General features: G+C 32.3%; 4 protein-coding genes and 1 pseudogene across 5 annotated transcripts in view; 4 read left to right on the plus strand and 1 right to left on the minus strand.

Annotated features, from left to right (window-relative positions):
- Positions 1-1,634, plus strand: part of LOC107433563 (nudix hydrolase 14, chloroplastic) — a 3,446-nt gene extending 1,812 nt beyond the window's left edge. The window contains exons 6-8 of one of the 2 annotated variants that reach the window (XM_048463880.2): positions 303-401; positions 712-748; positions 1,200-1,342. In XM_048463880.2, coding sequence (XP_048319837.2) covers positions 303-401; positions 712-748; positions 1,200-1,210 — 147 coding nt within the window. In that variant the 3' untranslated portion in view covers positions 1,211-1,342. Of the gene's footprint in view, positions 1-302; positions 402-711; positions 749-1,199 lie in introns of both variants that reach the window. The other variant, XM_016044863.4, reaches the window with a different exon arrangement.
- Positions 1,635-1,731: 97 nt separating this feature from the next.
- On the minus strand, positions 1,732-5,309 carry LOC107433562 (copper chaperone for superoxide dismutase, chloroplastic/cytosolic). The gene is made up of 6 exons (XM_016044862.4): positions 4,966-5,309; positions 4,780-4,809; positions 4,483-4,555; positions 4,230-4,364; positions 3,115-3,335; positions 1,732-2,192 (listed from the first exon to the last, which is right to left on the minus strand). The coding sequence occupies exons 1-6, from the start codon at positions 5,236-5,238 to the stop codon at positions 1,929-1,931; spliced, it is 996 nt and encodes a 331-aa protein (XP_015900348.2). The 5' UTR covers positions 5,239-5,309; the 3' UTR covers positions 1,732-1,928.
- Positions 5,310-25,535: 20,226 nt separating this feature from the next.
- On the plus strand, positions 25,536-28,374 carry LOC107433557 (subtilisin-like protease 3). Its single transcript, XM_016044856.4, has one exon. It carries the CDS (start codon positions 26,025-26,027, stop codon positions 28,323-28,325), a length of 2,301 nt encoding a protein of 766 aa, XP_015900342.1. The 5' UTR covers positions 25,536-26,024; the 3' UTR covers positions 28,326-28,374.
- A 6,803-nt stretch (positions 28,375-35,177) lies between these two features.
- LOC107433547 (subtilisin-like protease 3) lies at positions 35,178-37,586 on the plus strand. Its single transcript, XM_016044846.3, has one exon. The coding sequence runs from the start codon at positions 35,178-35,180 to the stop codon at positions 37,584-37,586; it is 2,409 nt and encodes an 802-aa protein (XP_015900332.3).
- A 2,470-nt stretch (positions 37,587-40,056) lies between these two features.
- Positions 40,057-46,542, plus strand: LOC107433546 (subtilisin-like protease 3; annotated as a pseudogene).
- Positions 46,543-57,595: the final 11,053 nt, after the last annotated feature.

Here is a 57,595-nt window from a genome sequence, read left to right on the forward strand (position 1 = left end):
CATATCAGCACCCTCCAGATTAGAATTTTTGAAAAGGAGCCAGTTTACTTGTTTATTGTTAAGGATTATGCCTACCTTCAAGGAAATGGTCTTTCAACTCAACTCATATTTAAGTGAACTATTTATGTTAGTTTTAAGAGTATCTTGACATTTAATATTATTTTTCTGGTTATGGATGATGATCATACTATATGATTGTTCTCAAATGTATGACTTATGATATTTTGCAATTTGAGCTTTTCTGGAAGTTTAAAAAGCTCAGCTGAATTCCAAATGCATGATTTTCATCTTGCCCGTGGCAGGTTGAAGAGGAGATCGGTATGCATTTAAATCTAGAAGACATGACAGATCTCACAGCCTTCCTGGACCCAACAACTGGATGTAGAGTTTTTCCTTCTCCCGTAAGCTGGCGTCTATCCTTTTCCTAATAAGCATGATTACCAATAGTTTTGAAATGTTGGTCAACAGTATATTGTTTGGATTTGGTATTGATGCTTTGCTGGTGGTATCTAAATTTTAAAAGTTACTTGTTCGAGAGAATTGAGGGAATAAAATGTTGCTGATGGTTGGCGATCCCTGGTAATAGAAGTCTGAGACTCAACATACCAAGGGCATATATTTATTCAGTTGTCTAGTCTAGAACTCAGTTAGAAGCTCTTGCTGCATTGTGTTGTACATGCTTTATGATTGGAAGTATGTGTTTGGGACTAGGTTTGGCGGTGGAGACACTCCAAGTTGGGAAAAGAAGGCAAGCAAATTCCTTAAGTATAGAATCCTAGTTTAAGTCACTATTTACAGGTTCTCTTGTATATTTCCTCCCCTCCGTCCCCTTTTATGATATGTTAGTACCAGAGAATAATTCATGAGTTGAGCTATTTGTTGCCTGATGAAAATCAAACTAATGAAAAGTATAGTTTATGATTATTTGATACTTAGATATTTTGTGGAGATACCTTTAGTATTTGAAAGAGTACCCTATGAATGTTTGAGCATCTTGCTCTAAATCCATTTTTTGAAAAATGTTCTATTCGCTTTTCTGAATCATATCCTAAATTTTGATATTATTGCTACTCCAATGCCATCATACAATTAGATTTGCTTCTTATCTACCAACCAAAAAGAAAAAAAGGTAATAAATTTGCTACTTATCTTATTCAGCATATTAGTTAAGCTTGTTTTATTTTGGCTTCCATGTACAGGGAGGATGTGATGAAGAAATAAGCCTCTTTCTATACAGGGGACATGTTGAAAAAGAAATTATAATGCAGCTGCGAGGCAAAGAAACCGGTCTACGCGAACATGGTGAGCTGATCAAGGTTCATGTGGTTCCCTATGAAAAACTCTGGCGGATAACAGCCGATGCAAAGGTCTTGACAGCAATTGCTCTCTATGAAATGGCCAAGAGGGAAGGGCTATTGCCTCCTTTGAAAGCGAATACTTAAATTTGCTCTCTCTTAGTTTTTCTCTCTTTCATTGTTCAGTCACCAATCCCTCTAGCCTGTTGAACTAGTAGAATCTGTTTTGTCTTAGATTCTGTGCCACTCTTGTGGTTTTCTGTGTTTGTCGGATGATAATCTATTTTTTAATGCAATATAATATATGGAAAATGAAAATAGGAACTTCATCTTTGATAATTTCTTTCTTATAGCTGAAAAGAATTATTATTATTAGTTTTTGGTAAAGGCTGAAAAGAAGAATTGATACAGATGACATCCAGCTAAAAGAAGACACTAGTACAACAGCCATCCAACTTAGGCTCATTTCCTTCATTCCAAATCCAACAAACACTGCCTAATTATTCCTACATTGAAAGACTATCGAAAGGTACAAAATTACAAAGACTCTAATTTCTCTACCGGCTTTACAAGGTGCCTTAAGTTCCAGTAGAGCATTAGATATCGCTTTAGTTTTTGCTTGAGCTAGAGGTATTAGACCTTGCTGGTAACAAAATCTTTGTTACTGGATTCCCAAATTGTGGTCCCATCGCATGTGCAAATCTTTTTGTAGTTTTCGCCAACCCCCGCACTTCTAGCAATTACAGCAGCTGTGATACCAGAATCTGATTTATCTTCAGTTCCATATACCACTATAGCCCGTCCAATGAGATCAGCAACCCTCAAATTTGGTTTGACACCGGAGAAGAAGGCCTCCCCATTCTCACTAGCATATAATGTTCCCAGGTCACCAAGTGGCTGAAAATAACCCAGCAAGCCAATCAGAATATGGGAATTTAATATCCCATATAAAACAAACCAGTACTAAATAACAAGGTAAGATGCTAAAAAGGAAAAATATAAAGTTTAAAGATATATATATATATATATATTTTGATAAATAACGTTTAAAGATTAAAAGCAAGAATAACAATAGGAAATTAAACGAAAATTTAGTATTTCATGGACAATATTGCAAATTAGTTAAGGATTTCAAAGAAAATTCATGATACTTAAGAGTGGATATGATAAGAGTATTATTGCACAAACTGAACGTTCATAGATAGGTGTTTAACAGTTCCCTTTCTCTTGAAGGGGCAGTGGCAAAAAAATTGGGAAAATGGCTTATACGACCATATAGCAAATAGATAATAGAGTATTCATGAAAGTAAATTTTCCCAATAATTAATGATCCATGACATAGCATGTCTTTCACAATGGATAAAGTAAAAGCAAGATTATCAGTTAAAGCAGCACTGAATATCTCACAAGGCATTGGCAACAAGATGAGCATAATAATACCTTTCTTGCACAGATCAAGTTTTAGCCCAAACCAAGTTAATGTAATTCACCAGAAACAAGGATAGATACAGGAAAGCTATTAGGAACTACATAAATGATTATGGTAATATACCAAGATTCAGAAAACCTTTACAGTAAACTTAATCTTGGAAAAGATAAAACATGAAAATTTTCTTCAAATTAAAGTACCATGAAGCCAGATTACTATATATTACTGGCATACTTGTCCTTCAAAGCATGATAGACCTACAGATTATTTGTTTTTGCATGTGGTAATTAAGCGGAATCTTAATCACCAAATTCGTTGGAATCTTTGGTTGAGAAGTTCCTAAAAATAACTTGAGAAATATGAACAAGAGAGGAATATATCAAAGCACACCTCATTTTTGGAATCTTTGGTTGGATTAAACACTTTCCCAGTGCTAGCAGCACCTTTTGTCAGATCACCAAATTCGTTGATAGTCCAACCATGCTTTCCAGGTGACAATCCACTAAAGCTGGCCTCAATCCTAGCCAATTCCATATTCACCTGAGCCATCCTAACCACACCAAAAATTTCTGGACCCTTAAATTCAGCCACAGCAGCAGAAATGATGAAATCTGCAACATAACAGAGTATTAAATACTAGAGAACCTATTGATTCTATTATACAACAAGCAAAAGCAACAAAAATCGATTGATTCTACTACATAACAATCAAAAGACACAACAAACAAGATAAGCCATCACTTCTGAGGCAACAATTCATTCTGAAGATGAAGCAACTACAATTCATGTTTATGGGGCTATGTAACAATCCTACCTTCTAGGACTTGCAAACAATAAGTCAGCAACAACATTGAATGAGAAAAATAGTGCAGAAATAATCTATGTAAACTAAAAGTCATCACCGACAAGCCTAATGCATTTCCAAAATGCATTCATTACAAAAGCATACACCATGTAAAGGTAGCAATTGCTTTCTATTTGAAAATTTCAAGAAAGAAATTAACTAATCTGACATTCAACTAAACACGCATTCATAAATGGTATTCCACTGGGTAAATATTTGATCCATGGTTTCTTTCTTTTGGAAAGATACCAAAGCCTGGTATACAAATTAATCCATATCCTATACTCTACCTTGGTAATATAAGCTCCAATAAGCTAATTGTGAGTGCAACAACAGGTAGTAAGGTGTATAATGGAGGCATTTTTACCCACCAACCACGCATATCATAGCTCTCTGTATGCAGACTCCATGGGGCATGAACAAGAGTAGCCCCATCTTAGCCCCATTTTATCATAAAACAATTTTCTGGTGGCTACAAATTTAATATAAAGAAGATTTGCAAAAATGGTTTAAAGATTCAGATTTGCACCCAAATGATTTGCAAATGAAAAACTTACTGATATAACTATATCACTAAGGAACTAAGGAGGAAAAGAATATGATGGAGTAAATTAAATAAAATTTCCATAAAAAGATTTCACTAAAGATTTAATTGACCAACCTTCAGGGGTCCCCTGCCCAATTAATCGGGCTTTTCGACCTGTCTGCTCCAAGGCTTCGGTCATGGTCTTCACGGGCGTTGACCCAAGAATCCTTACTACTTGATTGCTCAGGTCCACCTCAACATTTTTAACCCCTGAGATAAATTCACAACAATAAAGAAAATAACTAATGGATCAGAAAGTTTATCAGGAATAGAAAGCCCTGCAAAAAAAACCAACTCAGTGCACTAAATGCAGGTTTAAAAAGCCTACCATTTACTGTCTGCAACTTATTCTTGACAGCATTAACACAACCCTCACACGTCATATCCACCATGTATTCAGTCTGATACCAAACGAAAATTTTCATTTTTGATTAAAGGCAGCATATCCACTCAATTTCCATCATCAATAAGGATTGCAAAACATAACTTAATAGTCACAAAGTCAGCTCAGCTAAGCAAAATCAAAATTTTGATAACTGTATCGTGTGCCAAGAAGTTTCGAAACAAATGGAACAGCTAAAATCGAATCAAAGAAAAGGAACAAAGTTGAAGGAATCAAACTCACCAGTAGTTCTGGCAAGGCAACAGCACCATTCTGCGTTTCAAAAATTAAGAAATTCCATAATTTAGATTACAACCCATTAAACAAAAAAAATAAAAAATAAAAAATAAAAAAATTCAATATTAAGACAAAAATAAATAAATAAATAAAAGAGCAAATAATCATTTGGTTTGATAAATTTCAACAAACCTGGGATGATGGCTTTTGTTCTGATGTGTGTCCGTCCATATGGAGAGCTGAGGGTGGGTGGGTGAGGCTTCTAACGAGGCCCAAGCGATTTGGGAGGAGAGTTGGTATGGAGGAGAGGAAAGGGAATTTATGCGATTTTGGAAATTGATTAGATTGGGAAGAAGAAGAAGAAGAAGAAGAAGAAGATGACGAAGAAAGGGCAAAAGCTGCAGGTAAAGCAGAGACTGCTGCAATGGCGGTTGTTGTTGTGGTAACTGACCTGAGAAATGCCATTTTACTATGTTTACACGTTCTTTTTTTTTTTATTTTTTTTTGGCCTCTCTTTGCTCCTTTCTAGATGCTTAAACAGACCAATATAATCAATACCATACAACACTTACCATTTTCTTTTCCTAATTGTTGTTGTTGTTGTTTTTATTTTTTATTTTATTTATTTATTTATTTTTTTTTGGTTGTCAAATTTAGTGGTATAAAAAACAATCTCCAAATATTTATTCTTTTATTAGTATGGAATAATATTTCACTTTAGCATTTTGTTTTATAAATTAGAAAGATTAATATTACAAAAAGAAAAATATAAAATTAGAAAGGTTAAAGTTCAACAATCCATGTTTCTTAATAAGTATTATTTATTTATAAGTTATAATATCTGTAATAGAAATTTTGCGTTTAATTTTTGTTCTAAAATTCCTAATTTATGCCAAAATCCATAATTTATTTACTGTTTTAAAAAAAATAATATAATTCATTATTTTTTTTATTACAATATAGGGGAGGAGAGATTTTTCAGCCATATCCAAATTTGAACAAGGATTTCAAGGTGTACTTTTATTGTATGTTTAGCAGAAAGGAATAGGAATGGGAATGAAATAGCTACACTTTAGTAGACATTAATAGTTTGTTTAGTTGGATATCTTATATATTTCAAAGGAATAAGTATTTATTTAGTTTAAAAAATAATTAATCTTTACAATAAGTATTTATTTAGTTTAAAAAATAATTAATCTTTACAAAATGGCTAAGAATATTTATTCTTTAATATAGAGGAATAAAAAAGCACAAAAAGACACTTTACATAAAAGATCCATTTGGAAAATGTTAAAATTAAAGTGAAACTGATTTTTGAGATTTAGTTTTTAGGAATTTAATTTTCTAGTATTTAGTTTCCTGATAATTAATTTTTCTCTTGATTTGTTTAGTGATTAATAGAAAAGTTAGAACTTATAAATAATTAAATTTAATATTGTATAATAAACTAAGTATAAATATGTATTTTAAAAAAAAATTAAAATTATTTTTTTTCGCATTTTCAAAATGACACCTTTATAGTAGGTACAACTTTCCCACATGTTTTAGCATTGGTGTAAATTTAATTATCTGAATTCATATTTTTCCATCTTACAATAAATATTTAAACAAAAAAAAATCATTATTTTTGCAAGGAATTAGATTTCTACTAAATATTTCTTCCTTGCTTCATCTCTCTCAATTTTTTATTTTCTTTTCCGCTCTGTTCAACTATACTGATAAACTTCATTTATTTTTATTTTTTGTTTGGTAAGTTAGAAACCACCACCGGAAGGCATGGAAAGCAGAGCATTTTATCGATGAATTAAAAGCTTTGTGTGATCAGTGGACAGGAAAGCCAAAATCTGGAGTTCGTCACCGATTAGAAAAGTTGGACTTGACCATTAACACCTCTGACACCTTTTCTTAATATTTATATATTAGAACTTGGCTTTATATTTGCGCTGCAACGCAACCGTAATGGATATCCCCGTGAATTTTGTGTATTGCTCGTTTATTTTTGTGCTGCACTTTTTTTTGTTTTTTTTTTTTTTTAACCTTTTCTTTTGGATAAAATTTGCACTGCACTTGGCACTCTTTTTTGGATTTGTGCCGCACAACCCCGGCCAAATGAAATCTAATTTTATTACCTTATTACCATATATTTATATATATTTTGTTTATTTATTATATAATTTTTAAATTTTTTTTATTGGTCTCATTTTTTAGTTTATTAGCATTAATTTTCAACGTAATAATATTATTTCCAATTTAAATGCTAAATTATTATATAAAAATAAGTATTTTTTTCTTTAGAATAACTAAATATAATATGAAGTGTTTAATATATGTAATATTTTAGCATAAATCAAAATTAAGAAATATTTTTTTGAAAATTTATATTTTTTTGGCTCAAGAAAAAATATTTGTTAATGATAAATTCATTTAAAGTATTTAGTTAACACCAAACATTAGAATAAAGATTCAAACATGCGATTATATAAAACCAATCAAACATAGAATAAGGAATAACTATTCTATACTAAATCAAGCATAGATAAGGAATAACTATTCTATACTAACATTTTTATTTCATAGAATATTGATTCCTAATTCTAATGGCATAGCTAATCTGTATACCAAACAAAACCTCAGTGGTTTTATCATCGGGTTTTCAATTATTTTTTTAAGATAATAATATTTATACTAAAAAAATTTTAAAATTTTTATTAGAATTCTTTTGATATTGAATAAGTAATGTAATATTTATAAAATAAGTTTATATAATATTGTAGTTTCATTCTCTTTTCATATATGTGTATATATGTGCGTGTATATATATATATATATATACAGGGGTGCTACAGAGAAAGTTTGTCCGCACCACATGGAAAGAGCTTCCCACAAACGTTAATGGTCATTTTCTTTTAATGAAATGGTGCGTTGACACCCCTTTTCAAAAAAATAAAAAATAAAGAAAAAGAAATGCATGTCCATTTCTTTGAATGAAACAGTGCACTAATAAATGAAAAAACAGATGTATAAAGTGACTTAATATCTATTTGTACAGGTCTACACAAATCTCAAGGACAAAAAGCCTCATATAGTGAATGAAGATTTTTGTCCTTTTCGACACCATTAGTTTCTGGGGCCATTTGATCATTAAATTGAAACATCAAAGAATCTAAAACTTTTTTATGGAATATTATGTATGTGATTCCCTGTTTTACAACTTTTCTTGAAAGATAAATATGATTGTGCGCAATGCAAGACCTTATATTACAGAGAAAATGCAGAGACAGAGAAAATGAAATTTACATAAGATTAGAGAGAAAAAAGCAGAGCAAGAGAGGGTTATAGTGCCTGCGCCGAGTTGCTGGGCGGCAGAGAAGGAAAAGTGGTGGGTGAGCTACTAGGCGGCCGAGCAATTTTAGGGATTTTAGGAAACAAAAGAGGATGACCTGTGTTTTTTTCAAAGAGGGAAGGAAGAAAGGATGTGTTTTAGTGGGCTGTGTTTTCTTTTTCTTTTTTTTTTTTTTTTTTTTTTTTTGAAAAGGGGTGCCAACAAACTGTTTCATTAAAAGAAATAGACGTGTGTTTCTTTTTTCTTTTTTTTTTTCTTGTTTGAAAAGGGGTGCCAATGCACCGTTTCATTAAAAGAAAATGGACGTTAATGTCCGTGGGAAGCTCTCTCCTTTTGGTGCAGACAGGCTCTCTTTGTAGCACCCTTGTATATATACATATACATATATATATATATATATTAGTTCCACCTATTATGATTTTGGTTTTTATATGAATAGCCCAATTGTAAGAATCATTGGTTTTTTGAAAAATGCAATGCTCCAAAGTCTGAATCACCCATTCCCATTCACCCATCCATTTTCAGCAATTATCAAATTGACAAGAAAAATGACAACAAAAAAATGAAAATGAAAAAAAAAAAATTTGTGATGTATCTAGAACTATCCTTCATAAATTTGACTATAATAAAAAAGATGAAAGCTCAAAGCACAATGTTATAATGAATCGATTCAACCTGATTTCTAAGACCTACCCCAATGCAAGGTGGCCAAACTGAGGCCCACAATTTAGTTATTGTTTTTTATTCTTTGTTATATATATTGATTCTAAACTAGGACGTGCTTTTCACGTGAGCACCTAAATTATGAAATTTGTCATGTTGCCTTCAAAGTTATTGTTTTATATCACTAAAGTGATAAAAAAAAAAAAAACAACAATTTAAAGGACAATGAAACAAATTTTATAGTCTACAAGACAAAGTAAAAATGTTTCATAATGAGGGAGAAAATGATAGAAACTTGTTGTATTAACTTTGAACATCCAAACCATATTTTCAGAAAAGGCATATAAAGTTTTAATAAGTATGTTTTCCAACTGTTATTGATGCTCTTTATTCTTTTTTTATTCTTTTTTGTTTTTATTTCTTTTTATATGAAAACACCCAAATTGCATCGATGCTTCTTCTTCTTGCTTATATGACATTTTACTTTTAATCGCTTATATAAGTAGATATACGAAAATAAGAAAAATCAAATTTAATTCTTCTTTGTTAAAAAGAAAATAATATATATATTCATTTTTTGAATCCAAAATCCCAATAATAAATATGACAACCATTATTATTCTTTTCTTTTCAATTATACAACATGCATCGATTTATAATTTTGAAATTTTATATAACAATTAGAATGTATTTAAAAGTTGCTAAAAAGGTTATAAAATTTGTTAACATTTCAATCTTTGCCTCCACTTCCTCCCCTAACACCACTTTAATTGCCAAGTTTTGCTACCAGAATAACCTACAAACAAGGCCTTGTGGGCACTGCATGGCCTTTTGGGCGTAGAATTTGTTTACACTTCAATCTCGGCCTTCATTTTCTCCACCTCGCACTATTTTAATTGGTGAGTTTTACCACCAAGATAACCTACAAACAGGGCCTTATGGGCATTGGATGTTGTTGGATAAGACCTCTTCGATTTTTAAATTAATGTTGGAGAGATGAAAGTGTCAGACGAGAATGAGATTGCATGTCTCTTTCTTAATACAATATGTGCCTTTTATACATGAATTCCTCATTGCTTGATAGCTGATATTACCATAAGGTCATTGTCCAACGGTCATGTTTCTTCTCTAATATTATTCTTATATGGGACTTACCACTGCTAAATGGAAAATCCTTCTGTATGGTTTTCTTCTGTTATTGTCAGGCATGCCTTCAACCTTTTGTGCTACCATACAAATTGATACATCTTGTCATACCTTTGATATATCTTGTTCACCTTGCTCAGTGTTTGGTTGATGAGAACCCGTCCATACCCGTTCAATTGACAACCTACTAGGGTGCAGATCCTATACAGATGAAGACCAAGCTAATCACTAGGGCTCAAGCCAAGAGATTTAAGGATAACATAGCTGGCTTTATACAAGTAGTTATCAATTCTTAAAAAGGCTTGTCAATACCCAAAAATTCAAAGCCTGTTTTAAGCATCCAAGTGGTGGAGGCCGATATGAATCCGAGTAGCTGTTTTAGTGCAAATATGGACTCTGGGTAGCGTGGAATAGGTTCAACACTTCTTGAATTCAATTAATATCACTAAGAGGTCATGGAATAAAGACAAGTCAGAATCAAAAGCAACCAAAATGGTGATTTGCGCATGGAAGTCTTCTTTAGGCGAAATTGCATGTTTTGCCACTAACTTTGCTGTATTTTGCTGATTTCACATTTTCTCTCTATTCCAATCAAGGGAAACATATGGGAATCATAAATAATCCTATTTTACATCCTACATGGCATATTGGAGTCTTTACAAGTTGGAAATTGGTCAAAGATAATTTAGTTGTCAAACTAGTCAACTAGTTTCCTAATTTGAGTTTGACTTTTTGTTTTAGGAAACTAGCTTTTATTTTGGTTTTATTTATATTTTTCTGGACAAATTAACTTACGAAATTTATTATTTTATTAGTTCAATTGTAAATTAATTAATTTCTAATTCAAAATAAGGGAATTAATTAATCCAAATTAGTTTAGGAAAGCATGAAAAATTCGGCCACATTTGTTTCCTAATTCCTTTTGGTGGAATTTTACCTAGCAAATTAGGATTTATTGCTTTTTGACTTTAGTAGATTTAAGGGTTTATTTTTGAAGGAGAATACACCTTTAATAATATACAAAAAAAATATTTGTGAGAAAAAATTCTCTTTGTTTTCTTTGAACACCTAAAACATCGTTAGAGAGTGATTGTTTTAGTTTGACTTATCAATAGGACATCCATCACCTATTGTGGCATCTTTATCATATACCAAGGTTTCTAGTCACAGGCTGATTAGGGTTTGAGGTGACCATAAGAACTTGAACTTAATTTTTCGATTCCAGGGCTAATATAATACGGGTTCAGGTGTGAGTCGACCTAGATTCGTATCATTGGTCCAAGGCCTTTGGGTTATGAATTGGACCGTGTATTTTGGGCTTGCCTTAATACATAGGGGTATTACATTTGCCTCTAACTTCAATCGATTTGGTTGTAAGATAGTAGAGTAACTTTGTTATAGTTCTTTGTTTACATTACCATAATATTTGTGGAACATTTGCTCTCTACCAATCTTTGACTAGATGAGTTGTGGAAGTTCAATATATATGAATAATTGCCTGAATTTTGGATCTTGACAAGCTCAACTATCCGAGAATATATGTATATATATATATGGATATGTGTGTGTGTGTGTGTATAATTTTATCCTTTAAACAGTTTGAGACAATATATACAATCTTTATTATATTGAAAGAGAACTTTAACTCTTGTAAAATGTCTATGAAAGTGATAGTTGTTTTCCAACATGTAATGTGATGACAACAGTTTACCCATTTGTGTTCTGGTGATAAGCTTTTGGGTTTGGGTTCATTTAGAATCCAATTCTATTTGAACTTTGGATTTGGGTTTATTTTGAACCCGACTCTATTTTGGGCTTTGAATTTGGCTTTACTTTGAACTTGATTCTATTTTAAACATTACCTTATAATGATAGATTTTGAATTTTTTACTTAATCTAAAGAAATCTAAGGATGCATCGCTTTGTAATATTAGTTGATTAGTGAAATAGTTGGCTCATATGATTTTGCTCAATTTAAATCTTCACTCAATCTAAAGATATCTAAGAATGTGTATTTTTATAATATTAGTTGATTAGTGAAATAGTATACTCATGTGATTTTGCTCATGTTGACTAATAACTAGTATAATTGAAGTAAGAATAAAGACAATACTATTAGAATAAAATACACACAAATTTGGATATTGAATAACTCAGATTTTCATCTAAAAGTCATAATTTTTAAAGTAAGTATATTAGAGCAAAATTCAACTTATCTGAGCATGAATGTCATATGTATTCTTGGTAATAAAATTCCAAACATGAATTCTTTAAATGTATAAGTTGTAATCATATTGTAATCATACCTTAATTAAGCACGTCCTGCATGTTTTCTTTTCTTCTTCTTCTTTATTTTTAAATTTCTTTTTTTCCTGTTTAAAGAAGAAAGTTAATGTGCTGGAGAAAATATATTGCATATGGTTAAAATGGTTCATATAGCTAATGAGTATATAAGTATGCATAAGATACGTGTAAGTCAACAGTTTACACTTGTAGTTTTTAATAGTAAGAAATACACATATAATAAAAGTTTTCAGTCAAATTAGGCATAAATTAAAAGACAATTACGAGTTGATATACCTAACCTAGAAGAGAAATGTAAACCTTCACCATAGTATTGCATTTCTCATAGCAATCCATTTCTATATTTACTTCTTGATTGCTTATCCATTCATTTATATATGATATTCAAACATGTGTGGTAAGATTATGAAATACTAGGGCCTATTTAAATGAATAATATATTTTTAGTATATGCTATAAAGTTTGGTATATCCTCTTTCTTGCATAAGGATGAAAAGTAGTAATACCAATAATAATAATAATAACAATATGTCTTTATTCTACATAAATGGAGAAATATGAAAGTACTAAAGTACTTAACTATAATTGAATGGAAATAACCATACTTTAAAGGCTTTTGTATAGTGGGAAGCTAACTAATAACAACCTCTTTCTTTTTTTTCTTTTTTCTTTTTTTTCCCTTTTAATTGGTAAGGCTTGGAACTTGTTTTAGAAACCCAATGCGACTTGGCTATATATATAACCAATGTTTGTTTATTCATGAAACTTGGGACCATCTTATAGCATATCATGTTTGGCAGTTTATGCTAACAACTCATTATTCATTATTGTGCAAAGCGAAATAAAAATGCATATAATTTATGTTTTCTTAAATATCATTGAATTATTTTTTTAATCAAATTAGACTAAGTAATACAATTTAAACAATTTAATATAATATAAGCAAATCTATAAATAAATTCTTCTATTGAAAAAAACGCATGAAATATGAGAGAGAATGAGAATAGAGCAACTTAGCGGACATGAAACAATAAATTTTCTTCAATACTGTATTGAGACAATAAAAGATAGAATCTGCACAAGTATGGACGGTCCTTTACTAGCCAAGTGATTTTATACTCCGATCACTATTTTTTTCTCATGACATAAGTATATGAGAAGAAATGATGGTTAGCAAATAATATGTGCAAGCATAAATAATATAATATAAATTCAATAAAATGCTAATTGTGGAACATTATTTAAAACTTTATGGTATAATACTCATGGTTGTCATAACATAATTGGAGAAAGACCACACAAATGAAACCCAGCATGGCATGGTGCCTATTTAACACCATCTAAACTAGATAGGTTAAGATATAAACATCAATTAACCAAAAACCAGGAGAAAGAAAGTGATAACATGATGATCAGAAGGACATACATAAAATACATAATTATAGATCATATACCAAGTACTAATTTAGATTCAAGAGGAAGCTTTAAGTATAGCCTTAGGGTGAAGTGTCGTACTTTATGGGAACCTAGAAAAGGTAAAAGCTGACAACCATAGATATATAAGGAAGAAGATCTAGATCTTGTAAAATCGTTCCTGTGGAGTAATGAAATGCAGATTGTTTTACAAGTATTTATGAAGAAACAAACATTTTATGATATGTCTTAAGAATAAAAAATCTCAGTTAAAGGATTCGAAAACAAATGCTAAGCACACTTATCTGAGCCTTATTACAATATCTCTTCTAAGATTTCATTATTTAGGCTACTTGTGGGGGCTTGATTGTTTAGCTAAGTAGTTCAACGAACTAGACCCAAAGTTTTAGTTTTCAAAAAAAAATGTGCGTTTAAAGTTTTTTTAACTAAAAGATGGTAAGTAGCCCTTACATTTTTAAGTCTAAAAGAAATAACTTGATAATAATTGAGGCATTTATCATCGAAAAATGTTGTCTTCTCTTGACTGGGTGCACACATTCTTCTTTGATTGTATTTGGCATATGTATTGAGGAATGTTAATGCCTCATGTTAGGCCTGTAAACGTGTGGAGTTAAATGGGTTTTTAAAATATTTTAACCCATTCTGACCAAAGCTGGTTAATTAAAATTACAACTCAAAACCAATCAATTTGAGAAATAAACTGAACCAAACCAACCCAATAAATATCGAGTTGACTCGGTCGGATAATTGATCTAGTTGAAAATTTTAAAATTAATATTAAATGGGTTCAAATAGTTAATCCCACTAAATGGAATCACTTGCCTAAATATGAAAAGGTGTGAAAAAAAAAAACTATACTTTCACGCTGCATGTGATATTTAACTAATGTAGGACAAGTGATTTTTAACTTTACGTGTGAAAGCATTTCATATGATTTCAATAAATAAAATACCAGCTACAATACTAATAATAACGCAATCAATCCAATGGTTGGAATGTTGTTATCACATCCATGCCAACAGGATTTGAGTCTTCACAAAGTCAATATATCAAGGTTTTTGACTTCATTTGTTAAATCAATATAGATATGTGATTCCTTATTTGATTTTCATATAGGGATAACATTTGCTCTCCAGGTTTCAACAAATCATACGTACTGTCCGATTAAAATAGCTTGGTTTCAATGTTGCTATATCCGTTGGTTAACCTAGACACCTTCATAACCCATCCAAATGGAATGGTTTGTGTTAGATTGGGCTTGGTTAATCGGGTCACTATATTTTATGAACACCCTTACCTTAAATGCTTTTTGGTTTGTTTGATTGGATAAATATGAGGATTCATATTGAGATGGTGAGTAATGACATTACCTTGTACCCTAATCATATCTTAATGATGCCATACAAATATATCCAAGTTTTTGTATAAGAAACTCATAAACTTCTACTATTCATCATTTAAAAGTATCATTTTAATATTAAAAAACTTCAGAGGATCCTCACTACTAACCATGACACTTTCATATTCATAAGCTATTTAAATTTTTATCAGTAGAATAGCTCTAATGATACATTATAGCAAATTTTTTATGCTTTATAGTGATGGCATAACAATTGGAGCGATTGATATTGATCTCTATGTACCTATCCTATTGGAAAATTGAGCATTAAATGATAAGTTAACAAAATTGCTTGGAAAGAATTTGGGTATAGGCAATCCAAAATAATATTATAAACGTGTAGGTATTTACTACCAAGAAGTCTATCAAAATTGTCCAATGAAATGAGTATCATCTAGAGTTGTGTAATGCTTTGCTTAATAGCCACAGTGCTATCACCAAAGCTAGTTAATAGGACATATGCATCCAGTAATTGTTCTTGGTATTAATCCCATTTTCTATAGACAAGTTACTTACAGAACTTCTGGTATCCACAAATGTTCACCGAACCTTGTTGGTAGCAATAATTATAAAAATTACTAAAGCATTATAATAAGGATGTAAAAAGTGACAGTTTTTTCATCATGAAAGCTAATGGGGAAAGGAGCAGTCTTTCACATCTTATTATTATTTTCTTAAGAAATGATGGAAATAGATTTTATTGAACTTTTCTATCTGACATGCTGGCTCATGGCCCGACTTAAAGTGTTGGAGATAGATCCTTTGAATATAGTTCTCATTTCTTGATGTGGACGATTTTGGTTTTGATCACTGTAGGTTGCTGTCCAATCATATCAAATTTATGATCAAGCATACCTTGATTGACAGCATCCTACTTTTTCTTGGAAGATGCAATGTAGTTATGCAAAAACCCTTTATAGATAAATTTTTATATTTCATTGTTAAACATCACAATCATTGATATTATGTCCATAATCTCAATGGAACTAACAATATTTAGACTTGTAATTTTTACTAGAATATGTTTTGGTGGTTATGGCCACTTGAATATATTAGAATTTTAAACTTTCAATAAGAGTTTCTTAGATGTAGTGTTTAGTGGCATGTAGCTATCAAATTTTTTAGGAGGAATATATCTTTTCTTTTCAGAAGTAAAAGGTCCCAAGATCTTTATATTTAAAACAGCAGCCCTTGGTGGTTTTTGTTTGGACATTTTTTGAATTGGAAATTCCCGAGAATGAAATAATTCATCAAAATTGGCAAAGTGTTGTGGTTGATTAAGTGTAACTCGTGGATGGGTTTTTTTTCCAAGAGAAAATAAGTTTCGCGAGCCATACATGAATATTGTTACTGCCACAGTATTTGTATACCCATCATTCTACATTGCCTCTTTATAAAAATGCTATACATATTAAGTGGTTCCATCTCTTTTTGTTGAACAGCCATCAAATGAGTGGTAGTTTTTCATACCATTGTTGGACCCACAAACTAAGGAATAGCTAAGAAAACTGCTTAAATGATATCGTGGACTAAGATTGTAAATCTTTATAGTAATACTTTGCTATGCCATAAAGTGTCAATGAAAAAGCCTTGCATTTTATTAAATCTGCTTCCCCATGCATGTTCATCCAATCCTGATAATTGTGGAAATGGTCAACAAAATCAATAGTTTCATTATATGGCTACAATGGTGGCATTTTTAATTAAGGTGGCAATGGTGCTTGAATAAAGTTGCCAGTAAACTTGAATAATCTATTGCATAGCACATATAGTTGAAAGAACCTAATATATGTTGTTTATAAATTCATCTATGGGTGATTATATGTGGTACAATTAACTAGTTCTTTATCACTTGCTAGAAGGCTGTCATCAGCTCCCTCATATGGTTTAATGTAATATTTTCTTAAAGGGTGGTTTGAGGAAAAATATAATACTCATTCATATTTTTTGATGGATTATTACTAGGACAACTTGGTTAAGCACATAAAATTTGCATAAGCTGTTGCATATCCTAGGTCAATTGATTGACTTGGGTTTGACGGCTAGCCAAATGAGTTTCATGAGACACAAATCCTATTATTCTATTTTTAGTTGGTTAGCATCGTGTGAAAGGTGAATGTTGTTGCTAGACTGATAGCTGAGCTAGTATTAGCTCAACATTAGGTTCATGATTGTGGCCATATTTATTTATAGCTTGTGAAAGATGGGAGCACCAAATGTTAAGAGCTAGTTCTTCGAATACATTCAATTGATGAAGATCCAACTCCAATTACCTAAAAAAATATTAAAGATCTCACACCCTTAGGGGGTGTTGGGGAAGGGAAGGGAGTGGTTGAGAGGTTTAACACTTGGGTCCCTTCAATGATTAAGTCAATATGGTAAAAAGTTATATGTTTAACATTCTTAGAATTTCATATTGCATACTTTGGAAAGTGTATTGATCTCTTTTTATATTATTCCTTCGATAGTTTCTTAGCATAATGTAGGTGGTTTACCTCCCACGCTATTGGTTTTTTTTTCTTTTTACTTTTTTTTTCTTCCTAAAGTGGTTTTACAATTTTGTGGGCTTCTCTATCCTGACTATTAAGCTTTATCATTCTTACATGTTATAGCGACATATAGCAGAACATTCTTGTACTTTTATTCAAACCTTTTATATATTAGTTTGCATCTTTCCATGATTATTTGGGATTTCTCTTTATATATGATTTGTTTTATATAAACAAATATCAAAGTGCTGCTTTTATTAGCCCAATATCTTAATAGTATGCTTTCATGATGTAACATACAATATGTAATATACATACGAATAGATCCATAAATGGTATGTAATATACATACAAATAGATCCATAAATGGTATTTCATTGGATAAATTTATGCTTGATATTTCTTTTGGATAGAAGAGAACACAGCTTAGTAATTAAATAAATTTAAATAATTTTTTTTGTCTTGGTAAGATAGATAAACTCTAATAAAATAGGTGTGGGCAATAGGTGAAAATGCATATCAAAAAAAGTATTTTCACACACCAACATGCGTATCTCTATACTCTAACTCCATAAAATTATAATATTTTTTTGTGGTTGCTTTAAATGTCATATAATGACACATGTTACTAAAAAAAATTGAAAATTTAGATCTGGATCTAAATAATTTCCAAATCAATAGCTTATCAAAATCTCTACAACTATATGTTAGTCATGAAGGAACCTAGTGAAAAGATGGATATAAATAAATATCATAAAGGAAATCAAACATAAATTTTATTGAGAAAAAAAAAACAAACATTTGATTGAAAAAGTTTCAAGGACCTTTTGCCTAATTTATCGGACATTTCTTTACCTATATGCTTTAAAGCTTCGTTCATGGTCCTCATAGGAATTGAACCAATAATCCTTATTAATCGATTGCTCATGCATCTAATCACTTTTAATTTCCAATACAAATTTATTAGAACATATAAAATAATTAATGAATATAATAATTTATGAGGGAAATATAAAAAAATGAAAATGAACAAACTAATTTATTAAAATGTTGGTTTAAAAAGCCTACAATTTATATTTTGCAAAATTTCATATTCACTGTGTACTCTATTTAATAGCCTAGGAAAGCAAATTCATTTTTTATCAAAATCATTATAACAACCATGGAGATCAACACAACTTTTATGCATAACATAATGATTTAGCTTACCTAAAGGTAAAATTTTGAAATCTATTCTATATACCAAGAAGTTTCTAAATAAATGTAATGACTAAAATTTAATAAAAATGAATCTTAATGTAAAAAATTCAACATGGAAATAAAATTTAAATAAATAAGTTTCAAGATTCATATTAGAACCCATTGAAGGAACCCAAAAAAAAAAAATGGAAGTAGATTTTGTTAAAAATAATATTCTCACTTAATTTAATTGGGTCTTAATTTGTATAGTTGTATCTTTGATTGTGTATACCTTAGATAGGTTTATTTTATTACTTATAAGCTCTCTTATACATTTATATAAACAACCTTCAATATGTATGAAAAACACATCTTATTTCATACTACATCATTCTTTTATATGGTATCAAATTTTATTGTTCAAATGGGCTCTAATTTATTTTTTTTTTGGTTCACTTTTGTTCATTTTTTCTTATTTATTTTATCTTCTTCTATATGCTTTATCTTCCAAAATAAAAATGGTTGATGACAACATATCCATCAATAACTCTCCTAATAACTATTTTGGTCCTCCAACTCTTTAGATCACAACCTCAACCATAACAACTTCTTTTGGAAATTTAGTATACATAAATGTTGTCGTCTTCGCACCACTTTTCCTTGCAACAAACAACTAAACTGCATGGTATGTGCAGTGGTATTCACTCTTGGTTAGTTATGATCTTATGGGTTATATCACTTAGACAACTACATGTCCATCTAATGATCATGGCAGAATTTTTATGAACACGACAAGATTACTTACCACATAGTGAACTTACTGCATATCATATTCCTTCACTGGTCAATTTTGTTATCTCTATTGAATAATCTCATGAAACATAGATGGAGCTTGCTACCATATATGTCAAACCTTCTCATGAGCATATCATGGGCATTCGTGAAACCATGAATAAAACTACCAGGGATATAAAATCAATCTCAAAATACATATGGACCATCCAAAGCCTTGGTACTCTTGCCTTTGTTGATGAACCTCTTGGCAAGGATGAAATCACTTATCATGTTCTCAATGATTTGGCCTTCAAATACAAAGAAATCTCCGCTGCCATAGGTGCTTGTAACATATCAATTTCCTTTGCCTAACTCGATGACAAACTTGTAGATTATGAAGCTTTCTTGAAAGAAATCATTCAACCTCTAAATTTCTCTCTTCAATCATTGCCAATCTTGCTACTCAAGAGGGAAAATCTGTCACTACTGGCCGTTCCAAAATAACTTTAATAAGGATATGGCATCTTGTGGCTCCACATCTAGCAAAGGTAACTCACAAACTGCTCCAAAATTGTCTGCTAATTTTGTGGAATTCCTGGCCATCTCGCTAAGACCTGTCAAAAATTATTGGTTGCTACGCCAAGGCTTTCTACACCACCAAAATCTTAATGAAAACTCAATTTTGTCTCATATTTCCTTCACTCCATTCTCGGTGCTCCACCTCTCACTCTATACAATACTACTTATCTAAAGACGATTTTGCATCTCCATTTTCTACCTCCAATAATTGGCTTGTAGATTTGGATGCATCTCATGATGTCACTGTGGATCTCAATAGTCTATCTCTTCATTCAAATTATAAAGGTCCTAATGAAATCATGAATGATGATGGTAAGACTATCAAAATCACTCAAATTGAAAATTCATTTCCTTTAACATGCTCTCATAATTTTATTTTATCAAATGTTCCTTATGTTTCTGAAATGCATAAACATATACTTTCTACTCAAAACTCCCCGTAACTTGGATGTAACCTAATAGTATAGATAAAAAAATCATAAATATTTTTAAGGGAATACCCAAGATCATCAATATAAACATCAAAAGGTCTCAAACCTAAGATCCAAGAGAAAAATAAAATCAAATAAAGGGTAAAAAATATTAGGTCAATCCACTCAAAGAATATAAAGACGTGTAAAGGTTTAAGACTAAATGAAAACAATATACATGATAAGTTAAGCGGAAATACACAAGAAAGAAAAATACATCAACGATGGAAGTACAATGGTGAAAAAAAAAATATAAGAATATGAATACACTTGAAAGATAATGAAGAAGTTAGACATAGTATGTGAAACCTGTCAACTGGGGCCCATGAGAAATAGGGAGTGAAATAAAACAATAATATGAAAATAGTCATTTATTTCAAAACTTTTCGCTCAATACTTTATTTTCACTCTTTTTATAAGTTTTCTTTTTTTAAAACCATTTTACAAAACCTAACTTGTACACCAAGTTAATATAATCAAATGAATAGTTCATAATTAAAGAATTTAAAATATTAATAACCAACTGAAACATAAATATAATACTAAACAATAAAAAACATAATCATAAATATAGAAATAGTAATGAAAATATAGTGAAATCACCAATATATGTCTAACAAAAAGAAAGTTATGGAATATACCATATAATATACTTAGCACTACAAATGGTGTTGACGTCTTGGATCACCATTAGACAGTAAAGAGATACAAAGAAACCAAGTTATGAGGGAATGGCACATAACTCATCATCACTCTGAGAGAATGGCAAAAAACTCAATCATCATTCTCTTATACTATGACGGCATGTTATCCTACGGTCATGAAGAAGTAGCATAGAATTTAATCATAATTTTGAGAGAGTGGCAAACAACTCAATTAGTATTTTCTCATATTGCTACTACATATAGGATGACAAAGCCTGTGCATAATCACTAGTATTATATGGTACAACATTTAAAAATAATAATGTAGTATTTATAAATAATTCTTTCAACATTATATTTTCCAATTTTTTTTTCAAACAAATACAATACCATAAACTAGAATTTAATATTTAAACCCAACTATTTATTTAAATATTCCAAATAATCATTTCATGCCAAATAATAATACCAACATCAAAATCTATATTACCATGAACCATTTGTAAACACTTTGAAATATATGGCACAATACTATATTTAAAAATATACAATTTTCAATCCATTTTCTTTAAAATAATTAACACATTAATTCAAATACCAAGACAGTTAAATGCTAAGTTTCATAAATTCTCTATAAACTCATTAGAATGTGAAACCATTTACAAATCCTGTCAAAAGTGATATAAAATTATAATACATAAGTAAAAGCAAATATTCATATAAGTATATGATGAGCATTTAAGTCAAACAAAATATATATATATATATATATATATATAATATTAAAACTATATGTATGTACTAATATGCCCTAAATCATTTAAAAATAGAAACCATTCATAGATATCATTGATGTCCACTCCTACTCCTCTATATGGTTGCGTCTAGGATCAGTACGGGTGCCTATAATATAATAAACTATTCCTTAGGCTTCAAAAATCAAACCCAAGATATTGATGTATACCAAATGTCTTAGAATAGTTTATACAACTCAAATATTATATAAATTGGATATTAAAGGACCGCCCTTAGGACCCATTATCCAAATCTATATGTTTATTTGAAGACCAATTTTATAAAATTAAACATTCCAAAGGGTCCTATTAATATTTAATTATGCAAAACCAACTCCAATTTGGTTTGAGGTTGTCTAACTACAATCCTATTTTATCTAGTATTTAACTAATTAACAAAAAAAATGAAAATATATTCAAACAATATCCAAAATTTACAAATTATATGTCAATAAAAAGCTTATGAAATGGATAACAAAACGATAAGCTTATCTTGGTCCAAAAACATCCTTGGTGGTTGGAAAACATGTCCAAAAATTTGATCAAACTTGATGCTGATGGATCAAAGGCCAGATTCAAGTTCAAAAGGTCTAAAACAGGGGGATAAAGGTATGAGTTGGGATAGGTTGGCTAGAAAATGGTCAACTCATTGAATTTTTGTAAACCACCATTACTTGCTTCAGATGCTCAATCGTGGTGCATTCAGTGATGACTACCCTTGAAATTTGGTGGCCAAGTTCGTGGTAGAGTGGGTAACAATGGTGGTTGTCATGTGCAGCAAATTGGTGATAAAAAAGGGGGTTAAAACCAGGGTAAGATTTGTAATGGGCGACTCGATTCAAGGGTTTGATGGCTTTTTAGGGCTATAATGGGTATTTCTTGATTTGTTTAATGAATGGTATGCTTTCCCATATATATGTAAGCCTTTGGGTCCATTACAAGACAAAAATTTGTACTGGTTTTGACATAGATAAAATAGTTATTTAAAATTTTTCGGAACTATAACTTTTTAACCATAACTCAAGATTAAACATGATTCTAGTGTATGAACTCGTATCAACAAAGTCTACACTATGGTATACTGACAAAAAAAATTCTTAATCATACAAAAAGTCAACTTAGGACCAATATACAATTTGTTTGGTCAATTTTAGTAAAATAACAAAATTTAAATGTTTTTCTAAGACGAGTTGTTACACTTGGTGAACTTTAGTTGTTCCTATAGCCACTCCAATAATCTATTGTGACAATATTGAAGCTACTTATCTTTGTGTCAATCTTGTTTTTCACTCTAAAATGAAGCATATTGTTGTTGATTTTCACTTTGTTTGAGACAAAGTTCAAACTAGCGTTCTTTGTGTTTCTTATGTCTCATCTACCGATTAGTTTGTTGTTACATTAACTAAGCCTCTATCTCATGCTTACTTTCATCTTCTTAGGTTCAACATTAGTGTTTCTAATGGAATCAACATCTTTAGGGGGCATGTTAAGAATAATATTCTCTCCCAATTTAATTGGCCCTTAATTTATACAGTTGTATGTTTGGTTGCATATGCCTTTGATAGATTTATTTTATTTTATTTTATTGCCTTTAAGTTCTCTTGTACATATATGTAAACGAAGTTCAATATGAATAAAACACATGACATATTTCATATTACATTATTCTTCTATAGTTTCAATAAATAGTATGTAAATATCAATGAATATTAATGAAAGAATTATAATCATGTATAAATTATATAATCATTTGAAAAGAAAATACATAGTATGCAAATATTAATGAAAAAATTAATATTATAATAATTATATATAAATAAAAGCAATAATTATGTATAATTATGTTTCAGACGGTTTGTCATTGGTTTTTTTCATTAATATATATATATATATATATATATATAGGATGATCCTACTCTCTAGATCGTCTATATGCGGACCAAGAAAAACGATGATGATTTTTAAAAAAATCATTGATTTTTTTTAATCCACATGCGAGCGATCCGAATGATAGTCGGACTCTATATATATATATATATATATATATATATATATATATATATATATATATATATATTATAATAAGCTTCTACATAACATGGGGGTGGGTTCTAACATTTTAAGAATCTAAAATTATACTTTTAACAAAAAGCAAAAATTCTGGTTTAAAGAAAAAGTATGGCATGCAGAAGGAAAAAAGTACGGTAGGCAGAAACAAAACATAATAACTACAAGGAAAGAACTATTATATATACATATTTGTATATTTATAATAAAAATTATCAAAAAAAAAAAAGAAAAAAAGGGGAAAGTAACCTGTCCTGTGAGAACCAAATAAGGAAGATTATATATATATATATATATATATATATATATATAAACATGTGGATGAAAAGAAAAGAAAGTAACCAGGAGGTTTGCTGATGTCAGCCCAACTCTACTCATTTAGAAAACAAGGGAAAAAGAAAATGAAATGTAAAAATAAAAAATAAAAAACAAAAAACAAAACAAAATGAAAATTTTCTGTTTTTAATTTTTTAACCAAAGACTAACACCCCCCCCCCCCCCCCCCCCTCTTTTTTTTTTTTTTACAAAATAAATTAGGAACAAAAAACAAAAACAGACGCTGTTAACAAAGAGGCCCTTAGTAATTTTATATATACACAAAGAGGGATGAAATAGAAGGTTAGGAATCCATTAACAAATGTATATATACACTTTCACCAAAAATAAATAAATAAATAAATAACAAATGAAAACACAGCTTGATAACTGAAAATTAATAGCAAATGCCATGGCCTATAAGAAATTAGTCAATCCTCAAACTATTAAAAACAAAATGTGTAGAATGTTTTCCAGCAAAGTATTGACGTCTTATTTTCTTGCTTATTTAGCTTTTCACTTTGAACGTCTGTAGTCTGAAAATTTTGCCGAGTTTAAATGATCTTCCAATACAAAAATAAAACATTAAAATAAAATTTCGGAGGTATTTTATTTTTATTTTTGTTAATTAAAAAATAGGTATCCCAATAAAATTTATCAACTCAGAAAGTACATAGCTCAGTGTACTTTATTAGCTGGTCTTTGCAACTCAGTAAGAGTCCAAAACTAATTTATACATATTGGAGTGCACCACAAGGTACAAATAGGGTTTATAATCATCGAATCCATAATTTCGATCTGCAAAATGGTGAGACAAGCGGCTTCCAACCATTTGAAGACTGAAAAGATAGAGATTGATGAATCTTACAACCTCAAAAAATGGACCAAGTAAATAGCTTAGGATCACATCTGTTAGCACCAAACGATCGTTCTTGAACCTCTATCATCTTAGTCAAACTTAAACACATTTATTAGCACCTGGTTCTCTATCTGTATACCTGTATCAACTCTTCAAAGGGAAAATTGCAATAATTTTTTTTTAATAAATTACTATTCTTTTAAACAGTATTATTTATATTCACCAATGAATTGAGGTATACATCAATGACAATTTATATAAAATTCTAAAAACCAGAATGTTAAAATGAGATGATATCCCACATATAAAACGAACAGAATTATAGGTAAACAAATTAAATAATATTACAATATCGTTTCTAACATATACTCAAAACTTGGTGACATTGGTTGAAAGAGTTAAAAACGCAAAAGGTTAGCAAGCTGTTTGAACATTTTATCATAAATAAATAAATAAAAGAAAGCAAGCAAGCTAGCTGCAGCCGAGCAGACCTCAAATTAAGTCAAACTCCATATAACAATTTTGGAACATAAGCTCTATCGCCGCTTTGTTCCACTCTATACATCAGCGGGCTTTACCAAGTAATAAAAAACAAAGTACCAGACTTATTATGCATAGCTCCATTTGGCAACCTTACAGGCTACAGCTAACGAATTTCTTATATCCATCGCCGGCGTCCCTCCAATGATGCTTCAAATCCACATCATGTACCTCTTTCTTCTCTACTATATATATGTCCTTGAAATGAGTGGTGGAACAAAGTAAAACACTAGCATTTTCAACTTCTCAAACATGGAGAAAACGAAATGCAGAGTGCTGGAGATTGTTGTTTTCATTGGATTGGTTCTCAATATTTTCAATTTCACACCAGCTGAAGCTGAACTACTGAAACTGGTTAGCCCAGTGAACCAGAATGAGAAGCAAAGCAGCTCGCAAACTTATATTGTTCATACCAAGAAGCCAGGGTCTGGTGTTTCTTTGCAGTCTCATGAAGATTTAAAGAGTTGGTATGAAACTTTTTTGCCTGCTACCACGGCCAGCTCAAACCAGAAGCCTCAAATTATCCACGCATATCGGAATGTGGCCACCGGGTTTGCAGCGAGATTAACAGCTGACCAAGCGAAAGCCATGGAAAAGAAGGAAGGTGTTTTGTCTGCTCAACCTGATACGATATTGCCTTTGCATACTACTCACAGTCCTAGTTTCTTGGGGTTGAACAGAGGATTGGGATTCTGGAAAGATTCAAGTTACGGAAAAGGTGTGATTATTGGTGTATTGGACACGGGGCTTTGGCCTGATCATCCTTCGTTTAGCGATGAAGGTGTTCCTCCTCCACCGGCTAAATGGAAAGGAAAATGCGAGTTCAATGGTACGGTTTGCAATAATAAGCTGATCGGAGCAAGAAACTTTCAAGGTTCTGGCAGAAGTGGCAGCGCAGCTGGGCCGCCATTCGATGAGGAAGGTCATGGAACTCACACAGCCAGCACAGCTGCTGGAAATTTTGTAAATGGAGCCAATGTATTTGGAAATGCCAATGGCACAGCCGTCGGAATGGCTCCGTATGCACATTTGGCCATTTACAAAGTCTGTTCCGAGGCAGGTTGTTCTGGAGCCGACATATTGGCCGCAATGGACGCCGCGGTTGAGGATGGTGTGGATGTTCTCTCCCTCTCGTTGGGCGGTGGCTCTGCTCCTTTCTATGTAGATCCAATTGCATTGGGTGCATTTGGCGCAACCCAGAAGGGAATTTTCGTCAGCTGTTCAGCTGGAAATTCAGGTCCTGAAAATGAAACTTTATCAAACGAAGCCCCTTGGATTCTCACAGTCGGAGCAAGCACCATTGATAGAACAATCAAAGCCACAGCTAAACTCGGAAATGAAGCTGAATACGACGGTGAATCCCTATTCCAGCCTAAAGATTTCGAACCCACATTGTTACCTCTTGTCTACGCCGGTGCACTTGGAAATGAATCCTCTGCTTTCTGCGAAGAAGGATCGTTGACGAGCTCCGATGTCAAAGGAAAAATTGTGGTGTGCGAAAGAGGAGGAGGGGCAGGAAGAATTGCAAAAGGAGAAGCAGTGAAAAATGCCAGCGGTGCCGCAATGATTCTCATAAACGAAGAGCCAGACGGTTTTAGTACTTTAGCCGATCCTCATGTTCTTCCAGCAACTCATGTGAGTTATGAAGCCGGATTGAAAATCAAAGCCTATATAAATTCAACCCAAAATCCAACAGCAACAATCATATTCAAAGGAACCGTAATAGGAGACCCATCTGCTCCCGCAGTCACTTCCTTCTCATCAAGAGGTCCAAGCTTCGAAAGCCCAGGAATTCTAAAACCAGACATTATTGGTCCAGGCGTCAGTATCCTAGCAGCATGGCCTCTTTCAGTAGACAATTCAACAAACACAAAAGCTACATTCAACATTATCTCAGGAACCTCCATGTCTTGCCCTCATCTCAGCGGCATTGCAGCTCTGCTCAAGAGCTCGCACCCGGACTGGTCGCCGGCAGCCATAAAATCCGCCATCTTAACCACCGCCAATTTAGTAAACCTCGGAGGCAAGCCCATTGTTGATCAAACAAACAACGCAGCGGATATCTTTTCCATTGGAGCAGGACATGTGAACCCATTGAAAGCAAACGATCCCGGATTGATTTACGATCTCAAGCCGGAAGATTACATTCCTTATCTCTGTGGATTGAACTACACAGACAGAGAAATTGCGGTCATAACACAACAGATTGTGAAGTGCTCTGAAGTGGGAAGCATATCGGAAACACAGCTGAATTATCCATCGTTTTCTGTGCTTTTGGGATCCGAAAGTCAGAGCTTTACGAGGACGGTGACGAATGTTGGTCCGGCTAATTCGACTTACACGTTGGTGCTCGATGTGCCGAGAAAAACGGGGATGAGTGTGAATCCTACACAGTTGTCGTTCACGGAGGAAAACAAAACGGCAACGTATTGGGTTGAAATTATACCAGAAGATGGAGCGGGAAAGGATGGTAATGCATTTGCTGAGGGATCTTTGACTTGGGTTTCCGGTGATTATTCCGTTAGGAGCCCGATATCGGTGATATTTGTATGAAAAATTCGAATTTGATGGTGGGAGATTCGGGAGTTTTAGATCAATAATAGGATAGGAGCCACGGCCCTACATGATAGGCACTATTTGTTAATAATTTGGAACGACGTCGTCGTCCTTAAGTTGTTGTTAGACATCGTCCTTAAGGTTTAACAACTTTGAATTTTTATTTTTATTATAATTTTTATTTTTTGATAATATTAACAACTTTGAAGTTATTCACAAAAAATGAAAACAAACTTTGAAGTTGCAACTTACCACACATTGCAAAAAAGCTAGAATAACCTTCAAAATTTAGTAAAAAACAAGTGCTGAATTACAATCTTTTTTTTTTTTTTTTTTTTTTTTTTTAAAAACGTGGGCTTGTCTTGAAAATAATTTTCTTTTCTTTTCATAATATATATAATTTGCTTTGCTTAGCTTGCTTTTATGTACAAATTAATTAAATAATGATAAAAAAGACAAAAAAGAAAAAGATAAAAACATAGCAACCTAGATGTATGGCAGAAGAGGGAACTTTGATTTTCATATTATGAGAAACAATCTTATAAAGAATATCTCTTGGTGAACCAGATTATGATCGCGAAGAAAAGATCATACTAATTTCTCGTCTTCATCATATTTCAGAACCATAAATATCAATGCTCCATTTTGATAATATTAAAATTAAATGGAAATTTAATTTTTTTGAAAAAGTAATGGTTTTATTCTTTTAGAATTTTATTTTAAAATGAAAAAGTATGGGATTTAAAAAATTAGACTACCATTTATATTAAAAAAATATATTAAAATGTTATTCCTATATATGCAGGTATCATTTTAAATATTTAGAGCAAATAGTTTTTAAATTTTTTTTAAAGTACAAATTTACCTTTAATTTACTATATAATATTAAATTTAATTATTTATAAGTCCTAACTTTCTTATTAGTTATAAAACATAATAAAAGATAAAACCCATACAAAGTTCAAGAATTTAGAATTCTAGATGTTGTTATCAATTGATAATTATTATTATTATTATTATTATTATTATTATTGTTTTATTAGTCAAATGAAGTAAATTCAATTGATGAGTCACTCACACTTACAATTAATATTATTTAGGGAGATTGATAGCCATGGACTTTAAATTTTATCAAAGTTGATACATTATACTTTAAATTTTTTTTGTAGCAATTTGCACCCTAAATTTCAATTTTGCTAGCATTGTTAGTTCTTCTGTTAAAAATACATAACAGAACAATCACGTTCACGCATATGCTTATTAAGTAAGGTTAAATTAGGTAATTTTACTGTTCTAAATTTAGAAATTACGACTCCATTCAAGGGGAGGACAATCTACCATGTGTTGATAGTGTTATAAGTTTCAAATATTCCACCACACTCTCTGTCTCAGCCTGGAACTAACTACTTCTACTAAAGCTCTAATTTTTTTTTTTTTCTCCTTGTATACTTTCTGTTTTAAAAATGGTATATTCTCTGTTTTTAAAAAACAATCTTTTCGAATTTTTTCCCTTATATTAACAAGCTATTAAAATCTTTTTGTTTTAAGTTTCAGTTTACAAAATTCTAATTGTCGTCTTTTGTCTATCTATTTGTTTTTTAAGTTTGGTTTTATTTTTGACTCTCTAGGGTCACTTTCAATTTTTATTTTATATATATATATATATATATATATATTTCTAAGAATTAGCTCTGTTTTTTCTTAAACAGGGGAAATATCATAGTAATAGGGATGTGAATTGAATTTGAAAATAAAGTTTTGAAATTTCATATGGGTTGCGATCAATTTCGGTTCTTTTTAGCTTAATTGTGGAAAATAACACAGATTCATTTGGAAATAGTGCTTTGTGATTTTAAAAAAATAAATGTAAAAAAGATGATGCACACTAAGTTGGATTTGGATGTCACAAGCTTAGCACCTTCATCGCCCAAGTCTCCAAAGCAACCTGTATACTTCGTACAGAGTCCGTCCAAGTACTCTCCCGATTCTACTGTCCCTTTCTCACATTCGTTACCCCTATTTTACAATTTTAATCTTCCTAGGCTAGGGCGCTAGCTGAGATGCCACTGCATCACAAACAATTAGTTTAAATTTTATATTTGATTTAAAATGGAATTTTTATTATTTTCTCTTATTTATATAAACAAAAAAGCTATTTATTGTTTTATTTATATCTTTTTTAATACTTGTTTGTAAACAACAATTATAACTTTGTTTGACATATATAAATATTGTGAAAATAAATTACTTAGTCAAAAAAATAAAAATACATGTATATAATGGTTTTTTTATAAAGTTGTTTGTATAAGTAAATAATTGAGAAGGTTAAATTAAAAGTACCTTTTTGAATAAAACATATAAATTGACGACAGTTTGATTAGAATAAGGGAATCAAGTAAAATAAAAATGAAATTTAAAGGGGGTCATAATGAATTTTTTAAAATAAAAATGCAGTTATACGAAAGATTAAAAGAGAGAGATAGATTATAATGAAATTTATCAATATATATATATATATATCACCCATGCTCCCATTTTGGTCAATAAAAAAATTTTAAATTTTGATATGATCCGAAAATTTATAATAAAATACGTAATATTAAAATTGTCTAGTTAACTCAATATGAAATTGATTAGTATATATATGTATATAATTTTATTATAATGGAATGTATATATTAGCCAATTAAAGCAGGACTATATATATATATATATATATATATAATTTTACTCAACTGAGCAATCTTGCTTATGTTATGTTGGATATCAACAACATATACATTTAATCCATGTGAACAAAAAAATAAAAAAATAAAAAAAATCAATATTTTGGTGGTGAAAGATTACCAACACCCAATTTAATATGGAAAACTAATGCCCAATAAAATGATAATATATATATATATATCAAAAACATTCTCCTGGAAATTATTTTCTAGCTTATTTTGGAAATATGCTGATGTGTATTCTAAAAATAGAACCCACATAATCTCATAGAATTTGAATGCTTATCTTTAATGGTTCACTTTCTTGATATTTAGTATGAAAAGTTCTTTATTTATTTGTTTAATTGTGTAAGGAATAATATATAAAACCAAATGGATTAATCAATATGGATACAATTTTTACTATCCATATTATATCTTGCTTATGTTATGTTGGATATCAACAAAATTTACATTTAATCCATATGAACAAAAAAAAAAAAAATTTCAATATTTTGGTGGTGAAAGATTACTAACACCCAATTTAATATGGAAAACTAATGCCCAATAAAATGATAATATATATATATATATCAAAAACATTCTCCTGGAAATTATTTTCTAGCTTATTTTGGAAATATGCTGATGTGTATTCTAAAAATAGAACCCACATAATCTCATAGAATTTAAATGTTTATCTTTAATGGTTCACTTTCTTGATATTTAGTATGAAAAGTTCTTTATTTATTTATTTAATTGTGTAAGGAATAATTTATAAAACCAAATGGATTCATCAATATGGGTACAATTTTTACTATCCATATTATATCTTCTAGGATAAACTGAGATAGCTTCAAAGAAATTTAGGAGATAAAACCTTGATTACATTACCACATGCCAAAATTGGATTAAAAACAGTAGAGCTAGGGATTAAAAGGGGTGATCTTGAGAAGGTCCATCAGATCGCAATAACCTCAATCTCGTTTGAGGTAATTGACATTAAATCCTGCCCCAATTGGCTCGTGAGTGCTTGAAATAGAGATACTACAAAATTCTCCATTGGTATGATTGGAGGCTCGAGTATTAGGCGTACGAGTACTAGTCCTAAAAAGCCCTCTCCCTTTATTGACATCAGTCGAACTCCTAGCCCTTGGCCAACCCTCACTTTCTTTCACTGCTATCTCATTGACAAATCTCCTGCCCATTTTACACTTTCCTCCTTGCTATTTGAAAGACTGCTTTCTGTGCCTTTATTGTCCACACCATATCTTTTAGGATAAAGTAGCAGATAGTTCCGGGAAATTAGTTATATATATATATATATACAGTTTTAGTTGGGAACACGGTTTCCATTTTATATTGGGCATATATTAAGGTGTTGATTGTTAAGAATTACTAATTGTCCAATTATGATTTTAATTTTATTCATTAGTTGATTTAACAATTTCAATATTTGACACATTAATATATTCTCATTTTATGTTGGAAACATATTTTCAATAGCATATTACTATATATATATATATATATATATTATCGGGAGTTGATGATGCATTCATTGATGATTTAAGTGTAGCATGCATCAAAATGGCATATAAATTTCTTCCATCTGTGTAATAATATCTTTTAATGAGAAATCAATTAAATTAATTTCAACTATTAATCAACAAAATTAAATGACAAATAAGAGATAAAAAGGGCTAACCGTATGTACACAAATAAACTCATATCCTTCCCTCCATTTCCTATGTCTTGTTACATATTTTAATAGAGGCGATGCATATTTTTGCCTACATTAGTATTAATATTATACTACTAATTATTTATCAATAATTACAAAAACCATTTGCTTGAATAAGTATAGCCCTATTAAAATCATGATTTAGGCTTCCTTCTTCTTCTCTCTTTTTTTTTTTTTTTTTTAAAAGCTGAAATCATTATTTAGGTTTGCTTTAATCATATATATATATATATATATAATTTAAATTCTTTGTTGACAAAACATTTAATGTAAATGACTTAACTATTATTTTGGATACTATTTGTTAGACATTTGGTGATTTTATACTCCGTAATTTGTAGGTAAAATTAGGCTATTAAATGATATTGGATTCAAGTCTCCTATACTTTATTGGATCTTATATTTATTATATACTAATGAATTTCATTTTTTTTTATGAGGTTAAAATTTTGAATCGTTGAAGACTCTCATGTTTGATGAAATTAAATAACTTTGATTGGAATTGACAGTTTTAGAAATTAAGTATCTCTAGTTTTAGAAGAGGATTAAGGTAAACAAATTATTGGATTGATTTATAACCTGTAGGTTAAGTTTTTAATGAAAAATATTGAAATTTAGACGTTACACACAATATTGTTATTGTGGTTATAGCTTTGTGGTAATTGTATACTTCTCTATATGTGAGGCTCTCGGTTCAAGTAACTTAATGATAATTATAAAAAAAAAAAAAAACGATGTTATCCACAATACTAGAATTAGATAAATATTGTGTCCCATTTAGGACAACTCAGTCGCGTTCCTTCAGCCCTTCGGTCTTGGGTTCGAAGGCCCGGTAACCAAATTCTTCATCCCTCAACTTATCAAAAGAAGAAAAAACTAATAAATATTGCAATATTAGAATGTAAAATTTAAAAACATTCTAAAATATGCATTCTCAATACCTTCTAATTTGAGACTTGGTGCCTTTTAGTTTTAGCAATAAAGGGTTTTGAAGTGCAAAATTATAAAAAATAATTTTAATATTTTGCACTTTAATATCTTACAATTTAAAAATTAATATAGTTGAATATCAATTATAAGAAACAACCATTAAATCTTGTAGTCAAAAATCAATTAAAGCTTAAATTGCAATAGATTGACAAATAGAGGGCCTAAATTACTGAGTTGAATAGTTGAGTGTCTAAATTGCAAAACTATAAAAGTTAAGTGTATCAAAATATTAGCATCCCTAAAAAATTTGAAAAAAAAAAAAAAAAACTAAAAACATAAATGCTATGAGTTATTCGGTAATCAGTAGATTATATATATATATATATATATATATATATATTTTTACCTAATTGTGTCTAATTTGCCTATTACAAATGTTTATTAATATTGATTAGTTGTAATTGGGGTTTATTAGACATCTAAAATAGCTATAAACTTGAATAAGAAATCATAAATACCAAATTGAAACCATTTCAAATTATGTTTGATTTGATATAATTTTTTGCTGTCTCAAATTTATATTCAATTGAAATACCTATCAAAATCTAGCTACCATTAAGAATCATTTGAAGTGCAAATCATACACAATTAATTGTAGATTGAACAAGCTACAAAAAATCAATGCATTAACCCTAAAATAACCTATAAAATTAAAATGTTCAAGTGATGACGAAGGAGATCAAATGATCATCAAATCAATTTGCATTAAGAAAAATTCCAATAACATTGAAGGACCCAACGCAGCACGCATATGATTAGAAGATGTTAATGAATCGTGAATACCTTTGAAAAGTTTAAGAAGAAGAAGCAAGGAACCATTTTTCAATTTTTCAATTTTTCAATCCTTTTGGTAGCTGGCTAGATGGGTTGGTAATTGGCCCATATACATATTCAGTTTTTTTATTAATTGCTTTTTATTTTAGTCATTGTAATTTTTTTTTTTTTTCAGTTAATAGTTTTAGTCATTGTCATACCGATTAACGAACTTGACAATAAAATTGTTTTGATCGAAGAGTGTAAACTATAACATATAAATATTACAGAACAAAAGTGTGGCACAAGATCAGATCTGCATGAAATATGAATGCCTCCAAATTCCAGGCATATATATCAACAAGCATAAGCTCCATCGCCTCCTTGTTTCAAACTGCATAGAATCAGCGGGCATTACCAAGTAATTAAAGACCAAAAAACACCGCGTCTTCTTCACACGCTTCGTTTCTGCAAACGTCTTCAAACTTCAAAAGCTTCGGACTCTTAATATAAACTAATTCCTCCTGCTAGAAATGCCCGCCCGCCAACAATTAATCTTTCGTACACACATTCTCTCCTGCAATATAAATGTCTCCTTGAAACGGTGGTTCAAATGTCTTACTTTAAATCTCCATCAAATTTCCAAAAGAATAACTAAAGATGGGGAATATTACTACTACTCCTCCTCATTGCAGAGTAGTGTTACAGATTCTGTATCTCCTTGGCTTGGTTTTCATTGTGCATTGCTCACTAGCAGTAGCTGTACAAGAAAACAAACTTGTTGCTTCACCTGAGTCTAATGGTCAGGTAAATAGCACCTTAAAAACTTACATTGTTTTCGTGGAAATACCTGAGAGTGCTGTTGGGCTTTCTACCCAATCTGCAGATTTAAACGATTGGTATCAATCATTTTTATCTAAAGCTATCACCACAAGCTCAAACCACCAGCGTCCGCGAATGGTTCGGACATATAAAAATGTTGTCGCTGGTTTCGCAGCGAGATTGTCGGAAGAAGAAGTAAAAGCAATGGAAAAGATGGAAGGCTTTGTGTCTGCTCACCCTGAGAAAAAATTTCCATTACATACCACTCATACTCCAAATTTCTTGGGGTTGAGCGAAGGAGCTGGATTATGGAACGAATCTAACCATGGCAAAGGTATAATCATCGGACTTTTGGACACTGGAATTGCTCCCGGACATATTTCTCTAAGTGACGAAGGAATGCCTCCTCCGCCGGCGAAATGGAAAGGAAGCTGCGATTTTGATCCAGGCATGTGTAACAACAAACTAATCGGAGCAAGAAATTTTATTGCTGGTGATTATTTGCCGCCAAATGATATGATAGGACATGGCACACACACTGCCACTACGGCTGCAGGAGGTTTCGTCAAAGGCGCTGATGTGTTCGGAAATGCGAATGGCACGGCAGTTGGCATGGCACCTCTTGCTCACTTGGCCATTTACAAAGTCTGTGACATCTATGGTTGCTTGGAAAGTGACATCTTAGCTGCCATGGATGCCGCGGTTGACGATGGAGTCGATGTTCTTTCCCTCTCCTTAGGAGGTGGTTCTCTTCCTTACGACCAAGACGGAACGGCCATCGGAGCATTCCGAGCAATGCAAAAGGGAATCTTTGTTAGTTGTTCGGCTGGTAATGAAGGTCCTTATGCCTCTACTTTGTCAAATGAAGCGCCATGGATTCTCACTGTCGGAGCAAGCACCATTGATAGAGCCATCAGAGCAACCGTAAAGCTCGGAAATGGCGGTGAATACGACGGCGAATCGCTCTTCCAACCTCAAGATTTCAATTCCACATCGTTGCCTCTTGTCTACGCAGGCTCGTCGACTGCAAACCAATCAGCTCGTTATTGCGCAGCTGGATCTCTCCAATCCTTCGATGTGACAGGAAAAATAGTTTTGTGCGAAAGCGGTGGTGGCGACGATGTTTATACTCTTGACAAAGGTGAAGAAGTGAAAAGAGTCGGCGGAGCTGCTATGATACTCATGAATGAAAAGAAAGAAGGTTTTAGCATCTTAGCCGATCCTCATGCTGTACCAGCTTCACGTGTGAGTTATGATGCTGGGAATAAGATCAAAGCATATATAGATTCAACAACAAAACCAGAAGCCACAATCTTATTCAAAGGAACCGTTTTCGGAGACTCATCTGCTCCCGCCGTCACTTTTTTCTCATCAAGAGGGCCAAGCAAAGTGAGCCCCGGAATTCTAAAACCGGACATTATTGGTCCTGGTGTGAATATCCTAGCAGCTTGGCCAGTTCCAGTGGACATCACCAACTCAAAACAACCATTTAACATTATCTCAGGAACTTCAATGTCTTGTCCACATTTAAGCGGCATAGCCGCTTTGCTCAAGAGCTCTCACCCCGATTGGTCTCCGGCCGCCATTAAATCCGCTATCATGACCACCGCCGATGTGGTTAACCATGACAAGAAGCCAATCATTGATGAACAGCTTTCACCGGCAGATATCTTCGCCACCGGTGCAGGCCATGTGAATCCATCTAAAGCAAATGATCCGGGGCTTGTTTACGATCTCGAGCCTGAGGATTATGTTCCTTATCTATGTGGATTGAATTATACAGACAGTAGTGTAAGGAAGATCACACAAGGCTCTGTTAGCTGCACTGGAGTGAAACCTATACCGGAAGCACAGCTAAATTATCCATCTTTTTCTGTGGATTTGGGAAGAAAGAAGCTGAGCTATACGAGGAGAGTGACGAATGTTGGTCAGGCTAATTCAACTTACAATGTGGATATTTCTGCACCACCAGGGATTGAATTGAGCGTCACACCTCAGACTCTCGTATTCACAGAGATAAACCAGAAAGCTACATACAAAGTTGAATTTATCCCACATGGAGATGGTAAGACACATGGTAAGCATTATTCACATGGATATATAAGGTGGGTGTCTGGTAATTATTCTGTTAGAAGCCCAGTATCGGTTCAGATCACTTCCTATAGTGATTCTTCATACAACACCAAAGTGTCTCTTTATGTCCACATCTTTGGTCTATTTATCGTTATTGTTGGATTGTTAAGTTAAATATACAGTTGAAAAGGATTCAATCAATGTGATTGAATGGAATGAAGAAATTGTGGATGTCAGCTCCGCTTAAGTGGGATAAAGAAATTGTGGATTTATGTTTTTAAGTTAAATAACAGTCGAAAAGGACAAATTAATGTAATAAAGAGATTGTGGATTTATATTCTTTAATAATTCTAAATTATAAGGAAAATACTTCGAACTTTTTTGTAGTGCCCCCTCCTCTTTATATTTGATAATATATTGTAATAATCCCTGTCCAAAAAAAGCAAAAAAAAGTTTTTTTTTATTTTTTTTTATTTTTTGTTTTTTTAAGAAAACTCGAGAGAACTATATATCACATTGGTGAATCTGCATTTAATGTTGCATTTTTCTTATCTTCATTTTTATCCTACCAGCCATATAATATTAACATATTTTAAAAAGTAAAACAAAGAGAATATATACATATATATATATATATATATATATATATATATATATGTCATTGACGGAAAATTTACATAGATGAGCCCCTTTGTCTTCCATTTTTATTTGCTTAGTGATATAATATAATGACATCTTATTTTAAAATGAAATAGTAAAGAAAAAAACAAATTAAGCAAATAAAACATAATTATTTTTTTAGATGATACGAGATTTTATAACTGGTCCAGTACTAATGAAAATATAAAAAATAGAATAGAAGATCCTCATTTTGCATATTGATGAAAGAATTATATAGAATGTGTGTAATATAGATGTAAATGGTGGTTGAAACCTCTTAAAAAATATATAAAGTAAATGATAATCAATCTCCTCTTAGTTTAAGGTTTTTGAAAATATGATAATTTAATTTGTATCAGAGCGTATGATGCTTAAATTAATCCATTTCCTTGACTCCTTTACATCATATCTATTGCTGCTTTTTGCAGAGAGTTTAATTTGTAAACTATATATAGATAAATACAGATAGGTTTAATAAGAGTATCCCCATGAAATCCTTATTTGTATCCTGCTTCCATGGACGGAACTACATTAAGGCTTGAGGGTCATGGCCTTTTAATTATTATTATTATTTTTTTGAAAATATATATATCTATATCACATAAAATTAAGCATAATATTTAGTATGGCTCTCCTCAAGCTAATTAGTTATCAATCATTTTTTTTTTTAACCTTAATCAAGTTTATAGTTTTTTTTTCCCGCTTGATAGAGTTTATAAATTCTTCAAAAATGTAAGTTATTCGTAAAGCTAATTAGTTATCAACTTCTCAATCAATTTTTTTTTTTTTTGGGCCATCATCGAGTTTATAGATCAATTATTTTTGCCTTGATTAAGTTTATAAATTCTTAAATATCTAATTAAAGTTATTATTTGTTATTGTATTAATATGTTTTGCCTCATCAATAACAAATTCATACTTAATGACCTTTTCTTCTCTTTTTTTTTTCAAGTGTTTATATTAAGGAGACCAAGTAAGTTTTTCGTTTTTATTCATTTATGATTCATAAATTTGATCATGTTATATTTTGTTAATTTATACTTTAAAGTTTGTATAATTTGATGTATAGATCAATTTGATTATTTACATATGACAAATAATAAAAAAATGCTTTTGCATTTGGGTATATGACAGAAAAAAATTTAACATTAATTCAATTATATAGACTTTTGAGATTTGAAACATCAAAGTTACATGTAAATTTTAGGCCCCCACCTATGCAATACTGGTTCCTTCCCTGCCTGCTTTAAAATATATTCAGCTGAAAAAATACATACTTTGAAATTTTGCATTAATTTACACCTATATTCAGTGTACAAATTAATCAATAACTTCTTGATATATTTGTAATATGTTCATGAAACTAGGAAATCAAAAATCAATTTTGCATAAAAAATAACATAAATTAACAAGGTTTGATTGACCAAACTTCAAATGCAATATAGCCCAATCATGTACTGTGGACAGCAACAGGAAAATTTTCTTATGACCTTTAGGAAAGGTTAAGTAAAGAAAAAATGAAGCTGTCTTGCTAGTTGTTGCCCAACTTCATTTCCAACTTCATTTGCTTCTTGTTTTCAAACTGGCTAGGGAACTACCAAGTCTACAAATTAGTACTAACTTGTTTTAATTGAAGAGTGAAAACTAGAACAAGTTAAACATACATATAGTTTATACATATATGACAAACTAAAATTGTCACCACTGATACATGCATGCCTCTGAAACTCTAGGCATATGATAATATGAAGAAACATAAGTTCTATCGCCGCGTTGTTTCCACATGCATAGATAGCGAGATTCACAAAGTAAAAATCCTAGAATCCCTGCATCTTCTTTACAGCTTCACTTTGCAACCTAGCAGCGAAGTTCCAAAGCTTCAGATTCGAATATAAGAAATTTCCCAACTAGAAATGTCCGTCCCCTAAAATATTATTGCTTTTTCTCTCCCTGCAATATATATATATATATATATGCCTTTCGAATGGTAGACCAAAGATTGGACTCTCCATCTTTAAGTAATCCCGAAAGTATTAAAGATGGAGAACAGTACTAATTCTCGGTGCAGATTGTTAGAGATTATTTATCTCCTTGGCTTAAATTTCTTTTACTTTGCTCACTAGTGGAGGCTGATGTTAAAGAAGTCAATGCGTTTTCCACACCTGAAAGGGATGATGAGAAAAGCACCTTAAAAACTTACATTGTTTTTGCCAAAAAACCAGAGAGAAGTACTGGAGATACTATACAATCTGAAGATTTGAAAAGTTGGTATCAATCTACATTATTGGCTAAAATCTCAACGATTAGCTCAGGCAAGAACTCGCACATGGTACATACATATAGAAACGTTGTCATTGGTTTTGTAGCAAGATTGATAGAGGAAGAAGTAAAAGTCATGGAGGAGATGGAAGGCTTTGTGTCCGTTCAACAAGAAAGGATATTACCTTTACATACAACTTATACTCCAAACTTCTTAGGGTTGAAACAAGGCTCGGGATTTTGGAACAAATCAAATCATGGAGAGGGTGTGATTATTGGAGTTTTAGACATCGGAATTCCGCCAACCATCCATCTTTCGACAATGAAGGATTACCTCCTCCACTGAAAAAATGGAAAGGCAAGTGCGATTTCTACAAGGAAGGCTATAACAATAAACTAATCAGAGCAAGAAACTTACTAGGTGATGATGGAGTATGTAATTCCTACGACAAGGATGGCCATGGCACACACACATCCACAACAGCTGTCCGAAATTTCATGAAAAATGCAAGTGCTTTCAGAAATGCCAATGGCACGGCTGTTGGAATAGCCTCTTTAGCACACTTGGCCATTTACAAAGTTTTCTTGGATTACGGTTGCTTAGAGAGTGCCATTTTAGCTGCAATGGATGCTGTAATTGAAGATGGAGTTTATATTCTCTCATTCTCCTTAGGAGGCAGATCTTTCCTTTTCTATGATGATCCAATTGCAATAGGCTCATTCGCGGCAATGCGAAACAGAATCTTGGTTAGCTGTTTGGCCTAAAATGAAGGTCCTAGGAGTTCTACTCTATCAAACAAAGCTCTATGGATTCTCACAGTTGGAGCAAGCACCACTGATAGAACCATAAAAGCAACTGCTCATCTTGGAAATGGTGATGAATATGATGGTGAATCACTTTTCCAACCCAAAGATTTCAATTCAACATTATGGCCTCTTGTCTATGCTGGTGCAAATGGGAATCAAACATTTGCCTATTGTGCTAAAGAATCTCTACGAAACATTGATGCGAAAGGAAAAATAGTTCTACGTGAAAGTGGAGGCATCGATGTTTATATTACTGACACAGGTATAGAAGTGAGAAATGTTGGTGGGGCTGTAATGATTCTAATGAATGAAAAACATGATGGTTTTAGCATCTTGGCCCATCCTCATGTTCTACTTGCTACAAGTGTGAGTTACGATGCAGGGTCGAAGATCAAAGACTATATAAATTCAACCTTAAAACCTGAAGCGTCAATTTTATTCAAAGGTACTGTGATTGAAAATGACTCATGTTTGATAAAGACCAAATTATATTCAATTGTTCAATCGTACAAGAGATTATACATCTACATATATACACACCAACCTAGCTAAAATAGGAAAGAATCAGAAAGAAATCAATGGGAAATAATCCCAAATATATTATCTAAGACATAATCTATGGCTAAGATTAAGGCTACATCTGTGGACAAGATTGATACACTAACAGCCCCCCCTCAAACTCAAGATGGGATAGTGGAGACCAACTTGAGTTTGCTAAGTAAATGAGTGAACCGACTAGGAAGATGAGCTTTAGTGAAAATATCTGCAGGCTTATCTATTGAAGAAATAGAAAGAAGTTGTAAAGTGCCATGCTGAAGATGTTGACGAACAAAATGACAATCATTCTCAACGTGTTTAGTGTGTTCGTGGAAAACATCATTATGAGAAATTTGAATTGCACTTCGATTGTCACAACGGAGAATGGTAGCAGAGGACTGTGTAACACCCATATCCTCAAGTAACCAACGGAGCCAAAGTAATTCAGAAGTAGTATCGGCTAGTGCTCGATACTTAGATTCAGTACTTGATCGAGATGTGACGATTTGCTTCTTACTTCTCCATGAAATGAGCGAGTCACCCAAGAAGAAGCAGTAACCAGTTGTGGAACGACAATCAGTAAGGTCACCAACTCAATCAGCATCAGAGTAGCCAGATAAGATTAAGGACGAATGAGCTGAAAATGAAGTCCATGAAGAAGAGTTTCTTTGACATATCTTAGAATACAAAGAACAGCAATAAAATGAACAATTCGAGAAGCAGCTATGAATTGAGTAACAACATGCACAGCATAGGGGACATCAGGACAAGTCACAGTAAGATAAACAAGATTACCAACAAGTTGCCGATATAAAGTAGGATCAGGAAAAGGTGTGCCATCAAATGGAGTTAACTTAACATTGGTATCCAATGGTATGGAGGCATTATTTGAATCAGTGAGACAAGATCTGGAAAGTAAATCAGAAGCATATTTGGCTTGAGACAAATAGTAGCCATCAAAGCGAAAAGAGACTTCAAGCCTGAGGAAGTAATTGAGCGGTCCTAAATTTTTCGTCTCAAAATGTTAACTAAGATAGTTTTGTAAGTTAGAAATGGCCATAGAATCATCACCTGTGATGATCATATCATCCACATAAAGTAACAATAGAATAATGCCCTTCTCAATACGATGGATAAATAAGGCCAAATCATGAGGACTAGAAGGAAAACCAAACCGTGCAATAGTAGAACTGAATTTTGCAAATCATGCCCACAGAGCTTGCTTAAGACTATACAAAGCTCGTCGAAGAAGATAAACTTTTTGTGGAGGATGAAAGTACCTAGAAGGAGGATGCATATAAGCTTCCTTATCCAAATCACTGTTGAGAAAATCATTTTTAACATCCATCTAGAGAAGGGGCCAATGTTTTATTGTAGCAACAGCTAAAAGGCTATGAACAGAGGTTAACCGAGCAACAGGAGCAAATGTTTCTTCATAATACTATATTCTCGACTATAACCTTTAGCAACTAAACGAGCTTTATAATGCTCAACAGTACCATTAGAATGAGTTTTAATCTTGTAAACCCATTTACATTCAATAGGAGTTTTTCCTGAAGGAATGTCCACTAAATCCCAAGTATATATTTTCTCTAAGGCATGAAGTTCCTCAAACATTGCTTACTGCCAAAGAGGGTCAGTACTAGCCTCACGATAAGAATGTGGTTCTTGTAAAGAAACAATAGCAGAAAAACAATGATAATCTTGAAGATGATGAGGAGTTTCTCTTACCCGATTAGAGCGATGAAGAGGAGGATCAGGATCATCAGAGAAGATAGATGCTGTAGATGTGGGTGCAGAGGTGGAAGTAGAATTACGAAGCTCAGATGAAGATTTTGTATCAAAGGAAGGAAATAACTCTATTGAAGGGTCAGTAAAGAACGGTGGAAAGGCGGAAAATGAACTATGAAATTTGGACCAAATGGAGAACATAGTATGTTCCCAAAAAGTGACATGGCGAGAAATTCGTAACCGACTAGAAATAGGATCCCAACAACGATATCCTTTATGTTCTAACCCATATCCAAGAAAACAACAAAGACAAGCATGAGGTTCAAATTTAGTATGTTCATGGGGATTAAGAAGAATAAAGCAAGCACAACCAAAAACTTTGAGTTTTGAGTAATCAGGTATTTTACCATATAAACATTCAAAAGGAAACAGATTCTGAAGGACTGGAGTAGGAAGACGATTAATGGTGTAAACAGAAGTAAGTGCAGCCTCACCCCAAAACTTTTCAGGACAGGATGCTGAAAGAAGTTGAGCATGAACAGAGCCCAAAATATGAAGATGTTTATGTTTTGCACAACCATTTTGTTGGGAGGTATGAGGACATGATCTCTAAACAATAGTTCCCCGTTGTTTGAGAAATTGTAGAAGAACAGAATCTTGATATTCCATTGCATTATCAGTATGAAGAATTTGATAAGACAAGAAAATTGAGTTGTAATCATGGTAGCAAAATTAATATAAAATTGAGGTAATTCATATCTATGCTTAAGAAAATATATCCATGTAAATCTAGAATAGTCATCAACAAATAAAACAAAATATCTATAACCATTGACAGTGGTAATAGTAGCAGGACCCCAAATATCATAATGAATCAAACCAAAAGGAGTATCACATTTAGAGTTATTATGACAAAAAGATAAAGTAGGTTGTTTAGCAAGTTTACAATGTAAACAATCAAAAGACTCAAATTTGGAAAGACCTAATGTTCCACTAGAAACTAAAGATTGGAGTTTATTAGCAGATGCATGACCAAGATGAAGATGCCACTGGTATATTAAAGGAATGGTGGTGGAAGTAGAAAACAATCTGGGAACAGAAATTTGAAGAGACATGAGCTCAAATAATCATCCGAACTTGCATCCCGTGCCAATTATCTATCCCTTCTAAAGATCCTAAACCTGACAACAATGGGGAGAGAAAAGAACAGTAAGACCAAGATCACACAATTGATCAACAGAGGCTAAATTTAAGGATAAATTAGGAACACAATAAGTATCAGGAATATTTAAATTAGAGGTAGCAATTGTTCCAATATGGGTAATAAACATACAATTACCATCAGCAGTTTGAATGGGAGGAAGAAATCTACTAGGGAGTTTTATTAGACAAGAGAGAAATTTGAAAAGTCATAACATTACAGCAAACAGAGTCAAGAAGCCAAGAATCACCTGGAGTGACAACTAAGGCAATGGAAGATGAAGAGTTAGAGGATATCACCTATTTGAGAAGAACTTCGAGATCAGTAACAGTAAGAACAAGGGAAGAGGACTCATCAGAAGGATCAATAACAACAGCAACAGAAGAATAATCGGACTTAGAGAAAGACTTAGATTTTGTTGAAATACCTTGAGAATGAGGTGGGCAGGTTGGACAATTTTCCAAAATATGACCATGCTTGTGACAGTATTTGCACTCAATAGTAGGGCAATGAGCAAACATATGGCCAATGTTTTTACAATTCTTACAGAAAGACGAGCCAGATGCAAAGCGTGACTGAGTGATAGCAAGAACAACTTCTGATGAAGGAGACTTGATCGAACCAAGACGTGTTTCCTCAAATAAGATTTCTTTAACAGCAGCATCCAAAGAGGGCAAGGGATCATGAGGTAAAAGAGCAGCACGGACAGATTCATATTCAGGGCGTAAAGCCATAAGAACTTGGATAAGGCGAAGATGATCATTGCTGATATTAGCTTGAGCTAATTAATTCCATATAGGTTGAATGACAGCAAGAAAGTCATTAATAGATTGTCCAGAGTCTTGTTTAAGACTGGCAAGAGTAGTGAGCAGTTGATAATAGTGTGCAAGACCAGTAGTTTTGTACTGATTGGACAAGAAATCCCAAATTTCTTTTACAGTATCAAAATCAGCAAACTGAATCTGAATGAAATAGAGGTGTTACAGAACCAGGTAATTATTTGATGATTTTTGCTATCCCAATCATCAAGATGTTTTGCATGCTTGGTATCATTCTCATTAGCATCTGAGACTTGTTTAACAATATCGCTAGTAATAATACGCCAAAGCTTGCACCCAATTAAAAAGCTTTTCATTCATTGAGACCATAGAGTATAATTAGAGCCATCCAAATAGGACGATAGATTTTAGATTTCTCCATATCAAGAAACCCAAAAGAGGAACCAAACATAGACAAAAGGTAGAAATAACCAAAGCCACAAACCAGGTCACACTTAATGTATGACAATCGAGACAAAAACAAGGAACAAGAAGACAAAGAAAAAATATTTCAAGAGTAGGGCTCTGATACCATGTTTGATGAAGAGCAAATTATATTCAATTGTTCAATCATACAAGAGATTATACATCTATATATATACACCAACCTAGCTAAAAGAGGAAAGAAATCATAAAGAAATCAATGGGCAATAATCCCAAATGTATTATCTAAGACATAATCTATGGCTAAGATTAAGGCTACATCTATGGACAAGATTGATACACTAATAACTCATATGCTCCAGCTGCCACTTCGTTCTCATCAAGAGGACCAAGCAAGGTAAGCCCTGGAATTTTAAAACCGAACATTATTGGTCCTGGTGTGAACATTTTAGCTGGATGGCCATTTCTAGTAGACTACAACTCCAAAACAAAGTTTAACATAATTTTAGGCACTTCCATATCCTCCCCTCATCTAAGTGGTATAGCCGCTTTGCTTAAGAGCTCTCACCCTAACTGGTCACCTTCAGCCATTAAATCTGCCATCATGGTCACCGTCGATGTAGTTGACAGTGCCGAAAATCCTGTAGTTGACGAAACACTTTTGCCAGCGGGCTTCAAGTTACATTGTGGAGATTTTTGCACCATCAGGTATAGGGGTGAATGTGACACCTAAGAAGCTTATTTTCACAGAGCCTAACCAAAAGGCTACGTATACAGTGGAATTTATTCCACCAGGTGAACGTAATCTAACATTCTTCACAGGGATACTTGAGCTGGGTATCAGAAAAGCATTATGTTAGAAGCCCAATATCGGTCCGGATTTCTACAAAAAGTGATTCTGAATACACCTGCAAAGTATCTCTCTATCTCCTCGTTTGTTATCTATTTGTTATTTTTGTTTTATTGTTAAGTTAAATATTAATTGTCAATTGAGATTAACTCATGAGCTAGTAAAGTATTCACATAAGTAGAATACTAAAACAAAAAATTATTATAAATGACCAAAAAAAAAAGGTTTAAACATTAATTAGTAAAAGGATTAATAGGATTTTTTGTTTCGATGAAATAAAGAAGAAAAAGTCTGGAAGTATATTGATCTTAAATGTTATACTTTGTGACGTCATTTATATCATAATTTTAATAAAATTTTGAATATTTATTATATATTTGTACTGTATCATTTGGTGCCGCATGTTCCATTTGAAAATGCGCGCTTTTTGTGTTGAACTTAAAAACAGCTGTATGAAGTTGCAATTATTTCTCAGCTGGTGGTGAATAGATAAATTAATATATGCATGATTAATTTGTACTAAAAAATATAAGATATTGGTGCTTATATTTGTCTCATGGTGATAGCTAATATGTCATTTTAGAGGATATATTAAGTGGTAAACTCGCTGACTCTTCACAAAATAATCATGAATTTGAATTTCTAATTCACCACTAAAAAGCAAATTGAAATAGCCCTAGAGGTGCCAATTTCACCTTAACTTACATTTCAGTGTCTCCCAAATATCATTCAGAAGTTTCGATCAACCAAAAACTAATTACTTAGATCATACTATATCCCATGACCAATAACAAGAGAATTGTTACTTGAATCTATACTGTATCCCACGAACAATAACAAGAGGCTTGTCGCCCCTTAATTACTGTTTATTTATTATTATATGTGGTTTAACTTTGGGTAATAGACTTTTACTTGGATCTTACTATATAGCATGCACCACAACAAGAGGCCTATATTAGTTTTCCAAACCAAAAAAAAAAAAAAAAGATTTTCTTTTTATAAAGGAAAAAAGATTAAAAAAAAATAAGGATAAACTTATAATAATTTCCTCTGTTTTTTGGGTACATTTTTATATTTTTAGAAATTAGTTTTAGCCCATCAAGACTTAAAATATCTTGCATTACATCATCCAAATTAGAAAAACTTGCAAACAATTATAATTTTGCATTGCACATAATCACAAAAATATCCCTTTCAATTTAAATTTTATTGCATTCTCACCCTGTTTGTATATAATTTTATTTTTGCCAAAATTTGACATGAAAATTGAGTGTAAAAGTGACTATGAATAATCTTAATTGTTGATTAATTGTTTCACATGAAAATTTATATGTTAAAACTTTTAAAATGTGCACATAAGAATAACATTGCAACAAAAATGAAATTTAGAAAGATTGTTGTCAGTAATTTATAGAAGTACAAAGCTATATTAGTAAAACTTGCAAGAGTTACTATTGTTGCTGTTCCCTATTACATAATATCAAGAAATATATATATAACAGCAAAGGTACAACACATCGACATAATTCATAGTTTGTTTAATTACACATATAAGGATAAATGGATATGTAATCTTAATTAGCCTATAATAACTATCATGTTAATAATGGTTTCAATGCTGGTCACTAATATTGACAAAAAACATTAAAATACAATTCAAAAAATAAATATAATTGATGAGAGGATCTAATGAAAAAATTTATAATTAATGGCATATATGATTCAAGAATTATATGTTAAAAAAAAAAAACTCAAAATGAAGCACTAATGAAATTTGTTGTTAAAAAAAATATATATATTAATGTGTCTCTTGGGATTAATATATTTTTTGTTACGAACTTTGTCTCTGACTAGTCTTATACGGCATAGGTTTTGTTAAGTCCTCAGTCAAAGGCTAGTGGAGTACTCGAACGAAAAGCTACATCTATAAAGGAAATCCATGGGAAAAAATCTACCTACTAGCATGTTTTATGCTCTTTCATTCACTACTTATATATTATATAACCTTAAAGCAACATTTGAGAAGTATCAAAGTTAAGAGAAAAATGCTTCTCGGAATTTAGTTTCTTAGGATTTAGTTTCCTAAGAATTAGTTTTTCTCTTAGTTTGTTTGATGGGTAATAGGAAAGTTGGGATTTATAAGCAATTAAATTTAAGATTGTATAATTAATTAAGGATAAATATGTATTTTAGAAAAAATTCAAAACTATTTTATCTGAAATTCTCAAAATGACACATATATGGGTACTTTCCCTCGTATTTTCTACAGTGGTGAGCATCTAATTCCTTAGACCCATACTTTTCCACCTTATAATAAATATCCAAACAAAAAAAAGTTATCACTTTTCCAAAGAAATTAGATTTCCACTAACTTTACCTTTATCCAAGCATACCCTAAGGAGAAATGGAAATCACCAACAAATTATAGATCTTTAGAAACGATAATATGGAAAAGAAAATGGCTTCATTTGCTATTATGTGTTTATGCAACCATATCGAGAATCGATTTTGTCATCGTTACTTATGTAGCTACTACTTGAATAACAAGCTTTGTTCTTTTTATTTAGACTACTTTGTCATGCATAGAATAAGCTTTCTCCTCATTCCTTCTCTTTTCCATAGCACAACAAAAGCTTTTTGTATATTCCTGAACCTACAATCCTTAGCCAAATGCCCAATTTTTTTACAATTGTGGCATTATGGCTTTCCTTTAAACCAAAACCCATTCTCATTATGGCTAGTCCTCTTGCATATTTTGCACTTCAAATATGAACTTTCTTCTCTCTCCTTTCAATCAAAGAAGCTTCTTCCTCCTCCTTTTGTATTTCTTCCTCTTCCTCTTCCTCTACCACATCCTCCACTTCTATTTTCAATGCCTCAGTCACCACTTCTATTATCATTACTTTTGGATCCTATATTGAGCTTAGATTGAAAAGCAATCTCAACTGATTTTTTAGAATGTCTTAACAATCTTCGCTTGAACTTTTTCAAGGACCCTATCAACTCATACACACTCAAAGTTGAAATGTATTTTGTTTCTTCCACTCTAACCACCAACGAGTCAAACTTTTCTAGCAAGCCAATCAATATTTTCTCCACAATCTTTTCATCAAATATTTCTTCATCATAAGTATTAATTTGATTTACCAATTTAGTAACTTTAGCTCAAAACTCATTCAAGCTCGCATTTCCCTTCATTTTCAGTATTTCAAACTCTCTCCTAAGAGTTTGAAGTTTTACAATTCTAGTCTTCAAATCACACAAGAACTTTTGTTATAAAATTTCCCAACCTTCTTTAACCTTCTTAGCTCTTATAATACTAGGAAATATAGAATGAGATACAACTCTATGTAACATAGACAAAGCATTTGCACTACTAATTGTATTTTCCTTTAGCTTTTTTTTTTTTATGTTGAGGTTCAGCCAAATCATTTTCTGATTCAGGTTCTATAAATCCATTTTCAACAATGTCCCATTAAACTATTGATTCAAATGAGGTTATCATTTTCACACACCAAAAATCATAGTTCTCTCAATTAAAATTTGAGACCTAGGGTGGTTGTTGAAAGCTCATACATAAACCATTTGTGTTTGCCATGGCTAAACTTTGGGGACCCATTCTTTTTTTCATTAAATTTATTCAACCCAAAAGCTATGATATCAATTATGTTGGATGCTTCTATAGTAAGACACCTGCAAGGGAAGAAAATCACATTACAAACATATATTGCAGCAACCTAAAACACATTTCACAACTATATTTCATAAGCTTAAAGTAAGATATTGGAAAAAAGAAGAAAAAACAAGGAAGGCCCACAAGTATAAGAATAGAGAACTGCAAAGCTAATCTATTTCATATATATTGCTTTTTGTTTTTCCTTGATACATCTACTACAACTCACATGATGGGTTATTACACACTAGCAAAAAGGATTTTTCTAGATTTAAAAATCATAATTACATGCATCAATATCTTGGCCATACAACAAAACATAGTTAACTTTACATTTACTTTTACATAACTAAGGTTAAATTAAATAAGATATTTACTACATGTGCACATTAACCTTCAACAAAAATTGCATTTCTACAAATTAATCTTCTTCTTGCTTGCATTTTCTTCTCTTTCACATCAATCTCCATAGCTCAGGGAACAAAATTTCTACAAAATAATGATGTCAATGTAGAGGAAAATACTTAAAAATATACAGCGTTCACATTGATGAGATTCCAAATGGAGCAACTTCAGTAGAACCAAGAGACATACATAACTAGTATCACTCATTTCTACCATTAACAACTACAAGCTCAAGCTAAAAAAATTTATGCATGGCCGACATGTTGTAACTAGTTTAGTAGCAAGATTGACAACAGAGGAAGCAAAAGCCATGAAAAAGAAGGATGAGATTGTCTCAATCACATCAGAAAAGATGTTGCACCTACATGCAACCTATAGTCCTTCCTTCATAGGGTGTCCTAGGAGGTGGGACCTTTGTAATATTTTAAATTACAGTTAGGGAAGGATAATTGGAGTCATGGACAAAAAGATAAAACCATATCATCATTCCTTTAATGACAAATGAATGCATGTTCCACAAGCTAGGTGGAAAAGAAAGTGTGAATTTAACTTGAGAAGTACTTGTAACAACATGTTCATTAGAGCAAGAAGCTTTGTAAACCATGGCTTTTCTATGAAAACTCAAACCTCAAGAGGAAATTTGCCTCCTCCTTCCAATGAAGAGGACATGAAATCACATCAAGCATTGCAACAAGGAGTTTCATCGAGGATGCCAATGGTATTAGTCTTGCTAATAGAATCGCTGCTAGTGTAACGCCTTTTGCTCACTTGGCCATTTATAAGGTTTGTTCCGATGAAGCTTGTCCATAGAGTATCATATTAGCCGCCATTAATGTATTTATCGAAGATGGTGTGGATGTGATTTCCATGTCCCTTAATGGATTACCATTAAGATCTTTCTCCAATGATGTGTTCGCAATTTCTTCATTCCAAGCAATGAGACATGGCAATTTTGTCAGTCGTTTGGCAAGGAATCTTGGTCCCTTGAACAGCACAGTATCGAATCCTACCTCTTAAAGTTCTAAGAGTCATAGAAAAAACCATTGATAGAAGCATCGAGCCATAGCAAGGCTTGGAAATCTTGAAGAATTCAGTGGCGAATCAATTTTACAGCCAAGCATTTTCAATTTCATCTTACTTCCTTTCGTTTACCCTAACAAGAAAGGTATTGAATCACCTGTGAATTGCAATAACATTAGAACAAGCCAGTGGAGCTACAATGATTGTCATGAATGAAGAACTTGTCCACAATAGTATCTTAACCCCTCATGTTCTTCCTGCTATACAAGTGAGCTATTCTAAAGGGTTCAATATCAAAGAATATATGAAGTCCACTTCAAAACCAATGGCGACCATTGTTTTCGAAGGAACCAAACTAGGACAATGCTTTACTCCCATGGTTCTTTCACTTTCTTCAAGAGGACTAGGTCTAGCAAGCCTTGAGATTCTGAAACTAGAGATTCTTGGACCTGGTGTCAATATCCTTACCGCATGGCCATTTCTTGTTAATAAATCAACACTTTACTTGAACACCAGTACCTCCATGACTTGTCCTTGTATAAGTAGTGTTGCAACTCCTCTCAAGAGTCTCCACCTAGACTGGTCACGGGCAACTACTAAATCTATGATCATGATAATGCCGATGTAATGAATCTTGAAGGCTTTCCTATTCTTGATTATACGTCTTTGCCTACCAACCTTTTCATCACTTGTGCTAGCCATTTTAATCCATCTAAAGCAAATTATCTAGGGCTAGACTATGATATCCAACCAAATGATTACATTCTCTATTTACATGGATTAAAGCACACAAACAAAGAGATAGAGAAGACTGTAGGAATTTTATGTGAATAGAAATTTCTATAATTAATTATTTGGTTGCCAATAATTAGGTTATTTATTTAAAGTGGTAACCATTGTTTATATGGAAGAAGATAATTTTAGGATAAAAAGGTTCCTTAAATTTGGAACATAAAGTGTTGTACTTTATCTATTTACATGGATTAAAGCACATAAAGTGTTGCACCAATAAGTGCAAACCTTATCTATTTATATAACTGATTTACTACAATTATAAATAAATAGATAGAAATAATAATTGGTTTCATTCATCTACATAAAAAGAAAGTATGCACTGAATTTGTTCGTTGTTTATGGGGATTTGAAGTGCTATTATTTTCAGAAGAAAGTCATTGTAGTTTGGGAGATATTTGTCATTCAGAAGGCCGCCCAGCATTAGTGTGGGATGAAAATTGTCTTAAGACCAGAAAATTAAATTCTATATTGGTTTTTTTTATAAACTCTACTTATTCTTATATGGTATCATTATATTTATATGTTGCTTGAATAAGTTTAATCATTTTGTAGTTATATATATTATTTGGTATAATATATAAATTAATACACGCTATTTTTTTTTTTTTGGCTAACAATCTTAAAACGAATTTGCCCCACTTAGATGTTCATGATTTTAGGTTGAAATAATTAATTATAAAATTTTCTATTAACATAAAATTCCTACAAAGATAACACGAAGTCAAGTAGTGTTTTTGAAAGTAAAGAGTATTATTGAAGCAGAACTCAATTATCCATCATTTTTTATTGTGTTAAATCAGAGTCCTCAAACATTTACGAGGAAAATAAAAAACTTTAGATCAACAAGTAATTCATCTTACAATGTGGAGGTTGTCCCATCAAAAGGAGTAAGTGTTAGGGTAATGCTATAAACGATTATATTTAGGGAGGTGAAATAGACAGTAAGTTATAATGTGACATTTAGCAAAGAAAATGAAAGGGAAATTGTTGAAAAGTCATACTCTCAAGGATTTTCTAAAATGGGCTTCTTCTGAGCATATGCTAGGAGTCTAATATCTATCATGTTTAAATGATGTTGAAGTGTTAGAAATGGTTAGTAGCCTTAAGAGCCATATAGATATACTTTCAGACTCCATTTCTCAGATAAAAAGCTGTTTTTAGGAAAATGCAAACCAAAATCCCACATTAGTAAAAAATACAAAGAGTTCACATCATATAATCTAAGTAAGCTACTCCACCCATTATCAATTGGTTTTCAATTTGAATCTCACTTAGGCATGGCAAAGTGGGCTTAAATAGAGAGTGGACCGGCTTGCCTCTCATCAAAGTGGTATCACAGTTAGCAAATATTGCTGGGTTTGCCTAATGGACATGGATTGGATCCCCTACAGACCGTGATGGAAGAGAACTCCAAGATCGGTGGTCAAACTAGATGATAGAACTCCATGACGGAATGCAGACCAGGTCCCATGGTGGACCGCAATGGAAGAGCATCCCATGATCGACAGTCAAACTAGATGATAGAACTCCATGAGGTGGTGGGGCAATGGGGACTTCCATGCTTGCCTCCACATGGAAGAGGCCATGCTATGAAACTTCTAGATGATAGAACTCCATGAGGTGGTGGGGAAATGGGGACTTCCATGCTTGCCTCCACATGGAAGAGGCCATGCTATGAAACTTCTAGGGCGATGGGGACCTCTATGCTTACCTTCGTGAGGTGGTGGGGTAATGCCATGCTATGAAACTTTTGGGGTAATGGGGACATTTAAGCTTGCTTCCATTAGGTGGTGGGGCGATGGGAACTTCTATACTTGTCTCCATATTGAGGAGACCATGCTACGAAGCTTCTGGGGTAATAGGGACCTCAATGCTTGCCTCCACATGGAGGAGACCCTGCCATGAAACTCCTAATGATGCTGTAAAGAGTTGTAGCCTCCACATGGAGGAGACCCTGCCATGAAACTCCTAATGATGCTGTAAAGAGTTGTGGCCTCCACACGGAGGAGGCCATGCTATGAAACTTCTAGGGTGATGGGCACCTTTATGCCTGCCTCCATATAAAGGAAGTCATGCCATGAAACTCCTGATAATACGATAAGGAGTCATAGCCCTAGTAGGAGACCTCTCGACAAGATGGGGACAAAAGGCATTGTTAGGTTGAGGGGGTGCACAATGGAAGAGGGCATGTGGTCCTTAGTTAAAGTAGAGGTGTAAAACTAGACTAGGCAGCACGAACATGACACAAGCACGACACATTAAAATTGGGAAGGGCACGGATATGACACGTTAAAATTGGACCGACCATGGACATGTCACGATACAAACCGTGCCATAACGAGCATGAAATATATAATTGGTCATGCTTGGACCTTAAAAATTAGTTCATAGGCTAAGCACTACACAAACCCATGATAGGCCTAAATACGGTACAGGCACATAAGAGACACAATGCGAGATAATTGTATCAAATTATATAATCACACTAAAATTGGGTATAACACGAACACGACCACGAACATGTCACGATATAAACCGTGCCATACCAAGCATGAAACACGTAATTGGTCGTTGGTTGGACCTTTAAAATTAGCTCATGGGCTAAGCAGTGCACAACCCATGATAGGCCTAAACACAGTACGGGCACGTAACATACACAAAACGAAATAATTGTATTAAATTATGTAATTTTAAATAATCATTATTGTTAAAATTTATAATTATTAAATATTATATTGTTAAAATGAGTAGATAATAACTATGTTCAATAATTATGATTATAAATTAATAAGAGATGAATAAGAAAAAGATAAGTGGGAGAAAAATATATTAAAACTAATAAAAAAAAGAAAAAAAGAGGAAAGAAAGAAGAAAGAAAGAAGAAAAAACAGTGTGTGGAAGCAAAATGAAAGAGGCATTGTACACATTCACAATTTGACTATTTAATAAAAATTAATTATGTTAAAAAAAATTAAAGAAAAAAATTTAGTTCCCCCTGTACAATTTGTAAACATATAAAATTATTCTCAATTGTGTTATATGGACATTTTTAGTTTGTATTTGTTTCACTATTTATGATTATATTTTATTCAGTAATTGTAATTTTCTTGTTAAAATACTATAACAATTTAATTTTATTCATTTATTAAGCTTATTAATTGGTTTTTCACTTAATCTATTTAGTTTATATAGTATATCATTTTATTTTTTATTAGTTGATTTACTATTTATTGATCAGAATGTTGGGGTGAGAAGGTTATGACCAAGAGCAAGCTAGCTTGAAGTGTTAGCAACAAGCAAGCTTTTGGTGATGCTCTTGGGAATGGTTGTGTGTGAGTTGTGTTTTTAGGTTTTGGTTATGGTGTTTTCTGGTTTTTAGGGTTCCTAAAGTGTTCTAAGGTGTTGAAGAAGAGATAAGAAGAAGAGGAACACGTTGGGTTTTGAAAATGAGGCTTAGATGTGTAGCCATTTCATTCATTTTACAATATAAGCTTGAAATTACAACTAGTTCACACATGCCAAGCATGTGAGCTTACAAAATGAGTAAAGTATTTGAAATTTAAAAAGTAAAATGGTCAACACCTAACTTTTCATACACAAAAGAGTCAAAAACCAGCTGCAACATGTCTATTCCAAATATAGTAAAAAGTGGCACATGGTTTGAACTAAGTTCCTATTGTTTAACTAGTTTGGGTAAACAACCAAACTAGCTTCACCTACTTAGTTCCCCTTTGTATCTGCTTATGAAACTTGGTTTGAAGCATCCTTGGTCATCAATAAATATTGTTCCAAGAGTTAGGAAAGTTTTGGAACCGGATCATGGGCCAAACAGCTCCAAAGCTGACCCATACTCTGCATACTGGGCCCATCAGATACAGAAATCTATTTGGAATAGAAAATGGACTTTCCGATGTCATTTGGACCTGAAATTTGAACCATAGTCTTCTATATATGTCTATAGACATCCCTCAAAATTTTAGCCCAAAACTCCATTTGCAACCTGAGATATAAGATAAATAGTGGAACTATGTTGCTGGAAATTATGAATCCAGCACCATTGGCATTTCAAGCATAACATTCCTACTCTTTTGTGCATAATTTTGCCTATACTTTTGCATACATAACTTAGGCACAAAAAATTATCAAAATATACCTTGCATAAATTAAAACATACAAAAAAAAAATATAAACTCATAAAAGGAAATGATTTGATATCAAGGTGTGCATGCTAGCGGGTGACATGCACCATCAAGTGGCAAAATTGCCACACTTCAACACTCCTCCTTGGCAATTTTGTATGAGACATTGAGAAGTCCTCTCAATATCTCAAATCTCTTCTTTCCCAATGGCTTGGTGAAGATATCCGCCAAGTTCTCCTCGGAAGTCACATACTCCAACTTCACTTCACCACGTGCTTCAAATTCCCTTAAGGAATGATACTTGACTGGTATATGCTTGGTCCTCCCATGTTGGACTGGATTTTGTGCAATTGCTATTGCTGAAGTATTGTCACACAGTATTACCGTGGCTTCCTCTTGCTTCAAGCTCAAGTCCTCCAATAATTTTCTAAGCCAAACACCTTGATTAGCACAACTTGAGCAAGCAATATACTCGGCTTCCGCGGTGCTTTGTGCAACGGTTTGTTGCTTCTTGGAATTCCATGAGAAAGGACCATTTCCAAGAGTGTAAATGTAGCCCGATGTGCTCTTGCTATCATCCAAAGAACCAGCCCAATCACTATCACTATAACCAAGCAAAGCTTCATTCATGCCATCCTTGTACCATATACCAAAATCACTAGTACCTTTCAAATACCTTAGGATTCGTTTTGCACAACTAAGATGATTTTGTGATGGACTATGCATAAATCTTGACAAAACAGCCACACTAAACATGATATCCGGTCTAGTAGAGCATACATATAAAAGGCTACCAATTAAACTTCTATAGATGGAAGGATTTACCTTTGGAGAATCATCATCCTTCACCAACTTGGTGCCTTCATTCATAGGTGTGGCAACGCTATTACAATCCTCCATGTCA

Source organism: Ziziphus jujuba, chromosome 6 (assembly GCF_031755915.1).
Source record: "Ziziphus jujuba cultivar Dongzao chromosome 6, ASM3175591v1".
NCBI lineage: Eukaryota > Viridiplantae > Streptophyta > Magnoliopsida > Rosales > Rhamnaceae > Ziziphus > Ziziphus jujuba.

Excerpts from the sequence above, each read along its gene's own strand:
- LOC107433562 (XM_016044862.4), bottom strand. The coding sequence starts at position 5,238 with ATGGCATTTCTCAGGTCAGTTACCACAACAACAACCGCCATTGCAGCA. Across the intron at positions 4,556-4,779 it reads TTGCCTTGCCAGAACTACTG|ACTGAATACATGGTGGATAT; the intron begins GTGAGTTTGATT and ends GTTTGGTATCAG. Across the intron at positions 2,193-3,114 it reads CCAAAGATTCCAAAAATGAG|CCACTTGGTGACCTGGGAAC; the intron begins GTGTGCTTTGAT and ends GGTTATTTTCAG.
- LOC107433557 (XM_016044856.4), top strand. The coding sequence starts at position 26,025 with ATGGAGAAAACGAAATGCAGAGTGCTGGAGATTGTTGTTTTCATTGGA.
- LOC107433547 (XM_016044846.3), top strand. The coding sequence starts at position 35,178 with ATGGGGAATATTACTACTACTCCTCCTCATTGCAGAGTAGTGTTACAG.